Genomic DNA, 72,089 nt, shown 5'->3' with positions numbered 1-72,089 from the left:
AAAAAAAAAGGAATATTCTTTTTAATTAAATCATCTGTCAAAATGTAACTTTTAATTATTTTGTTTCAACAAAATTTAATGGCAAAGTCTTGCTTAAACTTAAGAACAAATTATTTCTTATCTATGCCAACAAGTTGCTAAGGTCCTATAGGTTTAAAAGAAATTATAAGCAACCCAATTTAACGTGATCGCGAAATTGCATGACTATTAAATCAAAGCCATCTTGTCCATATATTTTTTATTTATTTTTCAAAATTTCAATAGCACTCAACCAGTATATCAACTATGTTAATGATATTTTATCAAAAAGGTATTAGAAAATGCTAAATTACCCAGTGATTGTAAATATTCGAACTTTTGTCCCTTGTTGAGTTTTGCGCCAAATGTAAGCGTGCCCGGATGTACGGTGCGTAGGTAACTATTTACCATTGTGCAAATTACGATAAATATCCGTTCAATGGTTAAACGCGTTAAAATTCGGAAATTTTTTCCCGGTTTCATGGTCCTGTATGCTAAAAAAACGTTACCATGATAAAACTTAAATCATGTCAAACGAATATAAATCGGACCGATGTCGGACCTATATCAGTGAAATATGTCAATATCGGATAGACATCGGTCCGATATATGGTAGCCGACACAGATATTCCATCATATAGCCGATATCGGCCCGATATAGGTATGTTTGCTGGGACACTATGATGTCATGGGAAAGTGCAGTATGATAGTGATGTTCCGTGATATTGTCATGTTTTCAGCATCGTACGTCTGCGTTTCGTTGCTTCCCTTGTTTACCGAATCGAGTGACTTAATGTAAAAACTTCAGCTGCTTTGAATCACGTCGTGGAACTCAGACTTTGCTGCTGTAAATCAAGCAAAGGAATTTATTTCGATTTAACGCAAGGAATAGAAACACTTATGTACAAAATTTTAGATTTACAATATTTTTATCATGATCACATTTGGAAGTAGCATCAAAACTGCAAACATTGTCAATTAGAAAATTATGTTTTATCAAATATATAGTGAGTAGGTTGTATATACAAACGAAACCAAATTTTTGTTTTCACTTTTGTAAAAAAAAAGTCGAAAGAAATAGCCGGAGAAAACGTCTATTCTACGTATAATATGATTAAATGTATTAGAACGAATAAATATCAACAAGAGGGATGTTCTATGTACTTGTACAAAAAGAATTTCGGCGTGTAATTTTATGCACCTGGTCGTCCTTCCTTTTGTATGTTAGCAGGTTTTGTGACCCATCTGTTTGACTTTTTAGGGAACTGGCGTTTAGGGAACTGGCGTTATGATTTTAATTTTTATTCTTAAGTTTGTGATGTATGTCAATTATGAGTTTGATATAAGGTATCAACATAGAATCTTCTATTAAAAAGAAAACTACTCATTTTCAATAAACACTAAGATTATTAAGCCAAACTTTAAAAAACGTTTTAAGCACTGTCTTTTTTCTGTTCAAAGTACACGATTGAACCTAGATTCGTCTTCTGAATCACTCCTCAGATAATAAGTTTTTATACATTGTACATTCACAAGGTGTCTAGTAACTTGCTGTAAAATTTACAGGAAAGAACTGAATATAAAAAATACTTTTTATTCGTCATTTAAAAAATGCAAATTGAAGCCAGGGAATCTCATTGGCCCTTCTTAAGCAATATGCAAAGGACAGTTCTTGCCATTCTAAACACTTTTTGAAGGATATTTCTTTAAGAAAATCTTACCGAAACACGACAGGTTCATTTAGAAACAAATACATCTTGCAGTGTTCCATTTTACAAGATTAATAACTACTATTACATGTATTAAATCTTACCATTGATTATTCTGTCAATTGTAAAAAAAAATATGAAAAACTTCAAAGAAAGGCGACGTTCAATGAACGCAATCCTCACACGACCCAGCAACATAGGACTACCAACAAGGAGCCCAGCTCGACACCAAAGAAAGTAGGACATTGCACAAGGCAAAGCACGGACGGGGGTGATTACTTAATACATAACAGGAAATAAGTAACCGACAAGGAAATTAAAAAGACGATTAATTAATAGGCCTACAAAAGTAAAGCGGTGTCAGTGAAGGGGACTTTAGGGTCGGAGAAGGGGGGGGGGCAAAATTAAAATAAATGGGAAAAGGAAATTTACTAACAGTAGACGAGAAATACAACAAGAAGGGACACAAAAAATATCACCATAATACCACAATAGTGTGAAATAACAAAGGCATACATCTGAGGAACACAGAGGTGCGGTAAGCAGCATAAGCACTGCTAGGGAGTTTAAACGGTTAAAAATGCACCAAAACTCACCGTCACTCACAAAGCCCCCCACATGTTCCTTTTATACGAGAAAATGTAAATAAATAAATGAATCCTTGCCAAGTGAAATTCTAACAATTGCTATGGTTACAGAAGCTGAAATTAGTAAAACACAAAAATGATGATCATGTTGAAACAAAAAAAGTATTTTACATAAGAAATGTTACGTACGTTTGTTTTTGTTTATTTTTTTCGGAGTATTTCCCTATGTTCTTGCTGCAAATCCGTGTATACCGACAAAACGTTTTCATTTTTAAGCTTCCTTTTTAAATTCGTTTCGATTAAACTTTAATTGTTAAAGTACTTTGTCATTTTGTATAATTATAAAAAATAAACAATTTACTTTGGGAGTACAAATGAACTGTAACGAAATATTATTGAGTAAAAAATAAATTAAAGAGTTTAAAGTAACTGGCTTCAGGCCCGAAACTTTCACACAATGAGGTGGTGGGGTTATGATCATGTAGAAACATAATTATATAAGTAAAGCTACATAAGAAATGTTACGTACGTTTATTTTTTTTCCCGGATTTTTAATGTTTTTGTATTTCCCTCTGTTCTTGCTGCTACGTTTGCGTTCATTGAACGCCGCCTTTCCTTGTTAATTTTGTTTATCATATTTTATGAACCACTTTTAAGCATTTAAACTCACCAGAGAATTGTAACCCTGGCCCGAAATCTGTATATTGTTTTAGGCTGAACAACATTAGAGCTAACACATGCGGGGAAAATACTCCCTCTGTCTCTTATTAACAGGCTTTATATAGGTCTATTATCATTATTTTTTAGGTAAAGATTTGAAATTTGAAGAGAGTACAGAAGTTATAGTGCAGATTGACTTATAAGGAAACTCTTGACTAAGAGCTAGCACAGTTTTTTTCTCGTCTGAACATTCTTACATTAGAACTGTTTGATTGACTTTCACAATATAACAACGGTGCGGGTTCTGTACATTACATTACATTTGATTGAACATTTCACGTTGTCAATGTAAATGTTAGAGTCAATAGTGAAGAAAATCAATCAATTTTCGGTCAATTTTATAAAAGTTAACCTCTTTAAATAAATTCAACTTAAGTTGACAGCACATTGCCTTTTGGGGGTGTGACAATCCATCCTAATAGTAGCTATGACCAGTTACAACTTATGATGCATTCATTGAATGTCGCCCTTCCTCGTTGAACTTGGTTTTCTTATTTAAGGTTAGTTAAATGCTTTGAAGGACATTCAGTCTATCAGATTTACATTTTCATTAAACTTACGCTTGTATATTAGAAGGACTCTTTTTCAGATATCATGGAAACTCTTCATAACCTAAGATATCAGCCTAATGAACAATTTTTTTCCTTTTAATATTTGCAATAATAAATAAATAAACACACATTAACACATTTGGCTTACTAACAACACAGACAAAATGATTGTTGTTACTCAAAACGTTTGAAATGCGCACAAATTGTTAAAAACTAACTTGAAACACTTGTTTGAACATTTTCCTGCTAAGACAGCCTAATCTAAAATATCAGTTATTCCATTACATCTAGGGAGCGTTTTATCATTTTGTAAAATTTTTTCACAGATTATATTAGTTGATTTTGTTTAATATTAAATACTTTTACCATACAGTTTTGATTTTATAAAACGTTACATAATTATATGATGCACTAAATTTAGAGTTCTTCTGAAGGTGGATTTAGTCACAACACAATGTTCCGTTTTATAAGTTTAATGCTCCTTTCTCAGTAGAATATCACAAACGATACATTAAATATGCACAGGTTATCCTGACGTTAACAATTAGATATTAAAAAACAGTTACAAAAATTTCTAGTGGAAAGCCACAATGTTATAACTTGGAAATCCCAAATTTAACATCTCTGTTTCTTTAATAACAAAAGACCAATCAGGTTTCAATACAAATTAATGTAGCGTAGCAACAACAATCATCACCTGGCCAATTTATCAGTCATAAGGTTTAACAAGTTAATAAGTACAGACAGCTTAATTTACATTATCCCCTAAATATAATAAACTTTTAGCACAATTGATTTGACGAAGAAGAAACACCACATTTAGTCTTCAGATTACATAATTATTAATTTGACATCTGTTATTAAAACATATAATGTTTGTAACTTAACATATTTGAAATTTCACACATTTTTTGAAACTATGATCTTTTTAGAAAATGATTACATGTATAAGTTTTTGTGTTTAAAGAAAATAGCATGCATATTTTTTTTCGTAAAAGAATTTTAATAATTTTCGACTGCACAAAACATACCTTAAGCTCAGTTTCAACAAAATCCTTCAATGTTTAAATGATTAAGAGAATACATGATTGTTTTAATTGAGTGTAAGTGTAACCTTAACCTCAAGCCGGCACAAAAGCGGCATAAGGTTCTGCATTTTGCCTTGTTGAAGCGAAAGATGCTAAAATGTTATTCCAAAAACGGGTTTGAATTCTTCACGGTTTTGTTTTGCCCCAGGAAGTAAATATATCAAAGCACTGTATCAAAGCAATTATAAGACCAGTAAGACAGATGGCGAAGCCTGACAGAACCATACTTACGATAGGTTGTCGCCCTAGTTCTGTCTATCAAGCTTTACGTTCTCAGAGGGAACAATCTGGCCCTGCTGGAAAACTTTATGCGTATTTGTGTGAAGACTTTCAATACTAGTATATGTTTAAATTTTTGATTGCATGTTTTCATTTACAAGGGAAATTTAATCAAAACCATTCGTTGACATTATAGTAGCATTATGTTATAGTTTAGTTAATAATTTTTCATCGTATATTTTGTACATGATACGTTTATACAATTTTTACATCATTATCTTATTAATAAGCATAAATATAATGTACATACAAAAGGGTTGGACCAAAAGTTATACCAATATTATCTAGGGTACTCCCCATGTTTATAGATATCGTTGTAGACCTTTATTTTTTTCAGGAGTAGCTGTTGTGGTTTGTTATATCAACAATATTACCCTGTTTGCTTCTTGTATTGCCATAAATGAACGGAGAGTTGAGGGCAACCGCCACTTTATGACCTGCAGGCGCATAAAAACAAAAGAAGTTTTGAAAGCCGACAACAGGACAAATACATATATCATGTGCTGTGGTGGACGGGCGCCAAGAAATAGAGAAGAAGCTGAAAGTTTTGTCGATAAATTTCCTCGCTGGTTTTTTCCAAAAGTAGTGTTGAAGCTGCCTGTAAAAATACTTATAATAATTATATTTACCGGATACATGGCTGCTGCAATATACGGTTGTGTTAATTAAAACAAGGTCTGTTATTCACACAGTTAGTAAGCGAAGATTCCTATTTCTACAAATATTCTGACTGGGAAGAGAAATATTTCAAGCGAAACGATGTTGTCTCTTTCGTAATTACGGCCACCCAAGCGTATTCTAAACCGGAAACTCAGGCTATGATGAATGAATTAATATCAATTGTTCAGACCAATAAATATTTTGAAGATCAATCTGAAGTAAATTGGCTTAAGACATACATGAAATCTGAATACTTTAATTCTAGCACGACAGAATCGGGTTTTATTTCTGGTCTCAAACGATTTCTTAGCGACCAACGGTACTCAATTTTTGAAAACGATGTTATCATCGATTCTCGTGAAGACCGTATTACATTTTCTCGTGTATATATCATTACGGTAGATTTGGAAAACAGTCAAGAGGAAGGAAAAATTATGCTGAAGTCTCGTGACTTAGCACGTGCTGCAACAATAAACTGCTTTGCATTTGCACCATCATTTGTTGCCTTTGAACAGTATGTTCGCATATTAGACCAAACTCTATTTTCCGTAGGGATAGCCTTAGTTGCGGTTTTTATAATTACTTGCATTTTTATGCCCCACCCAATACTGATTATTTTTGTAACAATTATTGTAACGATGATAATGATTGGTGTACTTGGGTTCATATATTACATCGATGTCGCTTTAAGTGCAATCACGATGATACATATGATCATGAGTATTGGGTTTTCGGTTGATTTTACTGCACATATCTGCCACGGGTTCATGATTTCGAATGGCGCATCACGTGACATAAGGGTGAAGCAGGCTATTGATAAAACAGGTGCTCCAATATTTCATGGTGCTGTTTCATCTCTTCTTGGTATATTAGTTCTTGCAGCTGCCAATTCGTACATCTTTAGAACATTTGCAGCGGTCATGTCAATCGTTTTGCTTTTAGGAATCGCGCATGCTTTACTTCTTCTTCCAGTCATTTTATCGTGGATAGGTCCAGAAAGGCTTAACTTTGACAATGATACATCCGGTTTATTTCAAACCTCAGTAGAAGAGGAAAGAGGAACAGATGTGCAAGATAGAAAAGATAACGAAACTCACGATATTGAGAATGACGATGCTATAAACTTAAAAAAAATGCACCAATGTATGTTCAACGGTACTTGTTCTTGGCAGAATACTAATACATAAGTATGTATATAACTTTGATGTCAACTGATAGAGACAAAAAGACATAGTTATAATAAATTTGTTTTTTTATAAGATCGTCCGTTTGAACTATTGAAAGTATTGACATGAAACTTAATACTTGTCTTTTGAATCATAATTAGATCCTATACTTCTGACATCGATGAATGCCCTTTATATCTTTTAAAACATTAAGTACCGATTTTTTTCACTTGAAACCTAATTCATGTTTTGTAGTAGTAACTGTCAGAGATACAAAACTCAAGTGAACTTAAAAAGGTTCTTGGGCCAGAAGACACGATTGTTTGTCATGTACATTAATTGAAATTTTGAGATATTGAAATCTTCCTTTTTCAAAGCTCTTGTTTAACTAGTAAGCACTGATAACGGTCGAGCGCTGTGCATGTAAGAATAAATAACGATTGAAAGAGGCGGTTCATTAGCGTCTAACTCAGTTGTTGACTTACATTTCGTATGCATGCATGGTTTTTCCAAATAGACGCGGTCTTTAAATAAATAAATGATTTAACTAACCATGTTGAAAACATTGAAAACATGCAATAAAGAATAATGGGCAATAAAATATTAAAAACTTATTGAAATGTTGGCCTTCTCATTGGAAATCCATAATAAAGAATGATATCAATTATAGTTAAAACTGACTTGTTCTCATATACACGTCATCCAGAATTCATTAAATATAAAGCGTTGTATAGAAAAAAAAAGAAATAACGCATATTTACATGCATTTGATATGCAGCTTTAGTATTCACTTTTCAAATGTATAATTGTTTTTCAGACGTAGAAATTTGATTTTTTTATTTAAAAACATTATAATAAAGATTATCAGTGATAAGTCTTAAAAATGATTACGAAATCTCCTTACTAATACTTATTGATTCGAGGGCAATGCATTGACTAACACAGAGTTGATTTTTGTTTCTTTTTTTATATAATTCCTATTTAAAGTGCAGTTCGACAAGCACTTTTATGTTTGATATTTGATATATTTGTATGTTATAGATGATTTTAAACAGCTATAAAAAGTTTGTAATTTTAGTTCTGTCTTGTGGTAAATGGAACTTACATGTACCTTACTATTGAAGGGTCAGAATATTGTGTGTAACCTCCAATGAATGCGAATGAAAATTTTTTAAAATAAGAATACGCTTAGAGTATGACGGTGATAATAGAGGTATTGCACTTATAAGCTCTACGGAGTATAAATATTTTCATAGTTGATCAAATTGTTTTGGTATGTTGCATAAGTTAGACACAGCGCCAGGCAATACGTTTCAAAAACGCAAAATCAACACTAAGGGGTATAAAATAAATTGATTAAAAAAAAAGACAGTGCAGTAATTCACTTTAAAGCTCAACTTTTCGAAGAAAAGTATGGCTATCATATACACGTGGATGTTTGCGTCAGCGTAGCAATTTGGTTAATGTTTTACGTGCCACTTATGCCTTACCCCAGACCGCTGCTGGTTTGAATTCTGCCAATGACTTTTGATTCTTCATATGTAAGGAAGATACCTAGTTAGCTTTGCACACATTCTGCAATCAGGGTATAATTATATCACAATATGTGGTCAGTATACATGGTATACAAGACCAAAACATGAATTTTGACAGAAGTATGGCTCTTTGTAAACTTCTGGTACAATACCGGTTAAAGTTTTGCATGCAACATATATCTTCAAAAATACTGAAGTAACGTGAGTGTATTCAGTGAGCTGCGAAAGGAGTGAAACGGTCAATGCACACAATATATTAATCTTCGATAGATTTTGGGTAAGTTAAGTGAAATGTACGCAGTAAGATGTGATTGAATTTAATTTGTGTCTATGAATAATTGTACTGAGCGTACAACGCAATAGGGTAAACAACGGTTTGATAATTTTTAAATGTCCAACGTGTGATAGGATCGAGACCGTGTGTGTGTCCATGTTTTTTAATATTTTCTTTTTAAAATTATTTTATGTTCAACATTATTTAAGGTATGATTGCTTTTTATGTTGTTCTTTTTGGTTTAATATTTTTTCAATGATTTTGGTAATGTTTATGCTTTTTTTTTAAATAACATTGTTTAAGAATAAATATTTCGGATTAAATCAATGAATGTAAGTTTAATGCCGTAAACAGTGTTCTAAGTTGCTTTATAATATCCATGTGAATAATTTTGCAAGCAATATTTACATTAAAATATTCTGCAAAAAGAAAAGAGTAGGTCTAAAACAGTGGCAAAGTTAGGAATCGAGCCAAAGACTCATATATTAGGTAAACAACGGTTGTGCTATTGCGTATATGACCACGACCTATACTTAAAGCTGACGTGATTTTTCATAATATACGTATTTACTTTATTTTATTATCACAGAACTGAAGTGGGATCGAATATTAAATGAGAGCTATAATGTGTCTATAATTGACATGTCAATAAAATCAGACTATAACTGTCGGTTATGTACAATAATGGTAAATTATATTTCAGTTTACTTTACATAACGTATTGATTTAAATTATGTTACTAAAAATAAAGCCAAGTAGTTTTACATTTTGTAACTGAAACTTAAAAACTGGATTAACATAAACATTTCATGACATATGATCATTTTGATTTTTAAATGTATTTTGTCGTTACAGAAATTCAACACTTACATAGGAGAATATTAAAATCAAGGCTAAGTAAACAGAACAGATCAGACATGTTATTTTAAAGGTGAATTGTATCGACGAATATAATAATGAAGTTAAAAATATCAAAATATGATACAAATCAAAGTACACACACAACTTTATCACATTGAAAATAAACGTTTCAGTATTATAAGCAAAGTAAACGACTAAAACACATCAGAAGCAGATGATATTGAAACTTTGAATGTAATACATGTTTAAATGATACATTGTATCAGCATTCAGTGCTATGTAATAATAACATACACTTTACATTTAAATAAAAGTTTGAATTAATGTTTTTTATAAATATGTTATTGGCATATGAAGTTCACACTACACTTGTGTTTTAACGACGATATTTTCATTACTATTGTTTTTAAAGGTTTGTTAAAGAAAACAAAGTCTTTTTCTTTCTTTCCCTAATTGCTTTTTTAATTTCATATTATTAATTATTTTCATATTTAGCACGATATATCAAGACAGGATAGCAAATTTTGAAAAATATGATAATTAATAAACCTGTAAGTTTGCTTTGTTTTGTCTGATTTATACGCCAATCTGAATGAGTTATCAATTTTACCTAGCTCAATATCAATCAGGTGACAACTAGGTTATTACTTCGGTGCTATCACTTTTTTTGTTGTAATCGGACAAGTAAGGTCTTAAATTAAATGCATTGCTTTGTAATATTGACCTGAGACCTTCGAATATTCAATGACCTTTTTTGTCAGAAGTTGGAGGTTCGAATCTAAATAAAATATTATTTTTTTTATGTTTTCTTACATATATTTTAATATATGGTATCGCTATTGGTCAGCTAGTATTAACCACATGCTGATAAGCCCCGCCTAAATTCATATGGCATCTCCTCTCTGTAGGATTCATTAGTAAATATATTTTTAAAAACCGACAACATTTTATCACTCTAGCCATGCTGTCCAACAACTATAATATAGCATACATAACATATTTATATAGTTTGAGAAACTTGACTTCAGTACTATTGTTTGTGCATGCAATCACATATTGTCAACTTTACATATTGTAATTATGAAAAATTACATATAGATGTATATATCTAGGTTATGAAATTAAACGAAAAGACACAAGAAATTAAGAAAGTAAACAAATAATTGATAGATCCCTAAGATTTATCAAAAAAATTAACATGTGCTCTTTTGTTAACAAATATATGTTGTGGTGAATTTCTTATTGTATCCACTTATATGATAATTAGAACAAGACAGGTCAGTGATCTATACATTCATCCACTTATGCTGTATATATTTGTAAAAAAGGTAAAGGAATCCGAAATTTTTTTTTTGTTGATTCGAAATTGCAACTTCGCAATTACTATACCTATGTACTTACCACTACGCCACCAGGCAGATATTTTAATTTCAAGTATTTAGAACAATATCAATTGCCGAATCGTAATAAATTACGGAAACTAACGGAAAATTCTCGCTAAAATTAATTAGTTTCAGTTACATGTAAATATTGGCAAACAATATATCACGTTATAAACATTACATCAAATACAAAATGGAATGAACAGTAAATATATAATATTTTGTAGAAAAAAAATATAAAAAAAATTTGCCAAACATAAAACAGGTGCGTGATGCATAAAAATACTTCAAAACTTCACAACCCTTTTAATGCGATCTAAAACAGATCGATAAACAAACTTTAGTGCATTGATTATTACTTATTGGTTTACTTGCACCTAACTATGGCAGTGTAATAAATCAAATCATATATTTACATGTACTGACTGTCATTGATACCTTTTAGCAGGTCGGCGAAATATGTCCGCTTGTCTGTCATGATTTCACAATATTGAATTATAAGTGAATCGGCTTAAACAGATACGACCAATTGTTTATTAGCAGTAGTGAAGGACCCCAATCTAGACCACTTTTTTCCTTCTTTGACTATATAAAGCAGCCATCTTGTATTTTGATTTTGGGAGCAGTCAATTTTCAGGGGGTATGTTTATCTGTAGAGGTCATTTTTATGATAAATCATACTTTAATTAACAATTACTTTACGGGATCAATCCTATATTTTTTAATCTCTTACCACTGTAGTATATGATATTTAAAACAATGGCGTTATAGTACATGTAGAACTAAAAGTCAACAAACTATACTGCATTGTTCTTATTTCATTATCAAAACATTTTAATAACAGTACTGCAAGAGCCATTTGAAAAAGACACCATCTCTCACTCTCTTATCAAATAAAATCCTATTCTGTCTTGCTTTGATCAGTGCTAAAATGTTAGTTTGATCACTGTCACTACATATGTTATGGTTGTTACGGTTACAGTTTTATTTGAAGGACTCGTAACCATATCATTGGTTGTTCCAGTACTTATAGTATTTTGGATCTTATGATTTAGACCTTTTATCGAATATTATTTTACCTGCCTGAAATAGGTGTTACCATTTCAGCTGCCTTCTACTAAATGCAGAAAACTGACATTTTCCCGATATTTATTTGAAGGATAATTTTCCTTCCTTAATATTCATGTTGTATTCTGTTTTGCGTGTTATTTCGTCAATCTATTTACTAAACGCTACCTGGAAATAAAAAGTGGAAATCGGCGAAATTAAAACGCGTTTTAAGCACAACAAGGTTAAAATGGCCTTTTATAAGATTTCTTGAATTGTTAAGAATATATTTTGGTCAAATTTGATATTTGAAAAAAAAAAGATTTTTACAATACAGTCTCTTGAAAAATTGTTACGTTTTAAACGTGCATGTATGTATGTATATACGTACGTACGTACGTACGTACGTACGTATGTATGTACATGCACGATACATCAAAACAAACAAGACCCAATTTTACATAGTTTTTCCATATACAGGTTTTCCTTAGCAGGAAAATACTTAGGCATGCTTTCCAAATCCTTTTTTATTTTCTTTTGACAGTTTTTGTTGCCTTCGTAAGTGCTGTAGATAAGGGGAAATCACTACTTCTCTACATCTGGTGTAACTAGTAAGTGATATTGATGTAGTACCACTATCAAATATCACTATCAAACGATAGTTCGAATATCGCGTGATGTGGCAGATCTCTTTGCAAATTGTAATATGTTATTTTTTGAACAAGATGCTGCTTGCTGAAAATCACATAATTATGTGTTCTCCTTTCTTCAACTTGATAATTTTTATTTCCTGAGTTTTAACAGTTTACAGTTTTGTTATAATGCTAGAGGGTTGTAAGGTCTTTTAACATGAGATTGTGTATTGTCTACCTCCTGTTTTGATGAATGTCCTGCTGTACAAAACTTTTGTGATATTTTTCCGAACATTTCTTGAATTTGAAAAAAACTCTGTATAGCGTTACGCATTACTGAGTGTCGATTTTGAGGTACAGACGAATCAGACGGAACAATAGACTTTTCAAGTCTTTTCAAATAATAGATATGCATCCGAAATTATTTGTAGAACTTGCATGAAAGCATTTGCAATCTCGTTTGATCCCCGTTCGTTGAACAGTGACCTGTTAAATTGAACAATGTTTATGTTGCGTTTATAGAAAAAGCTGGACATATTTGCAGGAGGACATGAGATAACATTCTGAATATGAAAGAAAATAGCGGCATCATTGTTTTTTTTTGTCATTGTGACGTTCAAAATAAAATTAATGCTTATCGATCAGATGTCTTTCATACTTAGCCTGTAGTTCTTTTCAATTCTATTACTTATTTCCATACAAGTGTCACATCTGTCTTTTTTGGTACATGGAAACCAATATTGAATTGAGTGTTGAATATATGCTTATTGATGAATAGGCAAAAAACATCAACACCAGCTTTTGCATTTTCTTTTTGCTACAAACAATACATTAATTTTTTGAAACTGTAGTCCTGTCTCTAAGTATTTCCGTTTGAATTAGCCATAGTACTGTAATGAGATGGCATTTTTTGAAATGATATAGTCTGATTCCTTACAGTTTCATTTATTCCTTGTTTTATATATTTTTCCCCTGTTGTCTTAATATTTGTTTGAACTTTCTTGTTTTTGATGGAACAGTAAATTCTTTTTTCACTATGATAAATGGTAATTTAGTAAAATTATCTACACACTTAAAACTTTTCTTCAACTTTAAAAGATAGTATTTTATTGTACTTTTATGCCTAGACTCTACAACCTTTGTTTCTGGCTGTATTTGTATCTGCAAGTACCACAATCTTGTAAATTTATTTCTCTGGCCCTTGTTTTCTCTCCTGAACACGATTAGTATTCTTTTTCAAATTGTCTTTGTCTTTTTCTAACAGTCATGCGATTTTAGGAAATAAATCTTGATTTTGAGTATTCTTTGTAAATAAAACACGCTATGGAGTTCAGATTCGCAGTAATATCAGTGATAAAATCAAGGCCTGAGTGATAAATTACAAACCTATGAACGATGTACCGCGCTACGAGAGATGTTCAATTTATCATGAAACAAAATCAAAACACGTTATAAGATTTTATAGCTTGCGATAGCTCGTGAAAAATGTTTAATTCATGTAAAGAAGTGTATCATACATATACCTATCTCAATTCAATTGACAATTCAATATGGTTACCCTTAACGTAAATAATTTAGATAAGGTCATTATTTTAGGATTCTTGAGCACAAAATGACCTACAGAAAAAACATTGTGAGACAAGTAAAACAAGCTACTGCTGACGTCATACGTAAAATCGGTAAAATGATTACGTTGGTAAATCTTCCCAAAGCAAACAGAATGACAGTTAAATGCTGGCTGTCTTTAGACACTGTCAACACAGTTATAGCAAAAATTCTAATAGTAAAAAGCAAAACCCAGGAAAAATGCTGTATTCATAACATTAATGAGGCGAAGATTTTAAAAATGTGCTCGATTATAGCGTCGATATCTCATTCTGTCGAAAATACGAAAGTTTTGTCACCACAGATGAGGCTCGTTTAACTTTAAACAATTCCTGTTTTAAGTTTTACATGCAGCATTACTCTTTGAAACTACTAAGTGTATTCATTTTAAACTTGATACTTGTCTTTAGGATCATAATAGGATATCCCTATAATACATGACCCATAAATCAGACAATAATTTTGACTAAGTTTTGGGGACCACCATGTGATAGGGATACTTATTGCATGTGAACCTTTCCATGCGCTACGAAAAAAGGCCCTGTTTTGTCTTATTTAATAGGGACATTGCCCATGGCCAGCATATGATCTCTATTGATGATTGAGGTCTTAAGGTCAAAGGTCAAGGTAGGTAACCATGACACAAAATCCTTGTCTGATAACTGGAGAAGGAATAAGACATGGTTTATATAAGTTTGTATGGACATTGAACCTGATCAAATGACACTTAATATTTATGAGCTCATTAGGTCAAAAGTCAGGGTCACAATGATGCTTAATGTAAAATTATCGTCCAATCAATAGCTTGAGAAGGAATAAGCCAGGAGTATTGTTACTTGGACATTAAACTGAGTACCTTAGTGGCCAGTAGAAAACCTTATTGATTGATTGTCATTATGTCAAAGGTCAAGGCAACACAGACACATAAAGTAAATGATTGTCAAATCAATACATGTAACTAGAGAATAAATAAGCCATTTTTATTTTACTTGGTAGGAATATTGCTCAAGGCATGAAGATGACCATTACTGATTTTGAGGTCATCAAGTCAAAGGTCAATGTCACATTTAAACTTATTAATCTTAAGTATATATGTCACTGTGACAGGCAGATGTATTAGGGGCATCTTTGCCTCTGGCACATTTCAAATTAGCTCAGAAAAAATGATATACATGTATAAAGTATAAACTTAAGGTTAATTATCTCGTGCGCACGACTTTATTATCTCGTTTGTTCGTGTCCACGATTTAGTAATTTGTGAGCACGACATAATATCTATTGAATATGGCTTAGTTTCTCGTGCTCTCGACATAGTACCTTGTGCGCACCACTTAATTATCTCGGGCGCACGACTAAGTAACTCTTGCGCGAGACATAGTATCTCGTGCGCACGAGATAAATAAAAAACTCAAATGTTACCTCTGAACCACCGTACTCAAGCCTCAGCAGCAATACAATTTTTTAAATCTTCCCGAGTTCAATGCTTCTGCAATAAAAAAAAAATGAATTGATTATTTGGCGAGTCGCCAGCGATCGATACTCGGTATCTACATATTTTACTTTTTTTAATGTTTTGTATGGCGAATTGTGTGTGAACAAGAACAAAAATGGAGGAAAAGAATGTAAAAGATACGTTAGCAGAAAATACATACAACTTTAAGGTAATGTAGTAATAGTTCACGATATGCAGTTACAATTTAATATGGTAAACAAATAATATGGATAAAGTTAAATCATGTCATAATAAGCTATTCAATGTTCAATTTATGATTTTTGTACCTTGTTTATTTAAAACAAAGTTACACAGATAAGATATCACTTGACTATGGTCAAATCATTCATAAATCTTATACTTTACGTTTGGGATAATTATTTAGTGACGCAGCAGTCAATTCCACTATAACGGTGTAAAACAGTTATGATATTTATGTTTATTGTCTTAAGTGAAACAGTCTTGCGATGTAATTTAGAATATCGACAAATTTACCAACTGTCAGCGTAACGAAGTAATTAAGGTTGTCTGGTAAATTTAAGTTAAATATCAGTGCAAGACGGCAAGGTTCGAATTGTATTTTTTCGTATTATTGGTACTCAAAGAATATGATGTAATATTTCTTGTAAAGATTTTTAGTGTTGTGTTATTTTATATAAACTTGTCATTTCATTTTTTTCTTTTGTTTAAAATGTAGCCATATCTAACAAGTTGATGCAACATTATATTATACGGAATGCATACATGTACACAAATTCTATCAAGCACGAAACACTGAATGCACTATACAAGTACTATGACTACTACATACTACACAGGATATTCAAAAAATCATTATTACCGGTATATTTGAAAACAAAGCTATCTTTATGTTTCAATTTATTTGCATCTAATGAATAGTTTAAAAAATAGCAAAAGAGAGACAGAAAGAAAAAAAGTTAAACATCTTATGAGGCTCGAACTCGTGACAAAATTTAATTTGTAACGTATCCCGATGACTTTACCGACGTCTCAAATTCTATTTGTTACCTTGTTTATATTCGCTTCAAAACAAACCTATTTCACCTATTCAGATAAAGATTGTAAAAGGATTGGTTGGTCGATTGGGTTTTACGTCACGCCGACACAGTATAGGTCATATGGCGACGTTCCAGCTTTACTGGTGGAGGAAGACCTCAGGTGCCCTTTCTCGTGCATTATTTCAGGCACGAACTGGCACCTGAGTAGAACCACCGACGTTCTGTAAGCTAGTTGGATAGGGATATATCAGTAGCAAACGCTTTGGAAAACATAATAAGAGTATTATTACTTCAATTTATATATATTTTTCTTGTAGAAAGATTGATGTTCCATATTGCCATGTATGAAAAATCCAGCAGTATTGTGTCAGTTAAATAAAGATTAAAAAAATCCTGCTCGATTGATAATTACGTTAAATTATACTTTTTTAAATTTCTTCCTTTGTATATTAGATAGTTTGGTTTTTCATTATCATTTTTAAGCGAAAATTTGGTAAATTGGTAATTGTGTGTGTACATCTGAAATGTAAAGTCTCAGTTTGTACACAATATTCACATTTGTACAGCTAACTATTTATGCTAAAGTTGGGATAAAAGTAAGATCACTTCATAAATGATGTTACAGGAATAACTTCTAATATAAAACAAATATTGTCAAATGGTTGATTTCTTTCCTCTTAATGATGTATCAATATCCTAAAGTTCTTTTTCACCGAAAATGTTTTACATTCTTTGGTCCTCTTTGAAACCATAGAGCTATCTCTTTGGCGACATGACTTTCTCCTTCACGAAAGAGCTCTCTCCAAGAACAAATATCCTATTTTTTCTTTATAAACTAATGTTTTGATCTGATTTCAATCTTATTTCTTTTTTAGACCTTATATCTAATAAAACATATTTGTTTTTAATTTGAATCGCTGTTAAGATAAAAATTGGAGGAAAGCTAATCTGTTTCAAGATGAAACGGTCCATTTTAACGCTGAATTCGCTAACTGGGAAACGCCAGATTAAAATGCCTTATGTTTGATAAGTCTTTAATAATAAATTGCTTGCAAATCCGTCTTCTACTAGACTTCTGGGGTATCATTTTTTATACACAAGCAAGTGCAAATGGTAAGACAAGTGTTGGTCAATATATTATTTATCATAGGAAAGCATGTCATGCATTAAACTTTTCATTCTCAAAATGTAACCAACTTAACGTATATCAGGACAGTTTGTTGGCTTCAACATAATTGGCATTAAGACCCGTCTTTTTCAATGCAAAAGTTTTAATGGAAAAATTTTCCATATACATTACACAGTTGTTAAATATTTAATGTTAAGAGTCATTCAGGGATGTTGTACTTTTTCATTGGTGGCGTCCGTGGCCGAGTGGTTAAGGCCGTGGTTTCGAATCCTGACAGAAACTTTGGATTTTTACATTTGAGGAAGTTATCTAGCTAGCTTATGGAACGTCGGTGGTTCTACTCAGGTGCCCGTTCATGTCTGAAATAATGCTGAGATCTTCCTCCACCAGTACAGTTGTAAAGTCGCCACATGACCTATACTGTGTCGGTGCGACGTAAAACAAACAAAATAGCGTGTAACTTGCATTTGAGAATATAAAGATAAACTTGCTCATTGTTGGTTGTCATTGTGTTAAACTATTGTTTCTTTTGCAACTTTGCCTATATATATAATTCGACACGAATATCTGCATTCATTAAAGATCCTGTATGTTTTGTAATTGAGATTGCATACCACTCTTCATTGAATTATATATGTATGTAATTATGCAAATTTGTCAATTTTCAAACATGGAAGAATATGTAAAATATTATTGCAAATATTTGTACATATTTAAGGTAGTCATTAAATTATATGCATTCATTTCTTATTGGAAAAATTGACTTAGAATTTATAGAAAACTAAATTCTAATTACCTCCCTTTATTTACATGAAATATTAAATTCGGTAATATCTTTATAAATCATGTTTTTTGAAACTTACAATATCGATAAATCTTAATTTGAGCATCATAATTTGTATATAAAACCATAAAAATAATGTGTTACAGGATCTTTAAACATTCCATTACAGCTGGAAATATATTTTCTAAAGGGACAGAGCCTTTCATTAACTGATAGGCGTTCATATCTGTCTGACGCTATTCGAAGTGGTTTAGTATTACGTCTTAATTTAGCAAAAGCGTGGCAGCACTAAAATAATTGTATACGTTTAAAATATTTCTCATTTCCAAAAGTGTCTTGAACTATCTGCGTTTGCCCAGCTTGTTGTCATCGATCGCCGCTTCTATCTCTTTCAGATGTAACAGTTGTTTACAATTTGAATACATTGTAAATATTTGAATGCTTCTAGACTTAACTGTTTCTTGCATAGCTTTTTCGATACCCCATTATCAATTTTAAAATTCTGTAACACTTGAAATTATAAAGTATTTGTTTTGTTCTAAAACACCAGCTTTTTCAAACAAATTGGTTAGCATACATATAAAACTTTAAAGAGGCACCTAGGTGACAAAGATTAGAAACACTAATCATATTATGTCTACTGAAAGTTGGTTTCCAGCCCATATTGCTTATCAGTGTTAGTTACAGGTTGTTTATCATTTTAGTGATTAGTCTGTACGTGCTCTGCCTTATGTCCTGCCCCGTTTTTCTGGGTCGTGGGGGGGGGGGGGTTACGTTCATTGCACGACGCCTTTCCTTGTTGATCTTGTTCATCATCTGTTATTGACGGAGAAAAATGAGATTGCGCTAGGAAATGGCACGTACACGGTGTGGAATTGTGTCAGTTAGCTTATGCAATTCCTCGGTATGACATAGGGTATGTTCTATTTTAGGTGTTGAACTTTTGGATCGGTTCATGATACACTTTCCCCAATCAGATGGAATCATACTTTTGGAAAACAAAAATTAAACATTAAGAATTTCGAGACCAGAAAATGAAGCATTTCATCTAAATACTTCATTTGGCAAAGCATCTGTCTCACTAGTCTGTTATTTGTGACATTCCTTTCCTCTAGAAAATCAATTTCCCGTTCGAATCATGAACATTTTCTTCAGGTAGTGTAGAAAGTAAAAAAAAAGGTTTCCCATAAATAATTTCACTGTTGTTATATTTTTATTGACCTTTGGGATCGGTAAATTCAACACCTTAAAGTGTTGAGAATTGAATACCACTCATGCCGGTGCTAGGAGGCGTGAGGGAAATTGCACTTTAATTATCCTTCGTGTAGGGACTCCATCAAACCGAGTCAGCAAATTTCATGTAATTTTGCTGATTTAAATGCATCCGAGGGATGACTTTTTCCAGATATTAATGTACACAAACATACATGATAACAATTGTAAATTTATGTACATGCTTAGAATTATGGAAGAAATGGAAAACAGTTGCTTTGGCTGTTTTTTTTTACAAACCACAAACAGATTTAGTAAGTAGGCGTTCGAAATTTATGTGATATTTATTTCTTCATAAAGTATCCTATAATATAACAGACCTTTATGTTCTTTATGTCATATAATGTTATAAATGAAGAAAGTAACTTTTAAACCAATAATTATTTCACACAAAATAAGCATGTCACCATTTTCGTGCTATCGGGATAATGCATGTAACCAATAGTTTTACTAATAATTTTCACTTGCTGATCACAGCTAGGAATCTGCAAAACGATCTGCTAAATATGTTCAATAGTTCAATACATATATTGTTTTTTTTTTCATGCAAATTGTATTTAAAATAACCAAGCTGTTTCATATTACATTTATATCTATTATTTCTATTTTTTCTATATGAACAATACAAATGTTTAAATCTGAAATATTTCATACGTATAAAATCACATTCATGTTGCTTTTGGAAATAAATTGTTGGTATAGAAGACACTGGTTGCCATCGATATTTTAATTCCTATTAATTGAACTGATATTTGTAAAAAATAATGATATGAAATGTGGCTTATTGATGTAGGGATTTGTGCCATATGTATTAAGATTATGTTCCGAGCCTACCTGTATAAACGACCATAATTCGCATAACCTTTTATGTTTTAGACTACTATTTAGACGTCCATGAACAGGCTCAATTAAACCGAGCTTGCAACATTTTACAATTTTGCCGTTTTTGGCTTTATTTAGGGATTCCGTTTTTCTCTATTTGGTTATTATTCTAAATCGATTATACATTTATAATAAGAATAACACAGTGACTGCATCTTTCAATTTTCTCAGAATATGCATACTTAACTTATTATTTTATTGCACAATAAATTTGAAAAATGAATGATTAAACAAATAAATGATTGACTTAATTAAAAAATAAATCATATTGTGATAAACTCTCACATTGTAGAAGTGATTGATAATCTTAGATCCATTCTTGGTGTCTAAGTAAGCCGTTGCAAACTTCTTTACAAAATTTGTTTAGTGTAACTTTTGAAATATATTGGCTGTTTATCGACACATAAGGTTCTTGGAATTGGTTTGAGGTTACTTTGGCAACCCATAATAAAATTAAAGTGGTACTATGGAAACACTAATCAAATTAAGTTAAAAAATATTAGATTTATAATAATTTAATAACCAAAGCACCATTATAATGTAAATGTAAAAACAGTTTGACCTGCCTTTATACAGAGACATTTTATACTACATGTACTAAAATGTACGAAAGACCGGTAGGGACATTTCAACTTCATGAATTCCCGATTTCAGCTATATGAATTCTCGATTTCAACTTCAAGAATTTACGATTTCAACTTCACGAATTCACGATTTCAACTTCATGAATTCGCGATTTCAACCTCACGAATTCACGATTTCAACTTCGTGAAGTTGAAATCGTGAATTCGTGAAGTTGAAATCGTGAATTCGTGAAGTTAAAATCGTGACTTCGTGAAATTGAAATCGTGAATTCACGAAGGTGAATTCGTGAAGATGAAATCGTGAATTCATGAAGTTGAAATCGTGAAGTTGAAATTGTGAGTTCGTGTGAAGTTGAAATCGTGAATTCACGAAGTTGAATTCGTGAGGTTGAAATCGTGAATTCATGAAGTTGAAATCGTGAATTCGTGAAGTTAAAATCGTAAATTCAAGAAGTTGAAATCGTGAATTCATGACATTGAAATCGTAAATTCGTGAAGTTGAAATCGTAAATTCACGAAGTCTAAATTGTGAAGTTGAAATCGTGAATTCATGAAGTTGAAATCGTGAACTCAGGAGTTGAAATCGTGAATTCGTGAAGTTGAAGTCGTTAATTTATGAACTGAATCGTGAATTCGTGAATTCCGTATTTTAAAAAACGGGAATGCACGAAGTTTTAATTGCGAATTCATGAAGTTGAAATGGCCCTACCGGTCTTTTTTAAAAATGACAGGTAGTGCTGAGGTCTTACTAACCAAATATTTTTTTTAACAATTTTGTGATTTTATAACCAACATTTACATTCATTGGCCAAATATTTATGTTACGTTTATGAGGTTTGTCTACGAGTCTTTTCTGTCATAACTAATGAATAGCCGTTTGCCTTTTTAAAGGTGTTAAGGTATAATGACGTGCTGTGTTTAAAAAACATAAGAATATTCGGGATTTCTTTTCCTAAAAAGTTAAAGATTTTCTTTGTCGTTTATAGTTCACAGGAATTTACAGGAAATTTAAACACATACAAATGCACCATTATAAATAATGAATGCATGTGTATAATGATTTTATTCATTGTTTTATCATAGGTATCTACCATTTATTCTTATTTTTTTATCAAAGCATTGTTCAGCCAATAGAAATGACATTTCCTTTGATTTGTATTGAGCATTAATGATAAAGTTGATGAAATCATTATCAAACATAATAAAAAAAGATGTTGCATCTTCTAATGTCGATATGTTTCATAAACATTCTAACTTGGTAGTTTATTACAATGTTAAAGGGACTCCACTGAGGTTTTTTGACATGGTGGGACTAGAAATTTGTTTCTAAATAAATGTACCATTTGATGTAGGTTTAGACCACTAATCTTTGTGCAAAATTTCAGATCAATCGCGCACTTCGTTTTTCCAGAATAATTATGCAAATTGTGAAAAACATGACCCAAAATGAAAAGCGTTTAAACGCTTTTCACTCAAATCAGGCTAAGAAAGGCATAAATATACGATTTTCAATTTATTTCAAAGTATATTTCTTAACTATCTTTGCATATATGTCTGTTTAAAGTGCACCAGCTCAGTTATGTAAGAAATTCAAATGTTATGTTTTTAGGCTTTTAAACCTCAGGGGAGTCTCTTTAAAGGAAAACAATACTGTTTGATGTGAGTTGTTTTATCGTCATTAATTCCATTTTCTTTTACAGCTATCTAAATGTACTCTAAAGACATTGGTTGTCGTAGCCATCTTCAAAATGATTGTCTTACTCACTGTTGTCGTGTACTGGCGCATATTAAGAGAACACAAGGTCGTACATGTATTAGAATGGTGTTCAGAATTAGACATTGCTAGTCAAGGGAATCCAGGTCTTCTTGGACAGCTTATAGTAAAGACTGACAAAAATACAAATCGAAACAAAGCATGTGGCAAACTAAATACAATGTTGAAAACAGTTGTAAATATGGTAATGATTCAGATTATTCTATAAATGTTCTCATCAATTGAGTTTGAATTAGACAATATAGCAAATTTTCGTTTTGGTCTTTCTTGTTTTGTTATAGTGACTGTAAAGTTTGTAGCAGAAATAAATGGTACATGCATTTATAATAATTATGTAAAATATTTATTTAGTTTTCATGTAAGTGTCCATATTAATTTCATTAAATAAAATACAACTAAATGCTCAAAGATTAAGCATTATACATATGTAAGTGTGATATAAATGTTTTTAACAGATATTCGATCATGTTATGATCATATAAGGCAAATGTATTGCTATAAATGTCTATAATGATCATATTCTTTATGATTTATTATCATTCAATATTTAGAATATACAGGACAGCTACGACAGTGACGCTTGTCCAGGTATTTTTATTTTCTTCTATAAAACTATCAGTATTAATTAGTTAATTAACCTATTGACATTCTCCTTTCATTAACGTTACCCTATTTGTCATTAAATGAATACGAACTTGCATTAGAGTTAACAACGTCACCCGCCTAAGACAAGCTTTATGTGAAGCTTTTTGTTTCAGACGTGATAAATGCTAGATAATTATTCAACCTAGACATATAACTTGTTCTGTATAGCAACACATTTCAGAAGTTTATAATCAATGAAAAAAATGCATGTGTACATGTTTGTGTTTTTTTAGTTTCTTCTATTTCAATTTAGGTTGTTCCAGAATTCTTACCCTTAGAAAATGGTACCTGATTTTTATTTTTTTTGTCCGTGATATGAAAGCTTCATTAATCTGATCTCCTTTCAACATTTCTTTGTGTTTAGTTCCGTCGATTGTTTAATTATTTGAGGAACACGTTAACTTTCCTTTTACCCGTTTTCATGGATTGACACGAAAACGTCACATGGAAAGTTGTATGAATACATCTGCGTTTTCTCTAATTTTAAAACATTACTATTTTTGTGTCCAAATATTGAATTCCACTAGGGGGTGCGAATGATAACTTACCGTCCATCAAACAGAGCCTTCAACATTTTTAATTTTGTCGTTTTAAGCCTTCTTTAAAGCTTCCGTTTTTTCTATCTCTATTTTATTAATCAATATATTGAAAGGTTATTCATGTCAATCAAGGAAACATTTACATTTCAGAAATTATTGATTTAGATATCAAAGCATTCAACTGCACAGTTGCAAAGAAAGTTGAATCTACGTTACGTCTTAATTACATAACCTCACAGGCAAAACCAGGTATGTTTGAAACATTTGAAATTGATTAAACTCAATATTACTATCATCAGATTTATGAATGTGTACTTAACACACATTATCCTTTTCTATTTCCAGTAGTTATTGCTGTCATGTTTTTATCGACAATGTAAAAGTCAATGTGATGGAATTAATTTCAAAAATCGATTTCTTAACAATTCCTTATTTTTGTAGAAGTTACAAAAAGAAGATCGAAAGCTTATGAAAAACTCGTTCCAAATAACGAACATCAACAGAATTCAATAACAATACTGCTTGACTGTACCTACTGTTACATGTATATAAATTAAATATAAGGTGTTCCGTTAATGGCATATTCTAAACAAAACCATAGGAACCTGCAATTCCCGGATTTTTCAAAATTTTAATATCGTTTGAAAAAAAGCAAATTTGACAATTCCTAATGGTATTGCTTTTGCATGATACCATGCAACACTGACCGAATGTTTATCTTTGTATCAATCAAGAAAATATGGTACTCGTGAGCAAAATTACATGAAAATTACAGAATCGTTTTGATGAAAAATGTTTGAAGTTGTACATGAGGATATTAAAAGTTTTTTGTTTTTGTTTTGATTGGGTTTTTCCTCACACCGACTAAGTATAAAAAATCTGGAAACAAAATGATCCCTTGGAAGCATTAATCACAACAAAATTACAAGAGAATTGCAGACTCGGTTTGATTGAGTCTGTACATGAGGGATAATGATTTACGTGCAACATCCCTCACAACCCCTAGCACCAGCTTGAGCGGTACTCGTATGGCGACGTTCCAGCTTTACTGGTGGAGGAAGACCTCAGGTGCCCTTCCGTGCGAACGGACACCTGAGAAGAACCACTGACGTTCAGTAAGCTAACTGGATAGCTTTCTTACATGAAAGACTCACAAGTCCCTTGTCGGGATTCGGACACACAGCGTTGAAGATCAGTTGATTTGAAGTCAACGGCCTTAACAATTCGGCAACAGACGCCACCAATGAAAATTTGCAACGTCCCTCATGCCTCCCTAGCACCTGTTTGTGGAACTTTTTTTCAACACAAGTGCTGGAACCAATGATCTCGATGGAAACAATCACAAAGCTACAAATGTAAAATAATAATCTGATCTTTTCTAAAAACATCACATCCATCTTTGTTTAAGTATCAATACATGGAGAATACACTTAGATTTTAGTATATACAATTGTTGCTCATGAAATATATATATTTTTTAGTATCTGGAAAAAACACCAAAGTATACTGGCGACCTATTACACATATGATTACGCGTCATATGACATACTTGCAGAAAGAAGGGGCCATCTACATCAACCAATCTGGCTATTACTTTGTGTCGTCTTTGCTGACAGTAAGAGCAAATAACATGACAACTACTGATACCTTTAAAAACTCAGAAAATGCAATCCGTCACGTTGTTAACGTAATATACCACAAAAATGGGGCTGAACGAGTTCTTCTTGAAAACGTTAAAACCACGTGTGAATTATCCTTCGGTCATGCAGAATGGTCAAGTTATACCGGAGCACCTTTTTATCTAAATGCGCAAGACAGAGTGTACGTGGCCACATCACATCCGTATAATATTATCAGTGGTCATGGTATTAATTATCTTAGCATTCATACCATTTTGTAAGACTAAAACCATGCGGAAGTATACTTTTATTTGCTGTTGATAAACTATTTATTAAGAATAATTTCATTGGAACAATTTTGTTCACATTCTATTGAAGTAAGTTAGACCATACATGCACTTAAAAAAGCGTTGATTTGTTTTTTATTTTTGTCTTTTCACAGCTTAACTGTGATACATAAGCTTTGTTACCTCTGATGCCTTATTCTTCTTTCACAAGTTCAATTTGTTTAGTTTCACCCAATGTTTTCGTGTTTAGGACACACGCTTTATTTTAGTTGGCGATCATATGCCGTTTTTATGTGTCACATTGAATGTTCCATGATAACCGCCATAAGAGCACATCAGCGAATGTATCAAAATCAAATATTTCTACAATTCATGTTAAATGTTAAATTCTGCTTTAGCCGGTACTATGGGACGTAGACGGTAGCTTGCAATTACCACTACCGTCCGTGTACTACGAGTCTTCATTTTCAAATTGTCATTGTTAGGCTTCTTTCAAATTCTGTTTCTCTTTATTTAATTATCAGTTTGCTTTTCTTCAACATATCTAGGTGTAACTTTCGTCATCGGCGTCGTTGTCGGCGTCATCTTAAGCTTGTCCGGAGCATAAGTCAGTCACTTTAAGTCGGATTGAATCCAAACTTGGTATACATGCTTCTTATAATGACCTTATTTGTAGTGCACAAGAATCGTTACTCTGCACTTTATTTTTGAATTATTGCCCTTTGTTAATTTTCATACTTTTTGTCCGGCCTATCTCTCCTAAAGTATAAAAGCTATGGACTGGAAACTTCATAGGATGATAGATCTTATTCAGAAAAAGTGTAGTGCACAGGAACCGGTACTCTGTACTTCTTTTTTTTGAGTTATTGCCCTTTGTTAATTTTTCATACTCTATTTTTGTCCGGGCCATTTCTCATAAAGTATAAAAGCTATGGACTTAGGATAAAAGATCTCTTTAAGAAAAAGGGCAGTGCACCAGAACCGGTACTCTGCACTTCTTTTTTTGAATTATTGCCCTTTGATAATTTTCATACTTGAGTTTTTTCCCGGTCATTTCTCATAAACTATAAAAACTATGTAGGTGAAACTTCATAGGACGATAGATCTTATTTATTAAAAGTGCAATGCACAATAACTGGTAATCTGTACTTATTTTTTGAGTTGTTGCACTTTGCTAATTTTCACATTACGTTTTTGTCCAGGCCATTTCTCATAAAGTATAAAAGCTATGGACTTAAAACTTCACAGAATGATAGATCTCCTTAAGAAGAAGGATGCAATGAAACTCTAAGTATACAAAATAAGTGCATATTTTTTTTTGTAATAAGTCAAAGTTATATTCAAACTTAAAGGAAGTTTTACATTTTCTATGCATATTCAAAACAGAATTTGTGTTAATATTGCTATATCATTCTTGTTTAAAAGTGTCTTTAATTCAAAAATAAATGCGTTACCATTTACAGAACTAGTACTACGAAATTATTAGTTACTGTAACATATTTTAAATATGAGAAACCCAATTTGTATGAGCGTTATAACAGTCATTTACGCTCATTTTATAAACAGATATTATGATATTGTTATCACTCGACCGTCTTTTAATACCATTACGAAGCGATTTATATACAAATGATATCTGCCATCTAGTATGTAAACTACCATTTCTACATTTAATTCTCTTGAACCAAAACACTCAATCAAAGGTCGCATTTAAATATCATGCACTTGTATTATACGTGTTATTATTTTTAAATTATTTTTGGTCCTTTAATAACACTATATGTTACCACTGTCACATATTTAATGCATAATTCATATTTTCTTGCACGAATATGTTTTCATCTTTCATCCGAATTTAGCCATTTAATTAAATTCATGTCTTTTTCATTATGAACGCATTTATATCTACATTAAAGTGCTTTCTTCATTTTTGTCATTAAAAAATAGAAACGTTTATTTTACTGCAAATTGACATTCAGTTTTTAAGAAAAAAGCAAACTGGACTATATAAGTTTGCAAATTAATGAGCTTTATTATGTTATTATTTAGACGGCAAATTTGTATTTATTTTGTGCAGTTGTTATTAAATGTTATTGTGTTTCAATAAATCTTTTAAATATATAATACTTCAAGTGTTAGAAAAAATTCTTAGAAAAGATCTCTGGCTTCCTTCACGTGTTGTCCCCCGCTTCATATCCCATTTTTTGTTCTTCCCTTTTTTCGCCTTACACCCATCTGTCCCCTTAATTTCCGTATAGGCTCTTTTTGGTTCTGATCACGTCTCTACCTTCCTTTCCCCGTCCTTGTGTCCTCTCTCATTTTCGGTCCGTTGCCTTCTTGGTGCCCTGCTGGTGTGACTGGGTTGTGAATGGGGCTGCATTCTGTGAACGGTCTGTGAATATCATCTTGCCTTATTGAGCACTGTTCTCAATTCCTTTGAAACTATTTTCAAATTAATTGACAAAGAAATTATACAACAAAACGATATGAAATCGGTTGGAGAATGTTAAACAAAACATAAACCTCCTTAATTTTTTTATCTAAATGTTCCTTAGTTCGAATACAAATGACACATCAACTATTTGCCTGCCTCGTAAGAGTTATTTTTATAATTTCTATGTTTAAAAAAAAGCATGCATATTAAATAGGGCATGGTGAATGTTATCGCTCATTACGTTATTATAATCTTAAGTTATGGCATGTTGTGTCTTAATGCATGTTGTGCCTTATTTAAGACAGTTTGTAAACCAAATATTTCTATCCAAGGTCATATTACTATACAGAGAAACTCAGCAAAACATCTCTCTTTCTCATTTTGTTCTACAGAATTATTGTTTTTAAGAATGTGTGAACATAACAGAGATTTCATGTATATTAAATTTTGATAAAATATTTTTATCACCATTTTCAAGTAAATATTGACGATTTTTGCAAATGTTTATAAATTTCCTTTCAATACACTTGATTAATTGTAATTCTTTAAGAATAAATTATATATGAGTTGTACAATAATAATAACAACAACAAGTATAATAATAATAACATAATAATAATAATAATAATTATTACAAGAAATGTCGAAAGACACATATGCCCCCCCCCCCCTCTCTCTTTTTATAACCCTTGACTCACATTTTGGTAACATTGTTAGAGAATTTTTCCATAATGGGTACATGGAAGTGTTCATTTAAGGTAACAAAAAAATGACCTACTAGTTATAACCAATCAATATGTAAAATATTAAGAGCTTGATCTTTGAACTAGTGATCCCATTATGACTAATAAAAATGTGAAATATGAAGACTTTGTGATACAACGTTTTCAAGTTAATAAGCGGAAAACATATTTACATTTAAGGTCCCTGTGATCTTGACCTATCAAGTATTGATCCCAATATCAATAGGGTCATCTACTACATATGGCTTTTCAATATGTGAAATATGAAGACTTTGTGATAAATAGTTTACATGATAATGACGGAAACCATTCTGACATTCAAGGCTCCTGTGACCTTGACTTTTGACATAGTGATCCCAATATCAATAGGATACATCTACTAGTAATGACCAATCAAAATGTAATATATGAAGACCTTGTGAAAAATAGTTCTCAGGATAATAAGCGGAAACCATTCTGACATTTAAGGCACTTGTGACCTTGACCTTTAACCTAATTACCCCAAATTCAGTAGGGGCCATCTAATAGCTATGACCAATGAATATGAGAAATATGAAGACTTGGTGATAAATAGTTTTCAAGATAATAAGCGGAAATCATACTTACATTCAATAACCTTGTGACCTTGACCTTTGACTTAGTGGCCCAAAATTCAATAGGGCTCACCTACTAGTTATGACCAATCAGTAATTGAAATATGAAGACTTTGTGATAAATAGTTTTCAAGATGATTAGTAGAAACAATTCTGACATTTAAGGCTCCTGTGACCTTGACCTTTGACCTAGTGACCCCAAACTCAATTTGGATCAATTACTAGTTATGACCAATCACTATGTGAAATATGAAAATTTTGTGATAAAAAAGCTTTCAAGATAATGAGCGGAAACCATACTCTCATTCAATACCCCTGCGACCTTGACATTTGCTTAGTGTCCCCAAAATCAATAGGGGTCACCTACTAGTTATAAACAATCAGTCATTGAAATATGAAGATTTTGTGATAATTAGTTTTCAAGGTAATAAGCGAAACCATTCTGACATTAAAGGCCCCTGTGACCTTGACCTTAAGACTAGTGACCCTAAAATCAATACGGGTCATTTACTAGTTATGAATATTCAACATGTAAAACATGAAGACTTGGTGATAACTGGCTTTTAAGAAAATGAGCGTAAACCATACTACCATTCAATGAACCTGTGACCTTGACCTTTGACCTAGTGACCACAAAATCAATAGGGGAAATCTAATTGTTATGACCATTTAATATGTGCAATATAAAGAATTGTGATAAACAGTAACCAAGATAATGAGCAAAAAAACATAACACTATTCTTATACATGATTAATACACACAAAACTTAAAGCATCAATCAGGTAATTTGTGGCTTACCTGTGCGTGGGTAGATACCAGGATTTTGCGTTATGGTGCACTGTTATCAAGTGTGTAGTCATATTATAATAAGGATGAACATTATGCATTAAAGAGAGAGAGGGAGAGAGAGAGAGAGAGAGAGAGAGAGAGAGACAGAGAGACAGAGAGAGAGAGAGAATATATAGACAAAACTAATGTGACAAGACAGACGGATTAAATACATGAAGGAAACGTTAAGATTTGTTGAAACATTTCTTTGTTTGCTTTTAGAAAAAGTCGAGCGTTGCCCCGCCCGGCGGTGGCTCTTGTTACATTTTGGTGTACAATTCTACCTTAAGGTAGACCATGGGTAATGGGAACTATAAAGAACTGTAAAATTGACAACAAAGGACAGTTATATGTCTTAAAGGTCACCTGTATGCAAAATTTAAATAAAATTCACCGTGTGGTTTATTAGTTATGGATATATTTCTGAACCTAAGCTTTGCTTTTATAAGGGCTTTTTCAGAAATGAGGAAACTCTAAATAATCTATAATATCAACATTATGAAAACTATTTTTCTATTGTTCATTGTTAAGAAACAAATTATAACATTCAGGTAAAAAAAAATTACACGAGCAAAATGATTGTTTCTAAACAAAATGTTTTACATAATTATGTATAAAAATGTTACTCTACCCTACCACTTTAAACACTAATTTGACCATTTTCTAAAAAAAAAAATTCAAAATCCATATATATGATATTAAAAAAAATACCAATAATCAGCTTTCCATCCGTTTGCATTTAGATTAAATATTACTGTAGGTAACTGTGAATACACTTGAACTAAAGTTTGTAACACAATTCTTTATTGTTTTATATCATAAATATGATGCTCAAATTAGGATTTATCAATATTGTAAGTTCCAAAAAGCATTATTTATAAAGATATTACAGAATTTAACATTTCATGTACTTAAAGGGTGGTAATTAGAAATTTATTTTCTAAAGAGTCTAAGTCAAAATTTTCAATAAGAAATTAAAGCATATATTTTAACGATTACATATAATGTGGACAAATATTTGCAGTACATATTTTACATTTTCTTCGATGTTTGAAAATTGTTTAATAAGCATAAATATATACATATATAAAATTTCACTTAAAATTACAACATGCAGGATCTTTAACAGAACAACAAGATTAGAAAATGCATTTTTTCCAGCAATGCTGAAAAAAATCAACGAAAAATGATTCACCTAGTCCAAAACTAGAAACAATTGCTAATACGGCATAATGAATATTTTTTCCTGTGTCTTTTAAAACATTAATATGGTGACTGTTGTAGTTACTAAAAATTCAGTCCCAAAATCAAAAAAAACGTAAACTGTAGAAACCCCCGTCCCTTTCCCAGAATAACAGCACTACTATGCTTATAAAATTTACAGGAAGATAAATTGGCATTATCTTAGAACACCACATAAGGACAAACTACAAAGGAGAATAAATGTTACAACTTAAAATATATTAATAGTAAGATCATATCAATTAATTGCATCACTTTATTATTATTTCACAAGCGATTCCTGTAAACTTAGTACATGTATATTTATTTAAATGTTGTTAATATGTATATTGTTCTCTTATTAATTACTGCAAATATTATCAGTACCTTGACCTCTGTATCTGACTATGGTTCCTCACAAAATATATGATAAATAAACATAAAGGAAGTGGCATGACTTGTTGAATTCTTGGGAGAGTTTCTGTACTATCGGAGAGCTTCTGTCCCCTTTGCCATTTTGGATGGGTAGGCTTTGTCCGGGAGGTGGGACAAGAATATAGTCACATTAACGTGCAAGACATTAAAAGGAATGTGAGATCTTTATTAAAGTAGTGAAATTTCAAACACCAAGCTTTTGATATTACCTCCATACATTATCATTTTCTATATATTGAACATGTGACAATCAACTAAGATACCCGCTCGTGTTTGCAGAAAATGCACGAGTGGGCACTCGGGGTCTTCCATTGACAGTAAAGCTTAAAATTCGTCATATATCCATCACAACTAATAAACAAACCACATAAAGCATCTATAGTGTTCCATTGTTCACAGCTAATTTGTATACACTCATTTAAAGGGATACTAGGGCAAATTAATGACAAAAATATCAAAATGACCTCATGTACTCAAATCACGACGGAGTGACGTTTTTTAAAGTCCGAGCATGAATTTCAGTATTAATTCTAAATATTTTGTGTTTAAAGCGTAAATATATCTATATATGTTGAACGAACAGAATCACCGAGTAGTTTTAAAACAAGACATGTGACTTGAACAAACCATGGAACTAAAAATAACAGATATTGTGGATAGTGTTTGATTGAAACAGGTCTAAGTCATTCATTTGACATGTTCATTTATGTGTCCAGAGATCACTGTGACAACTATTGTAAAATCGCAATGCTCTAACCTGACCACGTGGATCAGGTTAGGAAACCACCATTTTATTCTTTATATTAAGAAGAACAGTTTTGTTCCTGTGACTGTTTAGTGTATTAATTTTGATGATATTTACAGAATAATGAATAAACAATTCAAAACGAAGAAATGTAAATTTTGCCTGTGTCTCCCTTTAACATCTTAACGGAAACTGAAGGTCAGGTGTAACCAAGTGCTATTTTTAAGGTTTTTGCTATTTTCCAAGAAAGGTAACTCTGTCGGCCTTGTTTGATTTTAATCTTTACTTTTGTGTGATTATGTCCCCTTGACCACATTTGCTATTTGCTCAACCATAACGTTTCCCTCCTAAAGTTAGGGTCACTTGAGGTCATTCTTTGTGTTAAAGAAGTTGTTGGTCATTGTGACATGTAGATGTGTTGGTTTAATATTATTAATAAGGTTTTGGATTGAGGAATTGGTATTTGTATGTTTTATTCATTTGTTCTTAAAAGTTCTAATGTCAACTAAATGAAGACTTATAGTAATTAAATACAGTTGTGGATTTGATAAAAGTTATTTTGATAAATTTGTTTTGTTCTTGAGTGTTAAAATTCAAGATGGCAGCATATGTTCTTATCTTATAGTTATTCATAGAAATCACTGTTTCTATTTGTATTGCACTGATGTTTGTAAATTACAGTTTACAGCATAATTAACAGCAAAGTGAGATAGGTGTGAGTGACAGAGGTACATGTATATTTACAGAGTCTGATCCACAATTGGTATGTTATATTATATTTATATGTCATTGTTTATATTTTTTTGGAGCTTAACATGTAAATTTTTAAGTTGAGCACATAATGTATATTGTTTTATAAGTAAATGATTAAGTGGTCACTAGATGCAGGTAATATATGATGTAATACATTTAAAGATGTATTTTATGTGTACATGATTTATTTTCATGAGATAAAATGAATGGTCTATCCATATAGACTGATCTGTTGATTAAGTATATTTAAGGTACTGTAGTGTATACAAGTCATACAAATGTATAAAACTATATATTTCATGATAGTATGGGATGTTTGGTATTTATACTTTCAGGGCTTGGTAGATGTGATATAGATGTGATGTAGATGTGATGTAACTGTGATGTGTATGTTGTATGATGTATGACATATGATGTTTGCTGTTGAGATGTACCAAATTGGAATTATATATAAAGCTAGTGTCCACTACAAATTAAATTGATGAACCAGTAACCCTCAGTTTGTTCTTTACTTATACAAGGCAAAAAGACATCGGGGTCACAAATGGCGCCCAACGGAGTTTAATAAGTGGACATTTAAAATTTTATATTTGTTTCCTGTGTGAACACTTTTCACTGAACATTTTTAATATTTTTAATTGAAATTAAACAGTGAAGTGCAGGAAGTTCTACCAACAGTGTATTATATTATACAAGTATTTTCATATAGTTTGTTTATTAAACAGACAGTTCTTCATATAGTAAATCATTTTAGAATATTTACGAGATGTGTTAAATTTGAATACTCATCAGTTAACTTATACAGACATTATTTGAGAATATTATTCGCTACAAGAATTCATCACTTCCCAGTGTAGATCAAGGATTGTTCACTTTAAGAAGTTATCATAATTAAAATTGACTAGTGACAGAAGTTTATATACATTGATTTTATGTTGTGAATTTTTGTATTGCAGGTTTAGATTTCCAATGGTATCTGTATCTGTTAAGTAGTGTATTAGTGCTCTAGTGACCAAAGTCAAGAACTTTCAGTACATCAGATTTGTGAGTAAAACATATGTCAATGAAATGAATATATTGTAACATTCATTAATTGCAGTTTCAACTGGTAAATCTTTTATGTAAATTCTCAGATAGATTCTTTTGTGTAATTTTTTATTTGAATCTTTGAAATCTTGTTTGAAATATATTACCAGATTGCCACAGACTGCAATTTCTGATATTTTTCAGGAGTGATATTTTTCAGGAGTGATATTGTATAGATTAAGGAAGAAAGAATTCACTTTAATTGCATGTGCCCCATAAATACCCCTTTATTAACTGGTGAGGGAACTTAATTCATTGTCTACAAATTAAGAAGCATCTCCTTCCAGATAAGATAATGCTGCTATTTTGAATTCATTTTCTTTAAAAGAGAAAATATTTTGTTTACAAATTTCAAATATTAAAGTCTGATTTTGTTGACAGTCTTTTATTGATGAAGTAATAGTCAACATTTATTTGCTTGGCCTTAAATATCACTGGTAGAATCTTTACACATAATGAGGTGATTGTATAAACATTGAAATTGTTTTGACTGATCAGCAGTCTGCTGTCTATATTGTACCTGGGGTTTGAACTAAGTTGATTGTCAAAACACTGATATTGTGTTGAATGACCAGATATTCATTGCATTTGTAACTTGAAACAATTTATATATGTGTGTTGTACAATAATATTTTGATTTCCTGATTGACCCATTGAATTTTACCTGTGTGATATTTGGAGCAGACTACATGTATGTTATGATTTCCTTGGTTGACTGACTGACTGATTAAATACAGGTAGCATAGTACTGTATACTATTAGATAGGAGAAGAGTAAATAAGAAGCTTTTTGTTATTATCAGTAAAAAAGTTATTGATAATAATTATTGTGATCAACTCCCTTTAAATGTTCAACTCCCTTTAAATGTTGTTACTTGGTGAAATAAAATAAATAAACTAAATGGTAATGAAGTTGAGTAAAATCCAATTTCTGTATCATTGAGAACTGTTAAATAAACAATTGTAACACGGTTTGCGTAATCAGTAAAAAGTTTACTGTTTACCAAATAAAATAATAAATAAAAGAATAATAATATAATAATTGTATTAAGAATCTAAAAAAGATAAATATTATTGTCAGTATTGAGAATTAGAACTCACTGATAATATTAAAAGTTTTTGAACTTGTATAAAACTGTGAGAAATGTAATAGAATAAATTCCTATTGCTGTTCTCTTAAATGAAATAAAATAAAGTCAATTGTTTATAAACTTATTCTAGTGTGTGATTAAATAATTTATTACTTTAAGATAAAGTTATACTTAAAGGTCATTTTCAACTCTTACATGAATTTGAAATATTTTTTCAATTTCATTATTAAAATTAAATAACAGGTCTGAACTTTGAATTGATTATTGAGATGAATAATTAATTTAATGAATCAGATACAGTAAATTATTCTATAAAGAATATTAATTAGTATTTATTTGAAAGCAAATAAATATTTATTGATATAAAGTAATTAAAAAATAATTGAACTGATTTATAACTTGGTCAGTTTCAATATATGAATACAATAATAATAAAATAAAATAAAACATATATAATAAAATAATGTTTTAATTTTTGCCGTTTTGATATTTTGACTATACTTTAGTCACGGTATAAAATAATTCAACATAATAAAAATTAATAAATAAAATTAAATTAATCTGAAATGTGATAATTTACAACTGGGAATAAGTGAAGTCTTTGTGACATAAAAATCTTGAATAGTGAAGTGTGGATTGACTGGTGTAGTACTACAGGCGAAATTGAAATAGTGCTGTTGTGAAATTAGTGCTTTAATTATAAAAAGGAGCTGTGCTTTGGAGGATGATAGTGCTTGAAATGAATATTAGTGCTGTGATGTTATATTGTGGAAAAGTGCTTGAAATTATAATCGGCAAATAGTGCTTGAATAAGTTAGTGCTGTGTTGTTAAAAAAGTGCTTGAAATTATAATCAGCAAATAGTGCTTGGATACGTTAGTGCTGTGAAATTCTGTTTACACTATAGTGCTTTGTAAATATAGTGTTGAAAATTCTACTGAAAGAATAGTGCTTGACGTGATGAATTACTCCGCTAAGGATAGTACTTGGAACAAGGAATTTAGTACTTTGAAATAATTTTGCGAGAATAGTACTGAAGTATTAGTGTGATTTGAAGTTGTACTTGTGAAATAGTCCTATGTGATTTTGACAGTGCTGAGGAGACACCGTTGATTGAATCTGTGCTTACGTATATTATTGTCGGGAACCATCCTGTGACATTGAATTATTGTTTAGAGCTGGAGGTACATAGTGATTGAAACAGTACCTATTGAATTTGTGCTTAAATATATTATTGTCGGGAATAGTCCTGTGACATTTAATTTTGAATTAGTACTGAAGTATTGATAGAATTTGTGCTTGAATAGATTTGTCGGGAATAGTCCTGTGACACTTAATCTTTGAATTAGTACTGGAGGAGCATGGTGATTTGAAATAGTGCTTTATGGTTTTAGTACTGCAAAAATAGTACTGTTATTTGAAAATAGTGCTTTAATGGGTTAGTGCTGGAAAATAGTACTGTGAATTGAAAGTGCTGAAGTGATATTGTACTTTGCAATAGTACTTGGATGAATTAGTACTTTAGTACTGTGAAACATTTTGAATTCAATTAGTGCTTGGATGATTTAGTACTTTAGTACTGTGAAAATAAAAAAAAGTGCTGAACTGAAATTGTGCTTTGAAATAGTGCTTGATTATTAGTACTGCGAATTAGAACTGTAAATAACTACAGATAACACTTGGAACTGGAAAAAGTGATTATAATTATAGACGAAGTTGACCATAAATTAAAATGGATCCATCAAAGGAGTTAGGAGCTGTTGGAGGAGAAGATATGGAAGCTACTGATGAAGAAGAGCTTGGGAGAAATGAAAATCTCATTAAATGAGAAGAAACTTTTAGAGGCTTTTAGAGCTTTACACATTGAACCATTCATAGAAAATCCAGATGATTTACGGAAATTGTTAAGAGATGCTAAGACAAAGGAGTTTGGTGAAGAACTAAAGATAAAGAAAGAAACAACACCTTTAATTACAATACAAAAAACAAGACTGACAACTAATCCAATGGCAACACCTGGGACAGAAACAAAACCTACAGAGAATGCATTGCTAACACCACTTAAAGATTTGTCATCATCATATTTACCAGATATTTCAATTACAACAAGTAAACCAGCATTTGTACGGAAAACACCAGGTCCGAAATCATTTTCCAAAGCTGTCGAATTTTTTATTGGAGAAGAAAACCAAAGGGGCGAAGTTACCTGGGAGACATTAAAAATTCGAAATTGAAATCTTTAATGACAGCATTAATGGGTTTACAGAGGAACAAAAATTCTAAATTAGGGAATAAGAAGAGCTGTAAAAAGGGATACAAGCAGGAGATATTGTCAGGAGATTGGGGACTGGATAACAGTATCAGAAATTTTGGTAACAAAATTCAACAGTACTTAATGGGAAACAATAGAAAGTTCCCCCACAAACCCATTTACTTAGAAAAATTTTATGCATTACACAGGGTGCCGACAGTGTAAAATACTTAAATGCTTCCCAAAACTTGAAGAACCTAAATTAACACAAGCCAAATTACAACTTAGAGCCTATAAAAAGGGATGAGCGTTTTATACATGAAGCATTGTACCAAGGACTTAATACAGAATTAAGACATATCGCTCAATATAAAAGTGAAACAATCTTGAACTATGACCTTTTCAAAATAGAACTTAGGAAAACTGGAAGCAGATATGAAGTCATCAGGAAAATTAAAGACATGTCATGCCACAACAACAATTGAATGAACAACCAAAGAAGAAAAGTGAAATTGAAGAATTAAAAGAGAAATAGTTAAGGAATTAAGTAATAAAATGGACAAATTTCAAAAAGAAAAAGATGCAGAAGACTGTACAAGAACAAAAGACATATTATGGAGATCAACGACAACAAAGGGGAGGATACTATGGAGTTCAACAACAAAAGAGGTGGATATTATGGAAGTCAACAACAACAAAGAGGAGGCTATTATGGCGGAAGAAAAGATGGTTTAGAGGAAGAAATGGAGGATACCGAGGAAGAGGTCGTGGGAATATACACACCTCGAAGACCACTTGCATCAAATACATTTATGGGAACATGTTACATTTGCAACGAGAGAGGACACTTAGCAAGGGATTGTCCTAGGAAGTCATCACAAAAAGATTTAAAAGAATAAGTGCACTTGTTGAGGGATCAAACAAGAGGCACTGATTAAAAGATCCCAATTTAGTTGGAGAACCCCACTAATGAGGCTGACATTATTGGTAAATAAGGCATGAAAAACTACTGCTCTACTAGATACAGGAAAAGTTGTGTTAGTGTTATTTCTGAAACATTTTTATAAAAATTACCTACAAGACTCAACAAAAATTACAACCAATTAGAGACATACTTAACATTGAATGTGCTGATGGACAAAAACTTTACCATATTTAGGAATTCATCGAAATAGAACTTGACAATAATAAAAGGACTTCCAAATACAAAAAACACAACCAGGTTTACTTCTTGTGGTTCCCAGATACCAATTATTCTTCAAAGACTCCAGTTTATATTAGGAACAAATATCTTGAAGGAACTATTAGAAGAATGCAAAAGCAATTTTGGAGATCAATTTTTCTACAGAAGAAAAATTACATTGTTCCATGGTACCTTTTGTTTTCAGAGCTATGCGTCGTCAGAGATAAGGCATTACATCAAAAACAAGAACAAGATTGGCAATTGTTAGAAATGCTATGCCTCACAAGGTTTATTCTAAAGCCAAATGAAACTGTCAATATTCAAGCATACTTGGATAAAGAACTTGATCATACAGTCACTGCTGCTCTTATTCAACCATCAGAAGATGCAACAATACCAAATTTCATTGACATAACACCAGGAGTCATTCAAGTATGAATATGGAAAGAAACAATAATGTTACAGTTTACAATGTCTAATCTGTCATCTCTAAGTACAACAATATCACCAAAACAAATAATTTTGTGAGATTCCAGCCAGTTGTCAGTGACAGAAGAAGTGTTCAACAAATTTTAGAAAGAAGATGAACTTAACAGACAGAGAGAGAAAATAGTAGACGATTTGAATATTGATGACAATAATCTGTTAGATATACAAACAGAAAAACAACAGCTTAAAAAACCTAATTGATGAAGCATAAGGATATTTTCTCCATTAATGACACAGATATTGGACAGTGTAGTAAAGTAAAAACACAGAATCGATCTATTGGATGAAATTCCATTTAAACAACGCCATAGACGCAATCCCTCCTAATATGATAGATGAAGTACGACAACACTTGGAACAACTTCTAGCAATGTGGTATCATCAGACCTTCTAAATCACCTTGGGCTTCCAACAATAGTACTGGTACGAAAGAAAAACGGAAAGTTTTTGGACTATGCGTGATTATAGAATGTTGAACGAAAGAACTGTAAAAGACTGCATATGCTTTGCCTCGTATAGAAGAAGTTTTTGACTGCTTACATGGATCTAAGTACTTTTCAACATAGATATGGGAAGTCAGGTTACCATCAAGTGGAGGTAGAAAGAAGAGGTCATAAACCTAGAACATCATTTACTGCAGGTCCACTTGGGTTCTGGGAATACAACAAATGCCTTTTTTGGCTTAACAAACAGTCCAGCAACATACCAGGACCTAATGGAAAGAATGTCTTGGAAGACTTGAATATGCCGATATATGTGTTATTTCTACTTGGGACGATCTCATCATATTTAGTAAAAACATTTTGAAGAACATCTTGAAAGAATAGACTTAATATTTTTGGTAGACTTAAAGAATGTGCTTCTTAAACTTGGCAGCAGAGAAATGTTTCTTCTTCAAGAATTAGGAAATAAATTTTCTTGGACATTTGTTGTAAGCGATGAAAGGAATCGAGGAACAGACCCAGGCTAAAATTGAACAAAATTTAAGAAAACTGGCCAACTCAAAAGACATCTGAAGAACTTATTCATTTTCTATCATTCGCTTTTGGGTTATTACAGACGCTTCATTAGGATTTCAGCAAAATAAACCAGACCTTTAATCAGAATTAATTACCACATCCAACTGGCAAGAAAAAAATCCTAAGAAAATAGTTAAAGAATGGGTCATGGACAGAAAAAAGGAGCAAGATATTTTTGAGAAATTGAAAAGAAGAAGTTGACCACACCTCCAATACTGGCATATCCGGAATTTCAGAAGCCCGTTTGAAGCTTCATGTCGACGCTCGACAATTGGAACTTTGGGCGCCGTCCCTTTTACCAGGAAACAGGAACAACCAACAAACGATAGTCCATTGGGCCTATGCCAAAGCAGAGGCATTATCAAAGTCTTGAAAAGAAAACTAATTCTGCATAACAAGCTAGAGTATTTATGCTTGAAATGGGCTGTCACTGAAAAGTTTTTCAGATTATCTGACAAACAATCACTTTGTTGTTCTAAACAAGATAACAATCCTTTGACATACATCTTGACCTCAGCAAAACTTGATTGCCACGGGACAAAGGATGGCAGTGCATTAGGACAATTATGACTTCGACATATATTACAGAGCAGGGGTAAGAAACCCCTTGGGGGCAGATGCAAAAGAGTCGTTTTTCCCTATAAAACCCTTTATACAAAAAATGGGAAGACATTATTAAATAAAAAATAAAGTAGTCAAAGGGGCCCTTTGTAAAATCAACAACTACTTCATATTTTGAATTTTTTCCAAAAAATGAAATCAAATTTTAATAGAACAAACCGAGAATAAAAGGCAACCAATGGCAAAAAACTGGAAATGAGAACATTGAAGGAAAAAGAGAGAAGACCCCGTAATCGTAAATGGGGAAAACAATTTATAGATCAAAAAAATCCCGGGGGCAAATGTTTAAAAAAAAGAAAAAAAATTTTTTTCATTGAAAAAAAACCCTTTAAAAAATTTTTAAAAAAGGAAAAAAAGGAATTTTTGTTTTGAAAACAGAACAAAATGACAAAAAAAATTGGATCAATTGTAATACCAGAATTCTACAAAGAAGATATTTTAAGAGGACTTCACAACGATGTTGGTCATCCGGGAAAGGAGAGAAACTCTCAGACTTGTTAAAGAAAGATTCTTTTGGCCTGGAATGACAACAGATGTAGATAATTTGGGTAACAAAATGCGATCGATGCCTGAGACGAAAGACAAATACAAGTTCTAGAAGCTCCATTAGTTAACGTTCACACTACATACCCTTTGGAATTAGTCTGTTTCGACTTCTTGACTCTAGAAACATCAAAAGGAGGTTTTTGGTAACATATTAGTTGTAAAAGATCATTTCACAAAATTCTCTATGGCTATACCAACAAAAAAACCAGACAGCTAAAACAACAGCAGACGCCTTTTTACAACAATTTCATTCATACACTATGGTATACCTTCTAGATTACACTCTGATCAGGGGGCCATTTTGAATCTTGACATCATTAAAGAACTTTGCATTCTAAACTAACATGAAGAAATCTCACACATCTGTGTATCATCCGCAATCCAATTCCGGTCCAGAAAGATTTAATCGAAAACGCTACTTGATATGCTTGGAACTTTGGAAAATTCACAAAAAATCTGATTGGAAAAAATATATTAACTCTTTAGTGTTTGCATATTAAACTGTACACCTCATGAATCAACTGGAATTAGCCCCATATTGAACTAATGTTTGGAAAGAAGTCCCAGATTACCAATTGATACCATGTTTGAAAATGCAAGAGAACAAACTTCTAATAAGAATACAAGGGAATATATTGATGACTTAAAGAAAAGGATGGAAAGAACAAGACAAATTGTAGAAACAAACATACAGATAAAGCTAAAAAAAAGCAAAAAGAAACACATATTGACAAGAAGATCAGAGGTTGCAAAAATAGAAATTGGGAGACCGAGTTTTTAGTTAAAATCCTAGCACATAGAGAAGGAAAACATAAACTGGCAGACAGATTTGAAGAGGATATATATTAAAGTGATAGATCAGCCAAGGAAAGAGATACCTGTTTTTCAAGTGAGAATCTCCCAATGGTACAGTTTAAACACTGCATCGAAATCATCTACATCCGGTAAACTACTTGGATGATAATGAAGATAATAAAGATGATACTGAAGAAATACAAGAGAAGATAGAAAATATAGTGGAACATGGACAAGAGAAAAGAACGGATGCATCCGAAGAAAGAAAGAGTGACGTCACAAGTGAGGAGTCTGATGAAGATGATGTTGGATATTTTCCTTTTTCCCAGAGACGAAAATATGGGGCCGGGCCCCTAAAATTTTTGACAAAAAACCCCTCCCAAAACAAAAGATAAGGGGAAAAAAAAGGGTCTTTAAAAACTACATAATGGGAAAAATGCCCCGAAAACCTTTTAAAATGTTTCTGATGGGGAAAAAGAGAGACAGGATAATAAAGGGAAAAAGAGGGGAAATTGATAAAAAAAAGTTTAGATGGGGACACTCTTAAAAAATATAGAGGGTTTGAGAAAAAAAAAAACAGAAAAACAAAATACAAAAAGGTAGGAGAAGGGTTTCACCTTTAAGAAAAAAATGAACTTTTTTGGGCATATAGAAGAAAACCCGGGTTTATTTGATAGAAAAAAAACTAGGCAAGATGGTTTTAAAATCATTTTCCCAAAGGGGTGGATTGGAAGAAAGAGATAGAAATATTGATCATATAGAAGGAGAAAAAGGAGATGAGGATGGAAGTGTTAAACATAGAGAAGAAACAGATGACAGAAACGTAAGAGAAGGAAGTGAAAGACAATTAGAAGAAAGAGTGACAGAGCCAAAGATAGATACTGTAGAAGTAACAGATACTGATACAGACACAACAATAGGAGAAACGGACACACAGACACAAACAAAACAACTTAAGAGAAACACTAACAGGAAAAGACTTTTACCACCAGATCCACCAAGAAGATCTGATAGAACAAGAAAGACACCAAAAAGATATGAAGATTTTCAAATGTACGGCATTGTTAATACAAGCACTATCAGCACTACACCATAATGATTCTCGATTCAAAGCCTTTGGAGACATTAATTGGATCAGGAGTACTTCAAACCATGGACATAGACACAGCAAGAAAAATAGTAACATCTTTAATGTCGTGATAAGTTTTAAAAAATTTTAAGCTGATTTTAAGGTTTAATAATAATAATAATAATAATAAAAAACCTAAATCATATCAAACTTAATATAAAACCTTTGATATTTATTATTTTAAAAATATAGTATTATGTTTCTTATGAGAATATCATAATGACATTTTTAAATGGGGACATTTTTATTTTAAGCAGGGGGGAGAAAAGTTGAATGTTAATTAAAGTACATTGTATCAAGTACATAGTACTTTAAGTACATTATTCTTTATGTACATTGTCCGTTAAATGCACTGTCTAGAAAATAAAATTGTGTTTAAGGATGTTAAAAAGTTGAAGTATGTTATTCTTTAAGGTACTCTGTTCTTTAAGAAGATTGTTCTTTAAGTACATTGTCTTTTAAAGCATAAACATTTTTTTGAATAAATGGAGTTGATCATATTGAGAATCATATTGTGTTTGATATATTCACAATACATGTTTATTGTAGTTAGTATTAATCTATGACTATCATAGATTTTAGTTAGTTAGTTGAAGTAGAGATATTTTGACGAGACAATGACGGGACGTCATTTAAGACGGGGCGGAAATGTGTAACCAAGTGCTTTCTTTAAGGTTTTTGCTATTTTTCAAGAAAGGTAACTCTGTCGGCCTTGTTTGATTTTAATCTTTACTTTGTGTGATTATGTCCCCTTGACCACATTTGCTATTTGCTCAACCATAACGTTTCCCTCCTAAAGTTAGGGTCACTTGAGGTCATTCTTTGTGTTAAAGAAGTTGTTGGTCATTGTGACATGTAGATGTGTTGGTTTAATATTATTAATAAGGATTTTGATTGAGGAATTGGTATTTGTATGTTTTATTTATTTGTTCTTAAAAGTTCTATTGTCAACTAAATGAAGACTTATAGTAATTAAATACAGTTGTGGATTTGATAAAAGTTATTTTGATAAATTTGTATTGTTCTTGAGTGTTAGAATTCAAGATGGCAGCATATGTTCTTATCTTATAGTTATTCATAGAAATCACTGTTTCTATTTGTATTGCACTGATGTTTGTAAATTACAGTTTACAGCATAATTAACAGCAAAGTGAGATAGGTGTGAGTGACAGAGGTACATGTATATTTACAGAGTCTGATCCACAATTGGTATGTTATATTATATTTATATGTCATTGTTTATATATTTTTAGAGCTATATGTATTTCTTAAGTTGAACATAATGTATATTGTTTTATAAGTAAATGATTAAGTGGTCACTAGATGCAGGTACAATATGATGTAATACATTTAAAGATGTATTTTATGTGTACATGAATTATTTACATGAGATAAAATGAATGGTCTATCCATATAGACTGATCTGTTGATTAAGTATATTTAAGGTACTGTAGTGTATACAAGTCATACAAATGTATAAAACTATATATTTCATGATAGTATGGGATGTTTGGTATTTATACTTTCAGGGCTTGGTAGATGTGATATAGATGTGATGTAGATGTGATGTAAATGTGATGTGTATGTTGTATGATGTATGACATATGATGTTTGATGTTGAGATGTACCAAATTGGAATTATATATAAAGCTAGTGTCCACTACAAATTAAATTGATGAACCAGTAACCCTCAGTTTGTTCTTTACTTATACAAGGCAAAAAGACATCGGGGTCACATATTAACCTCTTAATTTTAAACTTCAACGGTAATATAAACAACGCAACAGGCGAAATATACATCAAGATTATCACCGTTTTACTCTATTTACAAAATCTTTCGTGGCCCCAGCTTGCCGTGTGCAAAATGCGCTGCGCTTTGAAGTGGGAAACCAGTCGGCTTTTCGGTAATATGTTGGTTCCCGTACTTCAAAGCGGGGCGTATTTGTACACGGCAAAGCTGGGGCCACGTTTGAATTTATCGAAAGAGTTTCCTTCATAAAATTCGACGTCTAACGACAGAAGTGTGAAAACGGAAACGTTAGAGGTAATTAATTCACTTGTTACTATATATAGTAACAAAATTGCCTATGATTTCAACTGATTATGAGTGTCACGTGACCTAATATGAGTTTGCGGCCCGGGGCCGAGATCTAGTTATCAGCCCGCAGAACATGTGCACGTGCACAAACTGAAACAATGACGTCATATTTTACGTCATCAAACAGTTAACTGTAAAAGTGAAAGTAGGATGTCAGCACGAATTGCTTTATTTCTATTATGAGAGCTTAAGAGCTTAACACATTTTGGTTACTATTGAAATTTGAAGAAATATAATACGACAAACTCACTCCTTCTAGATTCTACTGCTTTGAACACACAAACAGTAAAACGTCTCTGTACAGAACAGTAGAAGAGTAGACAAGAATTTCAACTAAAAAACTTCAAAGTAGATTCTATTTGTTGTTTTTTTTTTTGTTTTTTTTTAATGCTACTATTAGATCTACCAAGTGTATTAAAGACATTATTACACGTCAGAGTAGGGCCGGAAGGTGATAATTTCATATTTCAACGTCTATAATTATTATAGATCTAATAGATCTATATTAATAAATAATTTATTAACGTTTAGTGTAATCTTGAGGTTTAAGACGACTGATTTTTGTTCGATTGATAACACGTTTTAAGAATGTAGGACAAAATCCCACCAGTCAAAACCCCACACCTCAAAATTTTATAGAGTGGACAAAACCCCCACACCTTAATTTTGGTGGGGTTTTGTCCGTCTTCCACGTTTTAATATTAAACGATTCATTTTATTCACAAAGACAAGATCTTTTTGTTATTTTTAGTAACTTTTGTAAAAATGCTTTAAGTTTTTCTGTTTTGTCGAAATTTTGTCAAAAAAAATACAAAAGTTTTACAAAAAGTTCATATGACATAAAACAGTTCTATATCGAATCTAGATTTATCATATCTTGAATGTACTACGCATAACAAATAGCTGCTTTTAATGAAGAAGAAGAACATAAAATGATAAGTTATGTATACATACCTACCTTGTGTGGAAGTACTAGAATGTTAATTGTTTACAGACACAATTTTGAAATTCTGTTCTATTACTGGGTCCTTGATCGAAGGTAAAGCTTTACATGAAAAACATTTCCTCTTTCTTTCGCTTACATTTTTGAAAATCATCGGAAATTCATTCCTCATTCTAAATCCTGCTTTTGTGAGACTGGAAGCCACAACACCTAGTTTAAAAGCTTCAGAACTATAATTGACATTACAATTAAATTGCTCCAGACACGCAGGTCCAGATAAAAGTTACCTTTTACCTTTCTTATAGGTTGCTTTCCATGTAATTTTTAGAAACAAACTGATTTGGATCTGTCAGGAAGAAGTCATCAAATTCTTGATTAAAGTACTTTGTTATGCTATCAAAATGACCTGCGCCCCATATACACCGTTTAAGAGAAACTGTTTTCCTCCAGTGGTAGGCTTTCCGTGCATTTTGGTGTTGTTACTTCTGATTTCAAATTGTATCAGATAATAAATAACGGTTATCTTTTGCAAAACCATTCATCTTCTGTGGGCAAAAGTCAACTTTACTTGAAAAGAAAATTTGCTATGTTGAAGTGAATTACAGTTTAACCTGTTGCAATTTTTATATTTTAATCACTTTTGTTAAAGTGCGCCTGTCCCATGCCATACCGATCCGCCTAAACCACATATCAAACAAGAGGTATATAGCTGACTTATATAAATATAACTCTCATCACACATCTTGTAGCAACGTTTAGTTCCATTTGTATAAGCCATCAAATGATGCCAGATTTTGCGATGCATGTTTATTTGTTTAAATGAATATTTAGTCTTGTCATTGCTTTCCTATTGCTAACTGATTCCTCAATTTTATTCTATTTTAGGCAAAGACGTACATTTTCTTTAATTTGAACAATGTTTTATTTTTATTGATATAGGTCTTATCTTTTCAATCATACGAAATAATTAAATACAGAAAATGATTTTATAGGTTAAGAATCTGTTGCTATTCGGTCTAATTTTTATGGTTTTAAGTAAGAGAACATGACTAGGGTTTTCAAGATAAAACAATTGTACCAGAAATTCTTTGAGTATTTTAGAACAAGATTTTCAATATATTTAGAAATATAAAGTTGATATATATGCATATGAATACGGAATGAGAAGAGAGGTAAACTCTGTCAGTTAGATTGGAAATTTTTGCAGAGTTGCCTCCCTTCCATTAGGTTATTTTTATAGTCTACACACAACTTTAATTTTGTAAAATTATGTAATTGAATGGTTTTATGTTGTTATGTATGGATGGGAATCAAATAAAGGAATATAAATATATCCTATGAAATGTAGATTATTTATGATAATATGAATGATAATATAATTAATGTTTGACTTAAAGAAATAAAAAAAAAAACATGAAAGAAATTTTGAAGATTTCGAACCAAGGGTATGTTAAGAAGACTTAATCGAGATAAATTAAGAAAGAATACAGTCCAAATTTCAATTCATCGTTTTATAAAAATAAATTTGTTGTATAACTATACGAAATGCACGTTCAAATTACATGTATACATACATGTATATCCTTTTTATACACGTGTTTGATTACCTATCACTTTTCCAATAACGATTACAATTCATTACAACTATCTTAACAAAAAAATATTTCATATTGATATTATCACGCAATATTCGTCCTTACTTCTTTATTCTTTTTGAATTCAGTATTTAATATTCAATTGGCAAGTTTACTGTGTCGCGATTTATTCTGCTTGTCAAATGGAATAATTTTGAGTTGCTAAACTCTTATCATAAACGTGAAATTGCAAGGATTACATAACAGGACAATGCCAAATCGATCATCAAACGTCTACATATAACAGGCATAAAATTGTTTGTTTTTTATATTAGTCCTTTTAAAACAGAAAAAGGGAAACAAAATGATCGTACAATATTTCAGTTAAAAGAAACATCTGATCAGGTTGTTAAAAGTTGTTTTATTATTTTAGTAAAATGGTATTGAAATCCCTGGAACTTTGAATGGCCAATTCCAAATTCAAATCAAGGCAAATCCATTACAATAATTTAGAAAGTTTAGACTCATAAATTTTACAATATTTAAAAGTACAACGATAACCATGAAATATTTATCATTTCCTGAAAATCAGAATCATAAGTCAGAATAAAATGTAACAAGAAAGATTGACAAAAAAGCATTCAAATTACCAGTGATGACCTGGTGGTAAAGATTAGGACTTACAAAGAGGATGCCCGACCAGGTTGTACCATAACAAAACATTATAGCGCAGTACTGACAGTGTCAATAAAGCAGATGTTACCAAGGGCACGATTTAGTGTATGATCAAGTAAATAAAAGTTGTCCGCATGCTTTACCTAAGGCCTAGCAGCATTTTTCGTTTATCACGCTGGTTACAGTATTAATGGGATAGGGTATCGCGCAGTTTCTAGCATAACAGACAGGATTATTTATTGTTCACAGACTGACCGCGTGCTTTAAATGTCGTCATTTCAGCGCGCCTTTAAAATGAATCGCTTTGGTGTGATGAAATCATTTTTTCGTTATGTATGAAGTTATAAATTCATACGCTACTATAAGGAAAAAGTGTAACACGACAAAAAGTCGTAATTTTATTTCATATAATTAATATCGGGTAACTATTTAGCGGAAACTCGGCAGAGCCTCGAGCTCGTTACTCCCGTAAACGGTTGCCTGCGAGCGGTAGACGATGTAAGGTGCTATAAGGCGTTTATCGATGTGCCGGCTTATCTTTGCATACATCGGTAGATGCTGAAGGAACAACATGTAGTAATCTATTTAACAGTTTTGTTATAATTTTTGGTTTACCATTTTGATAAAATAACAATCGTAATAATAAGTACGGTGGCATGCACTCACCACACCAAACACAAAAAATAAGTTGGCCTTATCTGTACAAATACCGTTGAAAAAGGCCATGACATATACATTTTGAATGAGAAATGAAAACGAAATTCAAGTATTCGCAACTGAAAAATAAGGATAGAAAATATAAAGGTTTGAAATGTTTTCAATAAAAACTATAATTTACATGAAATTTAAAATGAAAAAATAACAATAAAATTTTAAATGTATATCTTTTTTTTAATTATAAAATTATACTTTTTCCAATGAAATGTAAAACAATAGATTAAAGACATACCGCCTACAGTCTTTATCTGTTTTCTATTGTTTGTTTTGATTTGTAATTTGTTTGTTTGTTCTTTTATTGCGTGTGTTGGTTTTCTTAGCAATTCTATTGTGTTAGAAACCAACAAAAAACTTTCATATAATTACAAAGAGCATTAGAAAAATATAAATATTATACTTAATTAATCATGCTTACCTCTATCAGAGAAAGACACATTATTATCAAGTAGGGTTTAACATTAAAGGGCTGATCGGAAAAGAGGAATGGGATGCTCTGCATCACAGCCTAGGCCAGTCTCACGTTCTATTCCCGGAGGATTTGGCGACAATGGAAATCAAACAGTATTTCATAAAAATCATGATCTAAAAGATGAATCGATCACAGTCAGTAATCAGTCCGGATTTAAAAATAGACAAAAAGTATATCCAGTAAACAGGAACCATGTTGCAAAGGAAAAACAAACGTAAAAGACTTTTGAAGGAAAAGAAAGAGAAAAGGAAAGGAAAACAAAGAAAGATACAAACCAGTATGATGACAGGTCTAGAAAAAATCCATTAATTGAACAAATAGAGGGAATGAAAAGGCTTGAGAAAGAAGATATAAATGGAAAAATAAAAGATCCAATATCTAAAACACATAACTTGTCTGACAGTAAAGATGGTTGCAAAAAAAGCAAAAGAAGAAACAGGAAGGACAAAACGCACAATGATCAAATCGTAACTGCCCATGTAAAAAAACAAAACAATGAAGAAGTTTTAAAAGGAATGGAGTACCAAAATGGAGATTAATAATATCTGTCATATGTTGCGGTTCGGACCGGAATATCCGTCCCGAGGGACCCGCCCATTGGGCGGTAACGAGGCTTGCCGAGTTACCGCCCATGGGCGGGTTCCCGAGGGACGGATATTCCGATCCGAACCGCAATCATATGTCAGATATTTTTCTTGCATATTCTGCCATATTATTTCATATTTAAAATGGTTTACCTCAATGCGATATATGTTCATGAAAATTAAAGTCATTTCATCCATTACTATTTTCTTACAATAGCGTATGAACTTACAACTTAAATAACAACAGTGAAATGACGTCATCATAAGCACATATTTCCCTTCTAAAATGACGTCATTTTAACGCAATTCATCCATAAAGTGCGGTAAAATGACGTTGTTGTTTGGCACGCGACTCATCTGGAACCCCCCCCCCCCATGCGAGATGAAATTTCTGGCATGGGTAAAACTCACGGAAACGCCAGTCTGCTATGCAAGAAGAAAAAGTACAAAAGATCCGTACGTCAGAATATGGAAATGACGTAACAAGTGACCAAAACATAGGGAAAAGTTATGTTAACGGAAAACTGCCAGAAGTCAGAGCAAGTTTAAATGGTGATAGACATATACCGGAAAGCAGTAGATTTGAGGAAATGTTGAAAGGTTTAAACGACAAAGTCAAAAATAAAGAAATTAACAGCAATAACGACCTATTTAGAGAACAAAATGCTCAAAAAAGAAATATAGAAACATCTAGAGACCAGTATGACCAAAACAGCAAAATAGAAATTTCTAGAGATTTGTTGGACCAAAACATCGATGAAGACATGTCTAGAGCCCGGTTTGAACAAAACAGCGATAAAGAAATTAGAGACCAGTATGACCAAAACAGCAAAATAGAAATTTCTAGAGATTGGTTGGACCAAAACAAGGATGAAGAAAAGTATAAAGACCTGTATGACCAAAACAGCGGTGTAGAAATGTCTAGAGTCTGGAATGACCAAAAAAGGGATGAAGAAATATCCAAAGACCGGTTTGACCAATTTTGCAATGAAGAAATGTATAGAGATCGGCATGAGCAATACAGCAATGACAGAGTCTGGAATGACCAAATGAAGAATGAAAATATGTGTAATAACTATTTCGATCAAGAAGTGTCTAGATATGAGAACGAGCAATTAAAAGATGAAGAAATCTCTACAAACTGGTTTGTCCAAAATAGAAAAGAAATGATTTCTAAGGACCTGTTTGGCCAGTACATGAATAAAGAAATATCTAGAAACTGGCACGACCAGTACAATACTAAAGAAAAGTTTATGACAAGAGACCAGTTCGGCAAATACAGCAATGAAGGGATATCTCAAGCTCAGTACGACCAATACGATAATAAAGTAATGCCTACAGACCGGTACGACCAATACGGTAATAAAGTAATGCCTAAAGACCGGTACGACAAATACGGTAATAATGTAATACCTAAAGACCGGTACGACCAATACGGTAATAAAGTAATACCTAGATACCGGTACGACCAATACGGTAATAAAGTAATGCCTAGAGACCGGTACGACCAATACGCTAATAAAGTAATGCCTAGAGACCGGTACGACCAATGCATGAATAAAGAAATGTCTAAAAACCGTTACGGCCATTACAGCGATGAAGGAATGATTCAAGTAAGGTACGGTAAATACGACAATGAAGAAACTTCTACAGACGAATGCGAGCAATACAAAAATGACAGAACTTCTAGAGGTCATGGACAACAATATGACGATAGCAAACTGACACAAAATAGTTCAGACAAATTGGGGCCAAACAACTATGGAGGGAGAAAACATACACTTACTGAAACGGTAAGAACATTGGATATAACGAATGTTTTTTTGTTGTTTTTCTTATTAAGACTATTGGAAAAGATGCCTTTAAATATATGAATATTTTATGCTTTTCAGTGGATTACTGATTTATCCGTGCAAATTATATTTGATAATTTCACAGTGAAAATTATTAAAATATAATTTCACACTTTTCAAAGATGAGACTACTTTTTTCAGATATTCCCCATGCGGTACCTCAATTTTATTATTGTTGACAATTCTGACATTGTAAGGGCTGTTTAGAGAAAAGCAAAGCTGAAATTGGCAAAAAAACTGAAATTTCAAGAGTAATAAAAAGAAGAAAACTTACTTCAATTAATTCAAATTAACAATTACCAAATATCTTCTATAAATTTTTGTTTCATGTTTACAGTCTGAAAAATACAATTCCTTCCATATGCAGCTCTTGATGACATTTGGGCATATTTAAGTATCCATCGAGCAATAACTTCCTAAAAGCTTTAAAAGCAATGACAGACATCAGCCCGAAAAATAAGTCAATAACCCAGCGTTGCAGCCTTTCAAAAAGTCCATGTGTTCCAATTTCCTAGCCGCTTTTTGAATGTTTACACATCTGTCAACACTTATTAATTGTCTGTAACAATCCTTAAATAAGTTTTCTTTCTTCTTAAAAGATGTATGACTAACAAATCCAAATGATATCCCTTTGAATCAAACACAATTATTTTCCTCCCATGAAATACACAACTCTTAAAAATGGCGGCCGCTTACATTTCACAGATCCAAGTCTAATATAAATTCGCCGTAAGTAACGGAAATATGGATGGATGGTTTGACTTTTTCTCCTACTAGAATTGTTTGTTTTTATTATTAAAACAAGCGATCTTTCATATTATTTAAATAAAATGAATAATATCATCGCCATTTAACGTTGATTGTCGAACTTATTTTTTCAGGAAAGACCTCTTGTATTTTATAAGAAATTTGACTAATAGAGAGGCTTCTTATGGGGAAAACAGATTTAAATATTAAAGTTAATATCAAGGAAATTTTGTTTTAACTTGTTTTTAAGCATGAAATAAAAAGAAAATTCGTTTGTTGTGTAAGATGTAATTTTTTTCATCTCGTAAACTTTAAAAACAGTTTTCTCACTCGTGGCTACGCCACTCGTTTATGAATAGTTTCTTTTCCGTTAAATACAGCTGTGTATGCAGTTTTTAATACAAGAGTAAAAGTTTATAAATACTTTGAAAATATAGGTGCAAAATAATGATTGTAAGCTGCAAGCTGTTAATGTGCCTGAGAAAACAAAACATCTCAAAGACACAGATAACAGTTTCAACAAGAAACAAAGGAACCTGGCAGAGACATATGACTACCAGAAAATAGATCAACATGCTAGACAGGTTTGTTTTTTTTAAATGATATTATGTATACAAGTCAGTACTGGACAAAACGCGAAGAGAAACAACAGTAGCAAAGCAAAGTCACATATGAGGTGCTTTTGTTCTTTGTTACCTGTATATTTAGTTTTGTAGGCTCGGTTCGGATGAACCTACACATTGACGGCAATGGCAATATCACACGATTATTAAACTGAAATTAAAGTAAAGGCAAGTTTTAATAAGATTCATTTGTTTTTGGTAATTTCACCCAATCCACGTTTTAAGCTTTACGCTTCTGGGATAAATGCATAGGTATTGTTTATGCTTAACTTGTCCAATTGATAAAGTACATACAAATAAAACACAATTTCTTTTATGTTGTTCAATACGATAAGATGTGTCGCCTTACTGTCCAAAAAATCGTTTACCACTTTTTGGTAAATCGATAACAATTATTTTAAAGGTTGCCATATAATGGTCAAATTTACTTGATTGCTTCATGAACCAGTCATATAATATCTGATATTTTGCCATTCAAACTATATTTTACAAAATTTTAATGTAAAATGTCACGAAACAAAAAATATGTAGTATTGACCACCTCCAATTTCATAGAACTGAAAGTGTACTTCACATACGCTAGGAAACTTAACAAGTATACAAATGGGAGTTGTTCACAAAGTTTGTGCCAATATATCGAGTAAAAATCCACTTATATTAAGTAAATTTATAGATATAAAAGTAAACAGCACATTATTCATATACTTATCATTATTGTTATGGTTGTAGAAACGGAAAGTATAAAAATGTTTACAATTGTACAACAGTGGACATTTTTAAATTAATAATGAACGTCAACGTTTAACCGAAAAAGACTTCAATTTTCCTTCAATGTCAAATACATGCACTTACATTCGTTATACATGATTAAAGATTGCACGCTCTATTTATACGTATTTGCATGATCTATAACCACGTGGTAGAACTACTACATATTGTTCGAGGTAATTATGAATTATAGCTTGTGGTTCTACCAGGGTAATGTGTGTTACTTAGGAACCTGTTCGTGCCTGAAATATTGCACGTAGGGGTAACCTGCGGTCTTCCTACACCAGTAAATCTGTAAAGGTGCCACATAAACTTTTAATGAAATATATTGAAAGTCCCCTTTTTGCATACATTGTGTGCCAATTTATAAACACATGTATAACCAAATGTGACTGAATCACAACTATTAGCTGTAAACCTGGACTAACAAAAAGTCTAAAATTGAACTTAACGGATACAGTAATCCGATCCATTCATACAGACGCTTTCAGCATTGGAGGGCACGAAGATCTAGCGGGGGACTTATAATTTATATAAAGGATATTTGCCGTAAGGGGGTTAAAGTTGTTCAAAATGACATTGATTGCTTAATTTGGCTAAAACTGGATAAAACATTTTTTCAAATAGAAAAAGACATATATCTTGCAGTAACCTATATAGCACCAGAAAATTCTCCTATTCACAATACGTATGACGTTGATATTTTTAGAAAAATTGAAAATTATATAAATAGATATAACGATCGAATGATAGGAAACGATGATACATTTGATATTGACTCGGCGCTCCCTCGCACAACGTGTGACGTAACAGCGAATAGATTTGGAGAATTTTTAATTGATTTATGTAAATCAACCAACATACGTGTTGTTAACGGAAGACTTCATAACGATAACGGTATCGGTAAACGGACGTGTATGACACACAACGGAGAAAGTCTAGTCGACTATGTATTGACGGAGGAGGGTAATTTTAAGGACATAGTCAGTTTTAATGTTACAGATTTCAATACCTTTTCAAATCAAGCGCCAGTCTCGTTCTCTTTCGGTATAAATACTGAGCTATCAAATACATCTTCCAAAAAAAAAAACATACGTTTTACAAGTGGAATAATGAATATAGAGATGCTTTTGTAAATGACGTTAGACACGGCATTAGTGATTTAGAAAACAGTTTGTTAAATGATGTTTCTAATGGAGAAGTACCCGATATACTAGTAAATAAATTCACAGATTTTCTACATTTAAATGGAAAGAACTACTTTGAACGCTGCACTAAAAGTAAAACTGTGAATTTTACCGGTACAGACGAAAACAGGCAAAAGTGGTATAACGAAGTGTGCAAAGAAAAACATTAATTGTTTTAAAAGGCAATGTATGAATATAATATCAACCCAAATGATGAGAAAAGAATGAACGTTTATATCAAGAAAAAGGACTATAAATATTATTGTCGTAAATGTAAAAATAATTATAATAAAACATTTGCCCAATCTCTTAATACAATAAAACATAAATCACCACGTGAATTTTGGAAGACTTTTAAACAGAAATCGCCAGGAAATCGGATTGAAGAAATAACAGTTGACTCTTTTTATGAACATTTTAAAAATCTTTCTACAAATCATGATAAACGTGAAACTAATAATGATTGCGATGACTTTGTAAAAACTTTCTTAGAATCAGAAGGCAACAATGCTACATTTGAAGAACTTGATAAACCGATATCTGTGGAAGAGATTGTTCTAGCATCAAAAAGCTTAAGTAGTAATAAAGCTTGTTCTGCTGATAACATCTTATACGAGTACTTAACAACGAGTACTCATGTATAAATGATATTGTGAATCCTTAACAATTGCTTTTAATGATATTCTTAATAGTAGATCTTTCCCAAAATGTTGGTCATCCGGTATTATTATTCCTTTACATAATCAAAGCACAGAAGGCGCTTAATTTGTTTGGGTCTCAGAATGTAAGAAATGTACAGGTTGTGAGATTATATGTATAGTGCCACCAATGCTTTCCAGCGTTTTAATTGTAGTAAATTGGCTTTAAGACTAATTGCAACACTGATATTCAATCCAATGTTTATTTGACTTAAACAATTTGAAAAAAATTAGTTGCCTTTACTGGGATTTGAACTCCAGACCTCTCGCTTCCTATATAAGCGAGCGCGAAAACCCTTCAGCCACGGTGAATTTATATGTGAACGGCCTGAAGAAGCCATATTATTCTAAATCAGGGCTTGTAACGACTTTAACTGTTGTTTAACACAAATGTAAATAATCCTGGAGCTTACTATAAGCATGTATATTTATAAAGAATCAAAGGGCTGCAAGTTCTGTGGTATTTTCTGATCTTTGCAATCTAAATCGTACTGTATATCTGTATGTATTTACCTACAGGTGTAAGTTTATTTTTATGTATTATAATTCATTTTGCAAGGCACCAGAGTTTGATACATACGGAATTCTGCATAACTAGAGTTGCATCAAAATATCATTTATGTTCATTTTTTACGACAGCTACACTTTATCCTTGCATATCATGGCTACTTCCTTAACAAAGACACTTAAAAAAGAATTTAAAAAAAAAAGTTTGCTCGACTTGGATTTGAACTCCAGACCTCTCACTCACTAAGCGAGCGCGTTACCCCTGCACCGCGGAGAAGTTATACAAACAATGTCTGAATATTATTGGGTCATTCTTAATTTAGAACTGCCATTGCATTTCGGGTTTGTAATCCTTATTAATTTCGGATATTTTGTTCAGGATAAACCTGTTGTTTAAAATTGAAGTGAATAATTTAGCGAAAATCTTCTCGCCCAAACAGTCCGACATGTAGAATCTATATATTCCACTACTCGGTTTGTGTAGTATTCGGTAATCGACATCGCTAAAAATAGTATTTTCATTGATAAAATCATATTCATCCGCGTAATTTGTGATTATGCATTTATTGACAATTCTATAAGCCAACGCTATTTTTAAACTTTGAATGCGTTGTAATTTGTTGGATACTTGTAACAAAATAAAAATATTTCTTTCTTTTAAATCGCTAGTTTTAAGCTGTTTTGAGAACTACTTGTTGTTAGGCTTGTCGTAAACTTCTGTGTCAGAGATTGAATGTCCGCTTTGTATTTACTTATTTTCGATCAGAAAATACAATAAAACAATATTAGAAATCTTCGACCATTCGGGAACTATTTTGCTTGAAAATTAATGTGCCTGTCTTTGACCATCTTTACGCAGTGATCTCCCCTGCATTTTCGACGTTAGTGTACATATAAAGGGAAGTAACCGCCAGCCCGCATAGCTCAATCGGTTAGAGCGCTCGACATTGTGGGTTCGATTCCCGGGCTGGCCAACTAAAATTACTAATCAGTCTTTCGGATGAGACTTTAAATCGAGGTCCCGTGTATGGGTGCTTAAACACTTGGCACGCTAAAGAACCAGGAGAGGCTTCTGGAATTGGGGCATCTTTCTGTATCTGTAATTGCACTATCCTCCAAAAATCTAAAATGACTAATACTCTTCTGGGGGACTCGCCCATATGGGCAACCGGTGGCGAGTATAAATAAACGCAAATACACACACACACAAAAAAGTAGACTACTTTCGGCAATTGCAATTAACAGCATTAGACTCTGAAATTTCGCTACCTTTATTTGTTTGGTCTGACGACCCAAACAAATAAAAAGGGTGATTCAACAGACCCGATTAATTATAGGGGATTTACGATAACAAGTTGTTTTGCTAAGTTTTTCACAGTGATTATAAATAACAGGCTGAAGAAATGGTTTGTAGAAAATGACAAAATAACGGATGCCCAGTTTGGGTTTAAAGCAGATTATAGCACTGTAGATGTTATTTTTATATTACATTCTTTGATTGAAAAGTTTATAAATGATGAGAAGAAACTATTTTGCTGTTTCATTGACTTTAAAAAAACATACGATCTAATTGACAGGAACTGTCTATGGTATAAATTGATAAAATGTGGTATTGGTGGCAAATTGTTTTCTGTAATATATTCGATGTATGAAGATGTTAAATTGTGAGTGAAACATGTAAATACGTTGTCTGAATTTTTCAGTAGTGAAATGGGTCTCTTTCAAGGTGAGATAACTGCACCAATAATGTTCAGTCTCTTTTTGAATGATTTAGTAAATTTATTACAAGAAAATTTAGATGATGGTATAACATTAGATCAAATACCGATTTATTTGCTATTATTTGCAGATGACGCCGTTATCTGTTCTGAATCTGCTCAAATTTTACAAAATTTCTAAAATAGTTTAGAAAAATATTGTAACAAATAGCATCTTACTGTAAACGTAGATAAGGTTTAGAAAGGGTTGAGTTTTAAATAAAAGTTATAAGTGGATATATGGGGTTTAAATATAGAAATTGTAAAAACGTTTAATTATCTAGGTATTGTTTTGTCTAGCGGAAGTTCGTTCATACCAGCGACCAACACACTAAAAGGCAAAGTACTACAGGCTATGAGCTCATTATTTAATGCAACAAGAGCTAAGCAAGTTCCCATTGATATTATGTTCAACCTGTTTGATGCATATGTTCTACCAATTCTAAATTATAGTTGTAATGTATGGGGTAGCATACCATCGGAAAATTTGGAGATTGTACATAGGAAGTTCTGTAAATGGTTGCTTAATGTGAAAATGGCAACAAATACTCTTTCATTGTTTGCAGAAGTAGGCCGATTCCATTATATATTTCACGTCATGTAAGAATTGTTAAAAATTTTATAAAAATATATCAAAATAAAACAAGCAATTGTATATTAAATTATATTGTTAATTGTCAGAGATTGGAGATAGGGCCAAAGTCTAATACTGTAAATTGGTTGTCTAAAGTCAAAGCACTTTTGCAAAGTGCTGGATTTAATGATATGTGGATGCATCCAGAATCAGTTAAGCTAAATATATTTATACCAGTCCTACACGGTCGTTTAAAAGATATTTATATCACAAATTGGCATTCTAGTGTACATATTTGTTCTTCTTTGTATTCGTATAAACATATTAAAACCGATTTTAGCAGGTCTAAATACCTGGATATTGTTGACTCTATGAAATTAAGAAATATATTAGCTAAACTTAGATTATCATCTCACAATTTATTCATAGAAACAGGTAGACACAATATTATTGATAGAAATGACCGGAAATGTACTATTTGCAACAATAATGACATCGAAGATGAATATCACTTTGTATTGATTTGTACATTGTGTGATTCTCTTAGGAAACAGTATATATCCAACTATTTTTTAAGAAACCCTAGCATGTTTAAAATTTTAGAATTGCTGAATTCAGAAAGGAAGTCAGTGTTAACAAAATTAGCTATATATTGTAACAAAGCTTTTAAATTAAGATTTGATTCATTGAATGCCGGATAATGCTACATAAGACCACCTTGTTGTATTGTTTAAAGTTATATAAGGATTGTATAATATATTACATGTGTTGTATTACACTCTCACTAGTTTATTTCATTTATTGATATGCGTTTACCATTTTTCATATTCATGAATGTATATATTTGTTGTATATGAAGATGAGCTGTATATGCTTAATTCAAAATAAAATATTTGTTCTGTTCTGTTCTGTTCTGTAATATTTATGTTTTAGTTCACACTTGTTTGTGATAGTTTAATCTGTTGCTATTGCTTTTAGTGTAATTTTTCTCTCTTTTATTATTATTACTTTACTTATTGAGGTACCTAAATTATTATAATCCTTTTTAAAACAGAAAAATATATTTTTGAAAACACAATACCAAGAAGTTGTTTAAAGAATTCAGTTAACTTCTAACATACTTCATGATTATTTTCAACTACAGGCTCCAAGCCATTTGAACAATTCTGCAGAAGAACTCGTAGCATATCTGTCATCATTTTCAAACGATCCAAGAATGCTGGCACGAGGGTTTTTTGTCTGGATCACAGAAAACATAGAGTAAGCAATTGTGAAAATATTGGTAGTAGCATCTTCAACGTATTATTAACTATTCAATTGACAGACATGGCCCTGATAGAAGGTTCAAAAAATGTTTGTGTTTAAACTATTTACTATTTACTATTTTTTATTTTACAATAAAAGTATCATCTACACTAAGTTACGGAAGCGTCCTGGTGCCAATTCAACATGTTCTATAGAAATGATAATGAAGCCTAATTACGAGTTTTTAACTCCTGCGTAGATCTTATGTCCTATATCCTATGCAGGACTGTGCAACTCTTACGTAGGAGATCAAACAAAGCCTTTTGTTCATGCCGGATTTATTTGCATCTGCACATTGGTTCAATTGCTTCCCGGACGAGTAATAAGGAATAAGAATACTTGGTCTGCATGGGAAAAGTAAAACACACTGTCATTTTCAAAATCATGACCATGTCTGACATTTTAAGTACTCTATTTGTTTCATTATTTTAATTATAAACCTAATAACAACAAGTTATTAAACAATCTGTGAAATAGATTGGATACGTCGATAATGAATATAAAAATTCAAATAATATTTGAATATTTTTTTTTCATCTCTAGGTATGATGATGATGGTTACTTTGGCAGAGCGAGGTCAGCTTCAAATGATGCCGAATCAGTGATGAAGACCGGCAAAAGTGTGTGCGAAGGATATGCTAGAGTGTTTAATCTGTTATGCAGGTGAGACAATATCATGAAAAATATTATTCTAAAACTAATTGCAAAACAAAAAGTGAAATGCAATAAATAATAAGAAGTGAAAGATAATCAACAGGTAATGAAACTGCATGAAATACTATTTTGAAAAACGAAACTTTTTTTTAAAAAAATCAGTTTTCTTTTTCATTATCTAAGATTGTATTGGTCACATGGGTGTTTTGGAGAATACCTTAGGGAGAACCTTATATTGCTTGATGCATAAACAGTCATTTATAATAAAAAAACACCCTATTTATTGTAAATGAATGTATAGCTTCTAAATGATTCAAAAGCCCTTCATTTGTTGAAACTGATTAAATACCTGTAAAATTAACACTCTAGTGAAGGAGACCCATGTTTATTTCATGCTTTCCAGTGTTTTATTGTTATATATCAGATGATTATATTCTGATAAACCACTAGTGAAATTTACAAAATATAATTTTCACTGTAGCCGGACTATATCTGAATGCGGATGAAAAGAAAATCATAACTAAATGGAATAACACGCAGAAATAAATGCCGTCATACGTCAATTTTGCTTCTTTCGGAAAAGAAAGTCTATGTCATCATACATCATGTTAAAAATGTAACAAAATTGGAGAAATTTAGCAGAACTATATTTAAAAATTGATGATGTGACGTCATGATGTGATGACGTCACAAAGGAGAATGCGCAACGTTACGCGGCAAAATCAGTAAAAAATACTTAAAATCACTTAAAAATCATGAAATAAAAAGAAAATTTATTTGTTTTACATATAAGATTGAAATATATTTCATTCGTGAACACCAGCTATTATATTTTCACTCGTGGCTACGCCACTCGTGAAAATATTGCATCTGGTGTTCACTCAGTGAAATTATATTTCGATCTTACATGCAAAACAAACAAATATCCTCTATGTAAATATACATGTTATTAATTTCATCTTTTCAAAGCGAAGCCGGAATTCCTGTAAAGAAAGTATCTGGATTTTCGAAGGGTTATGGCTATTCACCTTCCAAACAATTCACTCTCTACACAAGGACAGATCATGCCTGGAATGCAGTCCAACTTGAGGGGAAATGGTATCTATTGGATAGTACATGGGGCGCTGGACATCATGATAGAAAGTCTAATATGTTCAAAAAGAAATTCGATGACTTCTACTTCCTGACAGACCCAAAGCAATTTGTTTCTGATCATTTTCCATACATGGATGATAACTTAAAAGAAAGTCAGAAATGGCAATTATTATCCAAACCGATAAGCCTGGAAGAGTTCAATATTAATGTCAAATATAGTCCTCAAGCATTCAAAATAGGAGTACGGGCGGTTAGTCACACTACCGCATATTTTGAAATGAAAAATGAATTACATATGGAATTCAAAAGTGATAAAAGGAAAGATATCACATTAAGTTCTGAGTTAGTGCTTGAAACAAGAAGGTGGTTAAAAGTACAAAGAAATGCAACATTTGACATCCAGGAAAATGGTGTCCACAAGATTTTAGTACATCCACGACAGCCAGGTGATTACCAGTTATCCATATTTGGTGAACTTACGTCTGATGATAAAAGTGATGGCATTCCTCAAATAATTAAATACAAGTTCAAGTGCATTGAAGTTGAGGACAAAAACCATGAATATCCAAAAACATATGAAGCGGCATCTGATGAGAAATGCATTCTACATGAGCCTCTGAAAGGAAACTTACCAGAAAACACTGAAATTCAGTTTCGTATCACAGCGCCTTATCTACAACATATCAGAGTAGAAGATACATACCTTGAAAAGCACGGAACCCTGTTCTCTGGAAGAGTGACTTCACCTCCAAAGGGGTATCGGTTTACCATGTATGGTAAAAAGGGAGAAAAATACGGCATTAGTGATGCTTTATACGCATTTCACATAACTTAAGTTGACCACATTGCCGATTCCAAATACCGATGCGAGACGGCTCCACGTTCTTATGTATATATGTATATAGACACTTAAATATTATAAACATTATTTTTTTAGCTTAAGAAACTTTATTTTCCTACATAAATATGATAATAAGATAATCTCATCTTCAGTTTCTAATTTTGTATTTTGTGTTTGTATGTGCATCAATGTGCAAGATTAGGTGGCAATGCATTTAAACTACATATGAGCCGCGTCACGACAAAACCAACATAGTGGATTTGCGATCAGCATGGATCCAGACAAGCCTGCGCCTCCGCGCAGTCTGATCAGGATCCATGCTGTTCGCTATCAGTTTCTCTACTTGTAATAGGGTTTGTAAGCGAACAGCATGGATCCTGATCAGACTGAGCTGATGCGCAGGCTGGTCTTGATCCATGCTGGTCGCAAACGCATTACGTTGGTTTTGTCATGGCGCGGCTCAATTATCTTTGAAGAATTTCTTAATGTTAGACAAGAGGCTGGGAACAATCAAAAAGGTTAATAACTATCAAATGATATAAATAATGTAAGTTGATTTATCTTTTAAGAAATAAATTGTTTTAATTTTTTAGGTAATTAATGCTTGACGGCGGTTTCAACGTCTAAAATTGTATAAAACTTGTTTGAAAAGTTAACACCGCTGTCCATGTCACACGAATACCGTAATTTCTTGCAGCCTTAGTAAATCACTTTAAGCTTAAAATCTTAGTGGTATTGTTTACATTTATTAATCTGTAAGTTGTCTGTCGAAAGCTACAATAGTAATATGTACGTGCAGATCCGTCAGCACATATAAGAAATGAAAAGGGAAAAAAAGAATTTAAGAATCCCTTTGCTACATAACTATAACAAAATGTGAATGTTGAAACAAACATGTTAGCCCCAATGTTCAAATCGTTGCCTGTCGGTATGGTTACATTTCATAAAGTAGATAAGCTGTAAAGGTGTCCTCGCATGAAGACCTTATTGCCAGGTAGTGCTGTGGTTGAGTTCAGGTCCACGATAGTGTAGGCGGAGAACACCAGTTCCATCCGATCTGAAAACTTTTCTTTAAATTACATTATAATTTATATTCAATTCATTTTGCATAATAAAACACTTGAATACTACCTAACTTTAAAGCTGCATGCCTCCAGATGAGTCAAAATATTTCAATAAAATCAAACTTATACTATGATTTTAGGAAACGTAAAATGATTCAAGATTCAAGTAATATTTTACATGTTATTTGCGGTTAATGACTGATTTTTTAGTATTTACAACTATCTTTCTACTGCGTAACTAACGCAATAAGGATTATTTATGCATATTTTGACCACTTTTTGGTATTTAACATGGCTTGTGAGTGCCATTGATAATGTGCAAATGGCTTCCATTTGGTTATTTCACAATATAATACATTCAAATACATTTTCAAAATTTTCATGAAAATTAGAATGAATCTGGAGGCGTGCTGCTTTAATTAAAGGAACATCTGCTATGTAAAGCTATTTTTGTTATCTCCCTTAATCTGCCATTCCTTGAGAGTATTAAAGTAGTCACCCTATCTTTTTTGTTATTGTTAAACATTAGACTTCTCCAGTTATACCTTGAAAATTATTCGTATGTTTACTGAAATACATGTAGTATATTCATTTTGTTTGATACGTTTTTCGCATCAGGATATTGTGATATGAATATGTTTAAAATATTGATTGTTATTATGACTATTGAGTAGTAATCGTCAATTCAATACTACACATGTATTTTTTTGTCCATTTGCCCTTTTATATCTATTTTTTTCTTCTTTTTTTTTCTCTTTAACATCAAACCTACCAATCTAAATTCATTTTTCACCATCACAATCGAATCACATTGGTCAAATACAGAGAATAAAACTATTTTTGAAAGTAAGATCAGCTTTCTCTCTTTGTTCATACGTTTTCGCAATACATGTATATATATCAACATATATAATAGTTTTGGCTCTCCACGTACTTGATAATTGAAAGTATTCAAATCTATCATTTTAATATCAAATCATTTATCATTATAGTTGTTCGCTAGCATGTTAAGTAACTGCTATTTGAGCCTCATTGTACTTTTAGTCATGTTTGTCACCTCATTGTGTCATGTTTGTACATGGAATGAGAGAAATAAATGTTTTTGACTTGACTTGACTCGAAAATATTTCATTATTTTCGGAAATTGCACATCTAAACGGCTCGAATGCCCCCTTTACTAATTACAAAAGACTCGTGCACTATTGCCGCCAAAAACATAACTTCCGATCACTTTATAAGGAAATACTAAGTTGCGGCCCGTAACTTAGTATTTCCTTATAAAGTGATCGGAAGTTTTTAATCAATGCAAACAGCACCTTTGGTTGGTTGTAAATCATTTATAGGTCGTTTTTACACGACTACAAATTCCTGTAAGGGAAGTAACAAAGTAAAAATTCTATTACTTCCCTTTGTAGCCCTAAAAACCAAATGAAATATTATAATTTAAAATTAAAAATATTTGTCAACAATATTTAACTATTTTTAGAAAAAGTAAGATTGTCCAACTCTTTTGTTATCTTTTATTTTACTAACTTTTACTATTATTTAAAATCTGAAGTAATCTACTTTTTGATTGTATGTTGGTTTATGAATCCCGATTGACAAATCGATGATCAAAACTTAACCAAAGTGTGACTATATAGCTCGACTATTAGTATTCTTTGAAGTTTTCTGCCTAGCAGAGAACAATAAAATACATAATCACTATACACTTGTCATGTGGACTGTGTCAAATTATCAATTTCCGTAAAAACACAATATTCGTACGCCAACTTCTTAAACACCATTCGTCTGATTTCGTTGTTATAATTTGTATATATACCATGAAGTTGTTTGAAATAAACTATGTTTAAAATAAAATAATCTAACTACAAGCATGAAGTATTAGTAACACTACAATCGACACCATTGCATATATATTATTTAAATGTAAATTCGCGCATGAAAAATATTATTTTATGATTCCCCGAGAAAATGATTTTTAAGTTTCTAGAACATGTCTTCCGATGTATACAATTGCTCAGAGGTAAGTATAAGTAAAAAGTTTAAAAAATAAAGAAACTGACATAACAAATGTAGATTTGTCAATTTTCATACTGAAAGTTGTTGCTTAATGAATCAAAACATCACATCCCATACAGCTAACTATGAGCAAATTATTTTGCTTGAGGAAATGTTTAAACATCTTTATTGGTGTGGCAGCAACAAGTAATATTTGACTACGGTGTTCTCTTCATTTAAGTTATGTAGAAGGAACGTCTCTAGAGATGCATTAATTTCAGTTATTTTACAATTATAATAAGAAAAAAGACATCATATATTAGCTATATTTTTCCACTTGTGAGAAAACAGCTTTAATTAACTAATTAACTAAATTAAATAAACATGAGTCACAATTGACAATTATACTTTGAAATTCATTTAAAATTATTCGATCATTAGTTAAAGAATTTAATTTAATATTTGTCTTAACTGTTCCGATTTAATTTTAGCTGCCCAAGCTAAATGTAGCGACGTTGATGAATTAAATAAATTAAAATGTATATAGAGGATATTCAAGTTTTGTCTATAAATACATGATTTATTTTCATCGAGTGGTATGAAAATAAATATTTCATGAGTGGCGGTAGCCACGAGTGAAATATGGTAATTTTCATGCCACAAGATGAAAATAAATCATGTATTAATAGAAAAAACTTGAATTTTCTGTTTATTATATACATTTTTGACATTAAAATTTGAAAGACTTTCCCTTAAATTTTGTGTACTGGCAGAATTTAAAAGAAAGTAGTCCGGCAAGACACCAGTGAAAATACGGAAAATATGTTTCACTGCAGTGAAAAATAAATTTTTACAGTAAAAATACGGAAAATGAAAATACGCATTTTATTTCATCAATATTTCTCAATATTTCATTTGTAAGTATATAATAAATACATGTATCAATGCTCGACAAGTCGAATTAAAGAGTTTCAAGAGTTTATTTCAAAGTACATTAAGTCATACACTATACAAAGGTTCTGGTTGCATGGATTTACAAATTTATTTAATTTGTAAATTTTATATTGCATTATTATGAATAATAGATGAATCAATAATCATATTTGAGATCAGATCAATGCAAGGTTGGTTGTAAATCATTTAGGTCTGTAAGGGAAGTAACAAAGGATTTATATACTCTATTACTTCCCTTTGTAGCCCTAAAAACCAAATGAAATATAATAATTTAAGATTTAAAATATTTTTTAACAATATTTTACTATTTTTTCAGAAAATTGTTATTGTCCAACTCTCTTGTTATCTTTTATTGTGCTAATTTTTAAAATCTAAAGTAATCCATTTTTTGATTGTACGTTGGTATATGAATCCCAATTGACAAATAAAAGTGCAAAAACTTTAACCAACGTGGGCTATATAATGCTCGACTATTCGAAAAAAATAGTATATTTTGAAGTTCTCTGCCTAGCAGAGAACATTACAATATAAATTCATAACAAGGTTAGCTTTTAAAAAAGCTAGTAGCGACTCGCTTCGTAATTTCTTTCCAGGGGTGTGTTTAAATGTAAAAATGACAGTTCTGTTTGCTGTAGAGACTTCAGCGAACATCAAAATAAAAGTAATGGAAGCCAGTTCTCTCAGTTTAACAAAGAGGAATATGAGTATATATGAAGATTCATGTAAACAGACAGAATGAAGTCACATTTACTATATGGCCTGTTGACCTTGACCAGAAAAAAAATAGATAAGTAGAATTCATAAAGATGTCTCTTTATACGAAGTTAAGTTGTAATATGTTATTTAGTTTTGGAATGAGTGACAGACACAGGTCCTAAAGTAAACACAAGTTGTTAATCAATTCAGCCAGAAAAGCCGGGATCCTATTTAAAAAAAATAGGAGCCCAGGAATTGGCCAGTTCAAGAATATTGTTTTCAGAAAAGCTGGGATCGTATCGTATTAAAACATATAGGGATCCCGGGATTTGACCAATTCAAGAATATAGTCTTTGATTTTTCCAATTAATTAGGCATATAATTATAAGTATTGTGATTTTGTTAATTAATAGCTCTAAATATATCTTTATCCTAAGTTAAATTAATTTAACTTTCATTACATAAAAAAAAAAACTTTAACGTTTAATGCCTTTCATTACGACAATAATCAACACAAATAAAGTTTATTAGTTTTTTTCCTCTATATCTTATACGATCCCGGATCCCGGGCGTCCCGGATCCCGGCTAGTAAATACATACACTAAATACCGGAAAGGATGAAATGACCGGAAAAAAGGAAAAAAGAAAAAATGCACAGAACCAGATGTCGTTTATGTTAATTTACCAAACGAAAACTTACTACAGAGAAAACAGGACTGGTGAAATCGCGAAATCAAGTCAGTGTAAATATGATTTATTGAAAAGAATCCATGAAAACAAACATTTTAATCATCATTATATCTTTGCGCTCAAAACAATACTTGCTGCTTTTTAAAAATGGCGTGAAAATTGAAGGTTTTTTGACGCTATGTAAAATCAAATTTGATTGGCTAAATAATTTTGGATCCTAGCCCTGATAGATAAATTTTGTAGAAAGCTGGAAGCCAAGCTTCGATTAAATTTTTGGATGGATTCGGAGTTTTAGGTTGTTTCTCAGTAAAATCCTAACGTAATACAACATCAACATACACAGAGTTATGTTGACAATTTACATTTCGAAACAAAAAATGGTGAATAACCAACACATGATAATGGGAAATGTTTGGATACAAATATAAATCTGCCTAAAATATAAAAAGCAGAATAGGCTGACCTACTTTTCTTTCTTATTAATTGAACGTTACTGGATATTTACAGAAATTTTCTTTAGTCACATGAGTTATTTATATAGGACAGCCATCTTCATGACTTGAACTCACACCAACATGGATCTTTCCCACAGACACTGACCAAAAGCATAACCACTTACATCACTGAGCCACGGAGCCAATAACAACATCTTGGCTAAATAATAATTCAAATTCAAAATAAATTGTCAAAGGGCTGCAAGCTCTGTTGTATTTTTTATCTTTGCAATCTAAATCGTACTGTATATCTGTATGTATTTTCCTGTATAAGTTTCATATACTATAATTCATCTTGCAGGACATGGAGATGCAGCGACTGCGTTTAGATTTTTTACTATAACAGTTTGAGTTTGATACATGCGGAATTTTGCATGACTAGAGTTGCATCATGAAATCATTTATGTTCATTTTTTATGACAGCCGCACTTTATCATTGCATATCGTTGCTACTTCCTTAAAAAAGACACTTCAAATTTTTTTTTCAAAAATTAAAAATAAAAAAATAATTGCCTCGACTGGGATTTGAACCCCAGAACTCTCACACCCTAAACGAGCGCGTTACCCCTATACCTCGGGAAGTTGCACCCTGAATAAAATCACCGTAGGGAGCGTTTTACAGTATCGCGCTTGAAATCAGGTTACAGTATAGAATTTTCAAGATGGAGGGTTATTTGTGGGGAAGACTGGTAGGTGATTTTTATTCTTGTCCATACTACAAGTAGTTTTGTTTCTAAGAGATGTTTTTTGTCAGGATCCGGTATCTTGTCATATATTTCTTCAGACCCTGCACCGCAGTATCATCTCTATATTGTATCAAAGATGTGTTGATTTGACAGATTGAAAATTCGAATCGAGAGACCAACGGATTTTTCTTCAATTTCGACATTATTGAAGACTGCCTACAAAAAGTAAACCTACGAAACGTTAGTCCTTTCTGTTAAGAAACGTTTATAAAAGTAAATGGCCAGTTGAATCTATTTTACTGCTCGTCAAATGCGTTTGAAAAAATAAACAATGTTACAGAATAGAGCGAGGTGAATTGTGCTGGGTTACAGCATAGACCAAGCGATTTCTATCTGATTTTATTATAGTTTATACCCAGATTTCGGTTAGACCTCGATATTTTCTTTATAAACCAGGTAAAATGTATGAATGATACATAGACTTTTAAATCTCGACCAACTGGTGAGCTTATTGGTCCTATGGCTTTTCGTCCGTCTGTCCTTCACATGTATGTCCAATACATCCAAACGGGACGCTGTCGAATTTTCGTCATGTCCCTAGCGAAGCACGCTAGGGCGCGTTGTCTTGCGGTGCATTATCGCGATGTCGCCCTGTCGCTTGGCTTATAGACAATCCTTGATTTGAACCGAGCGACAATGTGACATCGCGACAACACGCCACACGACAACGTGCCGCTTGGCGTACATTGTTAGCGACAGGACCACAAGACGATAGTTCGACAACGCGCCGTTTGGCGCTTTGTCCTGTTGTCGCTAGCACCAACACGCACAAAAGCGTTCCAAATCAGCCACCGTATAATGGCATTGACATTTTTTACTCAAAGTGTAAATATTCACAAAGAAGAAGTACTGCGAGTATCTTATATATCTGGGAGGAATGATTTGTTTTCCAGGTACAATTAATATACATTGTGTATTTTGTTACCACTTACTATTTTTGTAATGGTAATTTTTCATTGGGCAATGGGAGTTAGTTTTACTGTTCAACTGAACTTTGTGACAAAAAACAATGTATTGTTACAAAGGTAAACAGTATTGTTTTTACAGTAATATCTCAACAACAACAAAAAACAACAAGCTATAGAAACAGTATCCCAATTAAAGGCACATTATGCCTCATTTTTATTTCAGGTATTTTGTTACTGTACATCTTTCGCTGATTGAATAAGTATTTGTATGGAGGTCAAAATACTACTTTGTTTACATTTTGCTACCTTTATAACGCATTATTATATGATCTAAATATAGCTGCAATCTCATTGGTCCAAACAGTAGTCAACAGAACTTTTTATAAAATCATATTTACTGGGTGTAGTATCATATTCACTGGCTGAATTGGATTTTCCCAGTCTAAAAATAGGTTTAGACTCATATTCAATGATCATACACCGTAGACTGTTAATTACGCGTGTTGATTAAAAAATAATTGTTGCTTTTTGTTCTTTATGGCATATTTCTCGATTAAAATATCAATACTTTACTATTATACTTAAAGGTTACACCGCAATAATAAGTATAAACTTGAATTATTTTTGTACGCTCAGCGTTCGCGTAGTCGTTGCACGCCTAACACGTGCGTCTTTTTTCCCGCGCTTCAACGAGGCAAAATTTGTACATGTATAATTATAAGGTTTTACTTTTGTGATTTTTTTTTTAATTTTTAATTATTCATAT

General features: G+C 31.9%; 2 protein-coding genes and 2 long non-coding RNA genes across 6 annotated transcripts in view; 3 read left to right on the top strand and 1 right to left on the bottom strand.

Moving 5' to 3' along the window:
- LOC132755388 (uncharacterized) overlaps window positions 1–699 on the bottom strand; it is a 3,278-nt gene extending 2,579 nt beyond the window's left edge. The window contains exon 1 of the long non-coding RNA XR_009629200.1: window positions 1–699. This exon is cut by the window's left edge and continues 287 nt beyond it. This is a non-coding gene — a long non-coding RNA (uncharacterized LOC132755388).
- Window positions 700–15,694: 14,995 nt separating this feature from the next.
- On the top strand, window positions 15,695–24,512 carry LOC132755385 (uncharacterized). The gene is made up of 4 exons (XM_060746256.1): window positions 15,695–15,775; window positions 22,977–23,234; window positions 23,602–23,638; window positions 24,385–24,512. Exons 1-4 carry the CDS (start codon window positions 15,722–15,724, stop codon window positions 24,510–24,512), a joined length of 477 nt encoding a protein of 158 aa, XP_060602239.1. The 5' UTR covers window positions 15,695–15,721.
- Window positions 24,513–33,350: 8,838 nt separating this feature from the next.
- LOC132755387 (uncharacterized) lies at window positions 33,351–45,835 on the top strand. 3 transcript variants are annotated; one of them, XR_009629198.1, is made up of 5 exons: window positions 33,351–33,605; window positions 33,822–33,903; window positions 34,229–34,937; window positions 45,229–45,310; window positions 45,631–45,835. It is a non-coding gene; the product is annotated as an uncharacterized LOC132755387 (long non-coding RNA). The 3 variants fall into 3 exon arrangements; XR_009629199.1 differs by lacking the exon at window positions 33,351–33,605 and having other exon boundaries at window positions 33,616–33,853; window positions 34,239–34,937; XR_009629197.1 differs by lacking the exon at window positions 33,351–33,605 and having other exon boundaries at window positions 33,617–33,903.
- Window positions 45,836–51,119: 5,284 nt separating this feature from the next.
- Window positions 51,120–66,074, top strand: LOC132755386 (uncharacterized). Its single transcript, XM_060746257.1, has 5 exons — window positions 51,120–52,954; window positions 54,199–54,345; window positions 61,020–61,135; window positions 61,724–61,843; window positions 62,804–66,074. The coding sequence occupies exons 1-5, from the start codon at window positions 51,590–51,592 to the stop codon at window positions 63,762–63,764; spliced, it is 2,709 nt and encodes a 902-aa protein (XP_060602240.1). The 5' UTR covers window positions 51,120–51,589; the 3' UTR covers window positions 63,765–66,074.
- The last annotated feature ends 6,015 nt before the right edge of the window (window positions 66,075–72,089 follow it).

This window comes from Ruditapes philippinarum, unplaced genomic scaffold (assembly GCF_026571515.1).
Source record: "Ruditapes philippinarum isolate M1 unplaced genomic scaffold, ASM2657151v2 ctg3322_1_1_1_1, whole genome shotgun sequence".
In the NCBI taxonomy this organism is placed as follows: Eukaryota; Metazoa; Mollusca; class Bivalvia; order Venerida; family Veneridae; genus Ruditapes; species Ruditapes philippinarum.
Note: the sequence above shows the minus strand (reverse complement) of the source record. Positions and strands in the feature narration are given on the sequence as shown.

What these genes read in the sequence shown, in the direction of transcription:
- LOC132755386 (XM_060746257.1), top strand. Translation starts at nt 51,590, where the DNA reads ATGCAAGAAGAAAAAGTACAAAAGATCCGTACGTCAGAATATGGAAAT. An exon ending in AACATACACTTACTGAAACG is followed by an intron (nt 52,955 to 54,198) that starts GTAAGAACATTG and finishes TTGAAAATATAG; the next exon opens with GTGCAAAATAATGATTGTAA. An exon ending in GTGTTTAATCTGTTATGCAG is followed by an intron (nt 61,844 to 62,803) that starts GTGAGACAATAT and finishes ATCTTTTCAAAG; the next exon opens with CGAAGCCGGAATTCCTGTAA.
- LOC132755385 (XM_060746256.1), top strand. Translation starts at nt 15,722, where the DNA reads ATGGAGGAAAAGAATGTAAAAGATACGTTAGCAGAAAATACATACAAC. An exon ending in AAAATACATACAACTTTAAG is followed by an intron (nt 15,776 to 22,976) that starts GTAATGTAGTAA and finishes TTTCTTTTACAG; the next exon opens with CTATCTAAATGTACTCTAAA. An exon ending in TGAAAACAGTTGTAAATATG is followed by an intron (nt 23,235 to 23,601) that starts GTAATGATTCAG and finishes TTCAATATTTAG; the next exon opens with AATATACAGGACAGCTACGA.